This window comes from Scatophagus argus, chromosome 13 (assembly GCF_020382885.2).
Source record: "Scatophagus argus isolate fScaArg1 chromosome 13, fScaArg1.pri, whole genome shotgun sequence".
Classification (NCBI taxonomy): domain Eukaryota; kingdom Metazoa; phylum Chordata; class Actinopteri; family Scatophagidae; genus Scatophagus; species Scatophagus argus.
Window position 1 is genome coordinate 1,185,619 of NC_058505.1, and position 54,382 is coordinate 1,240,000.

The window sequence follows — 54,382 nt, forward strand, 5'->3', positions numbered from 1 at the left end:
GCATAACAAAAACACCAGGCATGACAGAAAACCACCAGGCATGACAGATTTCATTTCATTTATTTATTTATAAGCTTAAAGACCACATGATGAAAATTAGCTTAAAGCTAACTGTGAAGCAATGCATCAAAGAGTAAAATTCATTTTTAAATATGCAATTTTTAAAATGTGGCCATAATTTTACTTTGGAACGTTCAAAGAAATGAACAAACTTATTCACCAGAATGTGAAGAAACAACAGTGTTGACAATACGTCAGAGACGTCTCTGGGTCGTATAGCAGAGCTGTCTACTGCAGTTAGCATGCTAACCAGCTAGCCGCGGCCCCACCTGTCTGTAATATGACTTTGCACCACTAGAGGCCCTGTAGTTTCAGCTGGGAGATAAAATGCAAGCGGCGAGTTTGCTAAGTTTCACAAGCTGGAAACTGGAAAATACAAAAGTACACCTTCTGAAGTCAAGTTTCTGTTTTTTACGCAGCTGGACACTGAAACTGATATCCATCAGCCTCTGGGGAAGACGGTAAACAAACACATTCACCTTGTCTGAATCACACCTGCATTTCACTGTTGTGTTCCTGTGAATTCATTTCTCAGTTCATGTGAGTCAAGGCTGTCGGTGAAGCAGCTCTGCGGCTCGCTGAGCGTCATCGGCTCTGCAGCATGCAGTCAGCAGGCCTGCCAATCAAACACAGTCACCAGGGAGCTCCACCTGTGTGCTCACAGACAGGCAGGGAGCAGCATGCAGATTAAACAAACACACCCCTCCCTTCACTGCCTGCTGCACCACATGGGGATGGAGATATGAATTATTCACACACACACACACGCTCACACACACTTGACACGGACATGAACAGTGGTGGAAGCAGGATTCAGATCCTTTATTCAGTGAAAGTACTAATGTCACATTATGAAAATACTCCAGTACAAGTAAAGGTCCTGTGTACTCTGTAAGTATTGGCAGTAAAATATTCCTTGTCAGTGTTACTGCTGCATTACTAGCAGGTTTACTGCATTTTTTACTTCTGAAGGTTGAGCTCATTTTAACTACTTTAGATACTGTTGGTCAGTTTCATCTGCAGCAATGTACACAAAAAAAAAGCTTTCAAGAGCTCAAAAAGCACCCCTAAAATAATTGACTAACATGTATCATTTATCACATCACTCATTGTTGAAATTGTATTATTGTTAACGTTCTTTTAATCTGAAATCTTTGGCGGTAAAGCAACAACCGGAAGACCTTTATTCTGAAGGAACGGGAAATCTTGACGCCGCTGTTGACAGTTTAGCTAACAGTGCTAGCACCTAGTTGCGTCAGATGATTTGAGTGCTGCTAAGTCCTCAGTAATGTCTCATTTTTGAGTTCCTGGCGTGAAGACATCCTTTAGACGGATGAAAATGTTGACTTAATGATGAACGACGAGCACGAATCGAGGTTTGAAAAGTGACTTCGTTGTCAGCTAATGTTAGCTTCGTCGCTACCTGCTGGCGTTAGCTCTCGGTTGCCTGACAACAGAGAGGAGGCTAAACAAACCGTGGCTCACAGCTAACGGGGCTGGCGTGCGCTGAGAGGTGGTGTGGTGGCGCGTCGTATAAACATTTAGGTGTGTGATTTTTAGCTGGTAAACTGCAGATCATGGCGGAAGACGGCAGACGTGGGGGTGAAGAGGACCGCAGTCCCGGAGCAGCTCATCAAGTGTTTGTAGTGATGGAAAGTTTGCTGGAAAAGTTGAAGATGCTAAATTTTGAGGAGGAAGTACTGGCCAAACACAACATGAAAAATCTGTCCAGGTGAGAAATAACTTCGCACTGACAAATCACTAACTAGCTGAAGCTTTCGGCTCTCAAAGGCGTGTGATATTATTTTTACTAACGTCACTTCAAGAGTCCTCCATATGTTCCCAGCTCGAGCAGATTAATACCAATGCCTGATGAGTGAAAACTCGTACATTGCAGGGTCGAAATTATTTGTCACAATTCCCTAATTTCAGTTGTGGTTCTGTAAGTGCTGAGATTTAACATTAGTGGCCTCTCAAGTTGCTTCTTTTGTCCAACCATCAGTCCGAAAAACAAAGACTCTGCATTTACAGTCATGACACAAACAAACAGCACGTCCTGACATTTAATAAGCTGGAACCAGAAAATGCTTGACTTTTTTGCTGTTAAAATTCCTGAAATGATTCATCTACGATTTGATTAAGAGGCTCAGAATGACCATGTTGGGAGGAATGAGATTTGTCCTTCCTGTCACCTCCTGACGATCTCTTCTCTGTTTTCCCCTGTCAGACATTACTTAGTCTCCAGTCCACACCTGACGTCCAACCCGGGCGAGCAGTTCTACATGTTCACCATCATCGCAGCGTGGCTCATCAACAGGGCAGGGAGGCCGTTCACAGAGCCTCAGGAGTATGACGAGCCCAACGCCACCGTGTCCAACATCCTGGCCGAGCTCAGGGCTTTTGTGAGTGATGCTGAACCCTCAGTTCTGTCTGATGGCACTCAGGGTGTCTGTAATGATCCTGATTGTTAGCTGCTGTTAGTGAGAACTCAGAGATTTGAGAGTATGCGGGACTTATTTGATGCATTGCCATGTTGGTCAGGGTGTTAAAGTGGACTTCCCGCCCTCCAAACTGAAATCCGGTTCAGGCGAACACGTCTGCTTTGTGTTGGACCGACTGGCTGAGGAGGCTCTGAAGAGGAGGGGTTTCATCATCAGAAGGTTTGCAAACATTTCTCTTCTTCTCACCTCTCTAAGACTCATCTAACCCTTCCTGTCTTACTCTTGAGCTCTCATTTGTTTTTATTCTGTTGTGGGTTCCTTCTCAGAGGCTTTGACTATGAAGCTGGATTTGTGCTTAATGAAGTACCTATAGACTGAGGTTGGGCTGCTGTACAACCCGTTTTGAAATGAAGTCAAACAGACTGGGATATGATTTTTTTACCACGAGGTGTCAGACTTATTTCAGCAGATGCTCCCATTCAGCTCATGAATCCATCAGGACAATTACCAAAACAAATCTGGTTAATCTGGTTAGTTCGTAGGTTGGACTGGACAAACCAGAAACCTACCCGACTCCATTTCAGGCTACATTATGATAACCTTTGTCGACTTTTTGAATTGATGACTGCCTTCGTGTGACGCCTTTACAAGATTTCCTTGCTCACAAAATATTTTCAAAGTTGTGTATTAAATGTTGTGTCACATCATCCATGAGTACATGAAATAAACAGAACACAGCTGCATAACTGCTCAGGGTCTGAACCTCCACAGGGAGGCTTTAACCTACAGGGTCACATAGGGAAGGGAGCAGGGGCATGCAGAGTGTCTGCCTTTCTTTGAGGAGAAACTGATTGTGCCTTTTGACTTTCCGTCCCTTTTCCTTCTTTCCTCCAGACCAAGCTACACAACAGAAACCACAGAAGAAGAGTTTGTGACAGAGGACAACACAGAGCTCACGCTCAGCAAAGTAGAGGAGGAGATGATCGTACGTGTCCCAAACGTTTTCCCAATCACATCCAGCTGAACTACTCTGTTTTATTATGAGAAACGCTGTTTGTAACTTTTTAGAGACATTTTGTGACTCAACAGGTGACTGCTGGTTAACAGTTTCTGTAGCAGCTATCAAAACACAACCTGAAACCAGGTCAACGGGTGTCCAACGGATGCAACAGATGCAAACTCTAAAAGAAAGCAAATTAATGCGTGTGTGTTTGTGTTCTCAGGAGGAGCCTGATGATGAGGAGGAGAACGTGATGGACCTGGAGGCTCTGAAGTTACAAACCACTCGCACTGTGAGCTCACCTTGAAATGTGATGCATTTAAAGGCTCTGAGATTACCTGATGAATAAATACTTTTCTTCATGTTGCCTGCACACGTGACACACGTGACTGACGGCTTCCCTTTGAGCCAGCCTGAAACAGGATGTTGAACGCCCTCCATGTCTGGAGATTTGAATTCTTCCTCATGAAATGATGAAACTATTCGTGTTGTTGTTTTCTCTGACAGGAAGCAGAGTCATCCTCCAAACCAGAAGACATTCTGGAGTCGACGGTTGATACGGCGGAGTGGAACCTGGAGGTGGAGAGAGTCCTGCCACAACTCAAAGTCACCATCAGGACGGACAACAAGGTATTAGACATCATTTTGATGTCTCAGTGGTCCCTGAAGGCAACACTCTGACACCGTTAGTTCTGTCACAAAGCAGATTATTGTAAACTTTTACTACTTGACTACGGCAAATACTTACTACTGCAGTATAGTGATAAACATTATGGATCTGGCAGTAAGATGAAAGAACATTTGTGGACATGATGACAAGCTGTTTCCCAGCATGCTCTCTGTTGTGCAGGACTGGAGGATCCACGTGGACCAGATGCATCAACACCAAGACGGCATCAAGTCCTCACTCAAAGAGGCCAAGGTGCGTTCACTGACCTGGTTCAGTAATAACCGCAGTGATGACTCGTCAGCTGATGTGTTTGTGTGTGTGGCTCCACCTGCTGTTTGATTTTTTTAATTACAGAGAACAATCTACATTCATTATGCTCTGCACACTTTTTAACACTTAACTTTCAGTCTGTGTACCTCACTGACATGGCAAGATACTCCAAAACTGCCTCTTATGAAACTATCAGTACGCAGCAGCAAATATTATTTGACTTATTTTCACTTCACAACACTCTTGTCATTTGGGGAAATGAAAGTGACAGCAGGATTGAGTTGCTGAAACCTTTCATAATGTCCACTTCTGTGTCTTGACGCCATCTTTGTGTGCCCGTCTCTGCAGAGCTACCTGGACAGACTGCAAGAGGACATCGGTAAGACCCTTGAGAAGGTGAGCAGCAGAGAGAAATACATCAACAACCAGCTGGAGCATCTGATCCAAGAGTACCGCAGCGCTCAGGCCAAACTCAGTGAGGTAAACAAAGTCACACCTGATGCTTGCTTCAGTCAGCAACACAAAAGGACTGTCTTTCATCATGAGTACATATACCGCCATTGTACTCAGATGATTCTCATAGAAAGCATATTATCTGTACCGGATGCTCGTTTCAACCGTGTGCTCGCTCAGCCCTCGTTTGCATGAAAGCTTAAGGAAACGTTAACAGTCACATCTAACACTGCGGTGGCCAACAAAACCAGGGAGGCTTGATGGCGCCGCATTGCAAACATTTTTCTTGTCTTTATCTTGTCTTCCACACTCCTCTTTTATCTGTCACTAGATTGTGATGTCAGATAAGGTAGACACTGCACTGTAGGTAGACAGAGGAAACTCAGATATTCTCTGACATAAATATACTAGCAAAAAACTATTTAAAAAGTTTTTGCAGAGGAGTTGAGGAACAACATCGCTTCACTTTAACCTGAATAAACTGTACTTAGAAATTCTCGTGATTTAACCTGATTAATCATCATACAGTCAGAGGCATTATTGAGACATTAGATAAGAGACATTATTGTAAAGAATTAATATTGTTAAAGAATTTCCCTTCGGGGATAAATAAAGGAATTCTGTAATGTTGGGCCCGAGTAGAAGAAAACAACTGACTGATTTGGGTTTATTCTTGTAAATTTTAGATTTTAGGATCTCAGATTGTTCTGTTCTGTTACAGGTTTAGATTTCATGCTTTTGCCATCACCTCTTTCATATGTGCTTTGTAAATCTGAATCAGTTTGTTGAAGACATATGTTCTCCACCAGGCGAAGGAGTGCTACCAGCAGGCCAGTGGAGGTGTGACAGAGAGGACCAGAGTCCTGGCTGAGGTCAGTGAATGCATCTTTCAGTTGTATCACTCTGCAGTCGTGTCCACATGGAGAAAGATCTCCAAGACTTAGAAGTTCAAATTTGTTGAGAGTTTGAGTTTCTTGGGTTTTTCCACTTTTTTCATCGGTTCTCAGTTGTTGGGTAAACTTCTTAAAGTGTCTAAAAGCTTTAGGTAAAGCTTCTGTCTTTTGTTGATGATCTTTTGTTTTTAACTGAGAGATTAAACATTTTATCAGTAATTGTGAACAGGCTGAGAATCAACACGTCGCCAGAATAAACAAATGGTGACTGGCTGTGTGTGTGTTCCAGATCAGTGAGGAGCTGGAGAAGGTGAAGCAGGAGATGGAGGAGAAAGGCAGCAGTATGTCTGATGGAGGTGAGACTGATGACTGAAATGTTAGCTGTTTGGTGTGTCTGTGTTTGGTACTGACCGTCTGTGAGCGTGTTTCTCTCGCAGCTCCGGTGGTGAAGATCAAGCAGAGTTTGACCAAGCTGAAGCAGGAGATCGTTCAGATGGATGTGAGGATTGGTGTCGTCGAACACACGCTGCTGCAGGCCAAACTCAAAGAGAAGTCCAACATGACACGCGACATGCACGCCACCAACATCCCCGAGTTAAACACTTTGTCAATTTAACGCTTTATCCTAAATATCACTCATGACTCATTTTTCATTTACGGTTTAATTTATTTGTGTATATGAAGATAAAATAAATTTTGCTGATAATTTCTGTTTTTGTACGTCATGAAAGTGAAAAAAGTTATTTAACCTGACAGACCACTTGGCTGGGGGGCTGAAAAATGAAGCCAATGTGGTAGTTCTCAAAACTGCAATTCCTCAAATGGCCTCTTGAGGCTGGCTCCAAAAGTCAGTAAGCCCTCCTGTTTACAATTCACTTAGAGTGACAGGTAGCCATTAGCTGCCTGTTAGGCTTCATCTCAGCTAATTCGACTCAATGAACTTAACCTCTCAGCTGTGTTTGTGGTGTTGGTGTCCTATGGAGAAATTTTCATACAAATATCAGTTAATTAACATTTTGGTGTGCGGTTAATTGTACTAATATACCTGAGTGGAGGGAGGGACACTGGTGTTTCAGATTAACAAGTGACTCTGTTAAATGGGCGACATGGAACTGGTGAGTTCTTGTGGACAGAACCTGGAGCTTCTGGAGGTATAAACATCGGAAGTCCAGGAGAGCACAAAGTTTATTTTAAAACTAGGGCTGGGCATTGGTTGGTTGGTGCTGACAGTTGTTTTGTCGCGCATTAACGCAGTTTCTTTTATTATTATAATTATTTTTAAAGTCCATTGCTCACTAGCTAAGTAACCGTTGCTCACTTGCTCACTTGATGCACGATTGATTGTGGGCGTTCATTAATTGATGCGTTAATGCAATAATAACGCGTTAACTTTCCCAGCCCTAATAAGCTGCCGCGTTAACTTGCCCCGCCCTATTTAAAACCTTTGGGATTAAGAATGTAACTGTGATTCTCGCTTATTTGACTGATGAATGGAGGGAAATGTACTTTACTTCATGGACATAGAGAAGAGACTGGAAAAGAGAGGGGATAAAAGAAACAAAGTGTCTGGTGAGTTCTGAGTCCAGTCAGAGGCTGAACTGAACACAAACACCCACACCCTCAGTATCTGCTATTGCTCACTATCTTTCATGTAATATACAGTAAGCGAATATGGCTTTTTGGGTGAATAAACATGATCCCACGTAAAGATCGCTTTGCTTCACTTTCTGTGTGGGTTTATTTATTATGCAGTCTACAACGTGAACACTGCTAACCTGAGCCAAATCTACAGATGATGTCACGTTTGTTCCATCCACAAGTTATTATATGGATTGTGAGAAACGTGATGAAAGATGGCCTGTTTGTACAGCATATGAATGATATACTGGTTTGAAAACATGGGGTCATTTTGTCAATAACATGTTGAATATTGCTAGAAAATAGCTAGCTTTCCAGTGAGAGCAAGCACACCATGATCAGGAAGACAGAATGTTGACTGTTTCCAAGAACTTCACGGTCACACTGACGTGAAGGCTGTGTTCTTACCAAAATATTTCACCAAGGATGGATGAATGTTTTAGCCAATTTAACCCATCGTCACTTATCTTTCACAGGGTTGTGTTGGGGCTGTTGCCTGTCCCAGGTGAGAGGCCCTGTGCTGACATACAGAGAAAAACAAACAGTCACACCCACATTCACACCTACAAGCAATTTAGAGTCACCAGTTAAGCAAACCTACAAGTGTTTGGGATTGTGGGAGGAAACAGCTGTAGGGAACCCAGCACAGTTTTTTATTCACTTGATCATTACTGCAAGAAATTGTGAAAAACATGACATTAAATTATGATCTGAGTATCATATTTTGAAGTCCAACAGTTGTCACTGTTTGTTGTAAGTGACAGAACGCAAACATCTTCTCTGTGGAATGCAGTGAAACCTGAAATCATCTTTTCTTCTCTCGAACACAAGCTCCACCCTTTCAAGATATTTCCTTGCTCCTCCCCTTTACAGATCTGTAGATGTGAGGGCTGATAGACCTCATTCAGTGCAGCAAGTGAACGACAGCAGAGGGAGAATTGATTCTGTCTGTTCAGAGAAAGTGAAACTATTTGACACTGACTGAGAACTGCAATGGCGCAGCAAGAAAATCCACTGGATCAACGAAAATTCTGTTGTTCGATCTGTCTGGTTCTACTGAAGGAGCCGGTGACGATTCCCTGTGGACACAACTACTGCATGAACTGTATTAAAACCCACTGGGATGAAGAGGATGAGAGGAGAATCCACAGCTGCCCTCAGTGTTTGCAGACCTTCACACCGAGGCCTGTCCTGATGAAAAACACCATGTTAGCAGATTTAGTGGAGGAGCTGAAGAAGAAGACTGGACTTCAAGCTCATGGTTCTCAGGAGAACATGTGCTCTCGCCATAATGTGGTGATGAAGATGTTCTGCCGTACTGATCAGCAGTGTATCTGTTATCTCTGCCCTTTGGATGAACATAAAGGCCACAACACAGTGTCAGCTGCAGCAGAAAGGACTGAGAGGCAGAGAGAAGTCGAGGTGAGTCTACAAAACATCCAGCAGAGAATCCAGGACAGACAGAAAGAAAAGGTGCTTCAACAGGAGGTGGAGGCCATCAGTCGCTCTGCTGATAAAGCAGTGGAGGACAGTGAGAAGATCTTCACTCAGCTGATCCGTCTCATGGAGAAAAGAAGCTCTGATGTGAAGCAGCAGCTCAGATTCCAGCAGCAAACTGAAGTGAGTCGAGTCTTGGAGCTTCAGGAGAAGCTGGAGCAGGAGATCACTGAGCTGAAGAGGAAAGACGCTGAGCTGAAGAAGCTCTCACACACAGAGGATCACACCCAGTTTCTACACAACTACCCCTCACTGTCAGCACTCAGTGAGTCCACACACTCATCCAGCATCAACATCCGTCCTCTGAGATACTTTGAGGATGTGACGGCTGCTGTGTCAGAGCTCAGAGACAAACTACAGGACGTCCTGAGGGACACATGGACAAACGTCTCACTGGCTGAAGTGGATGTTTTACTGCCACAACCAGAGCCCAAGACCAGAGCTGACTTCTTAAAATATTCACGTGAAATCACACTGGATCCAAACACAGCACACACATGGCTGTTATTATCTGAGGGGAACAGAAAAGCAACAGTAATGAGAACGTATCAGTCTGATCACCCAGACAGATTCACTGGCTGGTATCCTCAGGTCCTGAGCAGAGAGAGTCTGACTGGACGTTGTTACTGGGAGGTGGAGTGGAGAGGGAGCGGAGTTCGTGTAGCAGTCGCATACAAGAATATCAGCAGATTGGGCGGCTGGAATGAATGTGGATTTGGACGAAATAATAAATCTTGGTCATTATATTGTGACAAAAAAAGGTATAATTTTTGGTACAACAATGTCCAAACTGCTGTCTCAGGTCCTCCGTCCTCCAGAGTAGGAGTGTACCTGGATCACAGTGCAGGTATTCTGTGCTTCTACAGCATCTCTGAAACCATGACTCTCCTCCACAGAGTCCAGACCACATTCACTCAGCCTCTCTATGCTGGACTTAGACTTTATTATCGTCAAGACACTGCTGAGTTCTGTAAACTGAAATAGACAGAAGTCATTTAATGGGCTGTGGGTTCAATTCTGTTTTAATTCTTCAACTCATTTTGTCTTCATGTTTGTTGCTGAGATTGTTGTGGCGTCTCTTCACTGCACTGAGATCAGCTGTCAGTCAAACATTGTGGGCGGAACTTTGACACCTTCTCACTTGTTCTGTAAAGGTTTGAGTTTCTGTAGCAAGGAGAAGAAATGTTCTTGCTGTCTAAATTGATGTAGAAATGAGGTACTGTGGGGTATTATAGAAGTGTAATTATCAAAATCAATAATAATTACAATCAATAAGGAGATCTCTGATTATTTTCTTTCACATAGCTGAGATTCTGCTTAAACAAACTGATTGTGTGGTTGAAATGAATCTGTACATGAAATCACTGAACGAGTCATTTAACAGCCTTCACTGTTGGGACGTGTGAACAAATCGAACATTTCTATCATGAATAAACACACATGAACAAAGTCTTTTCTTCTTGTCTTGATTCCAGGTTATCAAACTATGAAAGAAAAAGGTTATTGTTACAACAAGACTATTTTATCCCTTGTTTAAACCACTACGTTATTGCAGTAGAAGGGTTTGAGCGCCCTAAGGATCCTAGGGGCCACGTTGTCAGGGGTTGTTTGCCCCTGGTAGGGTCTGCCAAGGCAGATTCGCCCTTGGGGAAGGACCAGGCAATGTGCGGTTCACAAAGGCCTCTATGAAGAAAAACAGTGACAAATGTCCTATGCTTGTAGGGTTTTCAGTGCCCTGCCCTGGAGCCATGCTTTTATCCATCTCAAACTCCTCCCTCTGTGTGATTGTTCACATTTGGTTACAAGTATTTCTATGTTGTTTCATCAGAATTCACGAAGTCAAAGGCATTTTCACATTCACAAACACTTCTTACAGCCTGAGAACTGTGGTGAATACTGTCTGTAACGCAGAAACTCTTCTGTACCATCTTTCCCCTGTGACCTGAATGCAGCACCAGTGTTGCAGGCTGTGATGTCTATGGACAAGCTGACACAGTGTGATATTACATACATTTAAATATGTCTTTACTGATGTTGCTTGGAGTTGCCAAAGGCTTTGTGGAGTTTCCATGTCTTCCTGTAGGTGAACAACTGAAACGTGAAAACTGATTAACACCACAAGGGGGCGTCCTCGGCCTCCTAACCAGGGACGTATTGGTGCTCATTTCAGAACATGTTTACAGGCTGATAAAACCTGTATATATGGCACCTTGTGACACACCTGTGTTCAGAGTTGCTGCCTTCATTAGAGACTGTTTGGCTTATGATTCTCACTGACTGGAGGCTGGACTTTGGTTTGCCTTCCTTTTTTACAACTTCAACAACGTGAGAAGGAGATTAGACAGCGTTTTAGGTGGTCCATGACAGTGTAGACTTTTAACTTCCTGTTGTCTGTTAGCTGTCTTCTCATCAGTGAAATATGACTGAACAGCATTTGAGAAAGAGTCGGTGAATCTCCAAAGCCTCAGGAGCTGAGACGTATTTTACAGCTAAAATGTTTTCAATTGTGAAGCAGGTTTTGACTGAGGTCTTTCTAAATGAGGAGATAACGTTCAGATTCAAAGAGCTGCTTCTCTTCCTGAAATGAACCAAAGCTCAATGAACCCTCCTCCTTCTTCCTGCTCTCAAACACAGTCAGCTCCTCTCTGTCCACATGTTTCCTGTTCCCTCCCCTTCAGATCTACAGTTTGAAGATGGGTGGAACCAACATGGTGGTGAAGTGCAGGAGCTGACAGGCCTCATTCACTGCAGAGACACATGTTGTTTAGATCAGAGCTCAGACTGGTTTCACTTTTGATGAAGTGAAGGTCAGACAGTTGTTGTCACTGAGAGGTGAAATGGCGCAAAAAGGAGTTCAGCTGGACCACGAAACCTTCTGTTGCTCGATCTGTCTGGATCTACTGAAGGATCCGGTGACAATTCCCTGTGGACACAACTACTGCATGAACTGTATTAAAACCCACTGGGATGAAGAGGATAAGAGGAGAATCCACAGCTGCCCTCAGTGTAGGCAGACCTTCACACCGAGGCCTGTCCTGATGAAAAACACCATGTTAGCAGATTTAGTGGAGGAGCTGAAGAAGACTGGACTCCAAGCTGCTCCTGCTGATTCCTGCTATGCTGGACCTGAAGATGTGGCCTGTGATGTCTGCACTGGGAGAAAACTGAAAGCCCTCAAGTCCTGTCTGGTCTGTCTGGTCTCTTACTGTGAGAAACACCTCCAGCCTCACTATGATGTGGCTCAGTTTAAGAAACACAAGCTGGTGGAGCCCACTGAGAAGCTCCAGGAGAACATGTGCTCTCGTCATAATGAGGTGATGAAGATGTTCTGCCGTACTGATCAGCAGTGTATCTGTTATCTCTGCCCTGTGGATGAACATAAAGGCCACGACACAGTGTCAGCTGCAGCAGAAAGGACTGAGAGGCAGAGAGAAGTCGAGGTGAGTCTACAAAACATCCAGCAGAGAATCCAGGACAGACAGAAAGACCTGAAGGTGCTTCAACAGGAGGTGGAGGCCATCATTCACTCTGCTGATAAAGCAGTGGAGGACAGTGAGAAGATCTTCACTCAGCTGATCCGTCTCATGGAGAAAAGAAGCTCTGATGTGAAGCAGCAGGTCAGATCCCAGCAGCAAACTGAAGTGAGTCGAGTCTTGGAGCTTCAGGAGAAGCTGGAGCAGGAGATCACTGAGCTGAAGAGGAAAGACGCTGAGCTGAAGAAGCTCTCACACACAGAGGATCACACCCAGTTTCTACACAACTACCCCTCACTGTCAGCACTCAGTGAGTCCACACACTCATCCAGCATCAACATCCGTCCTCTGAGATACTTTGAGGATGTGAGGGCTGCTGTGTCAGAGCTCAGAGACAAACTACAGGACGTCCTGAGGGACACATGGACAAACATCTCAGAGGCTGAAGTGGATGTTTTACTGTCAGGACCAGAGCACAAGACCAGAGCTGACTTCTTAAAATCATGTGAAATCACACTGGATCCAAACACAGCACACACACAGCTGTTATTATCTGAGGGGAACAGAAAGGTGACAAGAATGGAGGAACATCAGTCTCATCCTGATCACCCAGACAGATTCACTTTTTGGCCTCAGGTCCTGAGCAGAGAGAGTCTGACTGGACGTTGTTACTGGGAGGTGGAGTGGAGAGGGAGAGCAGTTTGTGTAGCAGTCGCATACAAGAATATCAGCAGATCAGGGAGGGGACATGAATGTAGATTTGGGTTCAGTAACAAATCTTGGTCATTTTATTGTCACAAAAAGAGTTATAGTTTTTGGTACAACAATGTCCAAACTGCTGTCTCAGGTCCTCCGTCCTCCAGAGTAGGAGTGTACCTGGATCACAGTGCAGGTATTCTGTGCTTCTACAGCATCTCTGAAACCACGACTCTCCTCCACAGAGTCCAGACCACATTCACTCAGCCTCTCTATGCTGGACTTAGACTTTATTATTGTGGAGACACTGCTGAGTTCTGTAAACTGAAATCAATCAATCAAAATGAAGTCCTTTAATGGGCTGTGGGTTCAATTCAGATCAAAGGGGTCATAAAAGTCATCATGATGATAATCAATAAGGAGATCAGTGATTGTTTTCTTTCACGTAGCTGAGATTCTGCTTAAACAAACTGATTGTGTGGTTGAAATGAATCTGTACATGAAATCACTGAACGAGTCATTTAACAGCCTTCACTGTTGGGACGTGTGAACAAATCGAACGTTTCTATCATGATTAAACACACATGAACAAAGTCTTTTCTTCTTGTCTTCATTCCAGGTTATCAAACTATGGAAGAAAAAGGTTATTGTTGCAACAAGACTATTTTATCCCTTGTTTAAACCACTACGTTATTGCAGTAGAAGGGTTTGTGCGCCCTAAGGATCCTAGGGGCCACGTTGTCAGGGGTTGTTTGCCCCTGGTAGGGTCTGCCAAGGCAAATTCGCCCTTGGGGAAGGACCAGGCAATGTGCTCATGTGTGCACATGTGTTCATTCCAGGATATCAAACTATGGAAGCTTTTGGTTCCTAAAGAAAAGCAAACCCCACACTCAGCTTTGATACGAGCAGGCCTGTTGCACTGGTGCCGACTGTCAGGCTTTCACTTTCCTCAAAGTGAAGCCAGTCTGAGCTCTGATCTAAACAACATGTGTCTCTGCAGTGAACGAGGCCTGTCAGCTCCTGCACTTCACCACCATGATAAACTTGTCTAGAGAGTTTCAGTCATGTAAGTTTGTTTATATACTGCTTAGAAACTATAGGGGGTGTTAGCGCCCTGACACCCCAGGCCAGTGGATGGCCAGTGGTGATGCAATTGGTCGGGCCACACCAGGGACGTGCAGAGACCTCTGGTGGGGCAGGGGCTCAGTTTAGCAACCTCAGCCCTGTCAAAAGGGCACTTTGAATGTCCATCAGGAAAAGGGCAGGTGCCTGAGCCCCTGTAGCCCCCCTTATCTGCACGTGCCTGGGCCACACCCACACCGCTGGCACGTATTGTCCCACGTCTGCAGCTTTTTGGACAACTGAACATCTTGAATGGGTGTGAGGGTGTGATTTCTCATTCTTATGAGGAGTGTAGCTCAAAGTGTCACACTTCTCATAAGGACTGGAAAAGCAGAGCATTGCAGTCGTCCATCATGCAGGCAATAAAGGTGTGAAGTAGTATTTCTGTGTTGGATGGACAGAGAAACAGCCGCACTGTGGCAGTGATCTTCAGATGTTCCTAATGAGACGCCTGCTGGTTCACGTTACTTTTCTCTCTCTGAGCACCAGCAGGCCTACCAATGATTAAGACTTGAGTTTGGTCCTGATTGAGCTGCCATTCAGAACTTTGATATGGAAGATACAGTTCAAAAAGACACAGCAACATAAAGCGTTTTGTTTCACGTGAAATCTTGTTTCATTCTCTCCAGAACAATACAAATTAGAAAAATAATCAAAACAAATTATACATACGTTTTAGATACATGTAACAGAAACAGATACTGTTCTTACAGCGGTTAATTACTCAGATTGACTTTGGCGTGTGAAATCGGCGGAGCGCGCCTTTAATCTGAATGTTATTCTCCCTGTGTGTGATTCCCGGGCGTCGGGTGCAGTAAGTCGGACTCCACCGCTAGAGTTCTCCCTTTGGTTCACCAGCTCCGCACGGCCGTGTTGGCGCTGTCTGTGTTTACCTCCCAGCCCAGCGCTGCTGTACTGTGGCCAGCTGGACACAAACCACCATCCGCAGCCTCGGCTAGCCCGAAAAATACTAATGTGAGCTGTCTCACGTCCAGTCCTCCGCGGATTTCCTGCAGCGCTGTGTGTTAGCGACACTGTAGCAAAGGTGAGTTTACATTTTATGCTTTTAAAAATGGCACACGCTCGATGACAACATTGCGGCCAGCTCGCCAGCAACCAGAGGCGCTAGCACCGTTAGCCCTGGCTGCCTTTCCTATCCCGTGATGGAGGACTGTGAACATGGCGCCCTCCAAAACAAACGAGTGGGTAGCTGTTTAGTCGACAGTGTTTCGCCGTGTTTTGACGACGTGCGGGTCTTCAGGTGTGCCAGAAACACCACGAGCCAGTGGCTTCGTTTGTGAACCTTGTCTTGGTTCGCTGTCAAGTTGGCTAACTTGGGTTTATCAACCAACCGGCTGTGGTTAGCTACGTAACAGTTTACTAGCATCGCTAACAAAAATTAACACATCACGATAGCACTATTGACAACCAGCCATTGATTTTACGCGGTTGTTCTGTGTTTTATGTTATCATTCAACTCGCAAACAATTTGAGTAGGCTGCTTTGAGTTTTTAGAACACGTTAAATTGGTTCCTTTGTCTTGACAAGCGTTGGTTTGGACGTTAGCTAGCCTGCTAGTAACATTAGCAAAACCCAGCTCCTTGACTCTCAATGCCCGTGGCCTTCCGCTGCTAACTCCTTCTGATCAAATGTGCCAGTGCTGTTTCGTCCGTGTAATCACCACATTTGTGGTTGTGTTGTTAACTACAGTGTGATAGTCCAGATAACCCTTCAAAGAGCGGCTCATTTGGTCGCCTCATGTTGGTGTGAGCCTGCTTGCCGTTAGCTGGCTAACGGTGGAGGGCAGAGGCTAAAACCTTCGGACGGCACTGCATCCTTCACACCTGTGTGACTGTCAGCGCTGATTTCACTGATATCGTAATGAAACGAGATCGTTATTGACTTCAGCACATGATTGGAGGTGTTGTCGGGTTTTGCAAAGAGGAAACAGCAGCGCTGTGTAGACTCTTTGTTTACCCTGGGAGCCTTGAAATCCTCTCAGCCCGTGTTGGCTGTTTGTCTAATTGGCCTCCGGTGCCGCACACCTCGTCTGAGCAGAACCGGTCGTCCCGTCACCGTGTAGCGTGAGCTCCCCGGAGACGGAGGAGCGGGCCGGCACAGGTGTGTGTGTGTGTGTGTGTGTGTGTGTGTTGTGTACATGCCAGCACAGCAGATGCACACGGAGGAGGCTAACATGGCACAGGTGGTCCTCTTTCACACCTACTGCACTCGACACAAAAGAGGGCAGCTCGTTGTGCCGTCACCTCACTGCTCCCATCCCGTCTTTCTCCTTCGGCTTTCTTGACATGCTGTGAGGTCTGGACCTGGTTTTGATTGATAGTTTGATTGTAAGCCATGTGCTGAAAATGCGGTTCCACCTGGCCTCTCAATGCTGCACAGCAGAACATGCATCCTGATGTGAATATCAGAATATTAACACACTGTTCCTGTCAACAAAAGTAGCACCTCAGCTGTTTGAACACACTCTGCAGCTCTTTTCATTTTTACTCTTTTCAAAGTGACGTGAATGTCAAAATCCGGCTGTACCTTTTGGAGACTGAATTGTTGCTGGATTTGATTCATTTTGAGAATCCAAAATTCATGATTTCTGAAAATTATGAGAGAAATATTCTGTATTATCTGTATTTACAGTAATTACTAATATTCTGAATACTTTTCCCCTGGTTTGTGTCATTTTCCAGCACAGTTTCATCTTATAATTTGTGAAATTCTGAATCACAACAATAACAAAAAGGTGGGGAAATCTAATAGTGACGGAGGAAGTTCAGACGGTGGCAGCGATGGCTTTAGGTGGCTTGGAAACCTGGCTGGTATTTGTGTACTTGAAGCCAGGTAGAGTGACATCTGAAATGAAGCAGAAACTTATGATGCTGTGCTTAATGAGATGATCATACTGCACTCCATCGTGGCCCTGAGACATTATACTGTGTGTTTACTGTTTACTGCAGCTAACCACCTTGTTGTGTACATTTGCATTTATCTTAGTATCTTATAATTTGCAGATTTGCTTTTAACAGAAAATATCCTTTTTTTTTATTACACTTTTAGTTTCACGCTAAACCAGATTTCATACTCGTGTTAAGATGAACATCCTCTTCATTTGTCACAGCCTGCCTTACCACAAAGAGTCATGAAGCTGAGAATCTTCCTGTGGTTGGCTTTTGGCTGCGATTCAGGAAGGTGACACCTTGGGTTTCATGGATGGTTCAGTGGAGGACCGCGTAAAATTGGATTTGAATTTCTCAAGATATTCGAGGAAGGCCAAGCCTGTGCACCACATTAAAGAGGCAAACTGGTACTGTTGAGAACCTTAGAAGGTCTCTAAGATTTTTCCTTGTTAAATTCCCTCTGACATTTGTTTTGATGTCCTCATGGTGTGGAGGGAACTGGTCTGAGTTTTAAGAATATCTTCCTAATGACAACAAGGCAGGGATGGTATAAATACTTCTCCACTGTTATGTTGTCTATATGCAGAAAGTCTTCCCTTTGATTCAGATGAGCTGAAGCTGATGAGGACGATTTGTAAAGAATCTGGTTCTGGATTAGAGGCAGTGACTTACGGTTGAAAAGGATTACATTGAGGAACCATGAACCAAGGCACAGATGAAGAGAGCACCTGAAGCCTACAGCTCAGTTAGGAAATAAAAACGGGCTGAAATTTCAACATCCAATAAAGTCCAGGCATAATTTGACACGTGTTTTCATGTAAAGAGCTGCTGCAGAATGTTATACAGTAACCACATTAATGTAAGCCAGTCTTTTTATTTTTACCCAAACAAACAATGTTTTCTTTTCAAACATGATTATCTCCTCTACTTTCAGAGTTTTGATGCTGTGAGGTATTAATGTACCACAGTCACATCTTCCTTGGTCCAGTGTCACAGTTCTTGCTGTTATGATAAGTTAGTCCAACACAAAGTCCATCCATTTGATTATGTGATTGTTGCATATCACATATTTGATGTTCAAGTTTTGCAGACTGTTTTTTGCAGGAGAGCAAGATATGTGAAGTAACACGACAGCTTCTGCTGTCCCGGCTGCTGTTATATCAGCGCTGTTACCACAGATCTTAGTGACTATAAGCACAACCACTGGTACTTATTAATTGTTTCTACTGCTACTGTCGAGAATGTGGCCTCTTCTGAGGCTGTGGCATCTCAAGTATACTTGAACCTGCTTTTCACTCACAGAAAAGCAGAAAAGACATCTGCTGATTGATATTCTTCCTTCATTTCCCACAGTTGTGATGAATAAGGAAATCATGTCACGTGTGGTGAAGAAGAGGCAGGCGGACCCCAAGGTGGTCCAGTATGTGTGGGCGGCCATCGAGGTCATCCGCAACCAGAAACAAATTGCAAACATGGACAGGATCTCCAAGTAAGTTCACCACAGATGAGACAGCCGTGATGATGTGTGTCTTTATGTCTGTAAGCGTCTTCTGACTCGAGTTCACATCCTAAAAATCCTATTTTACACTCACTCAGAGGCGTCATGTGGGCCATGAGGTTTGCTCTGACTTGTCCCCTGAGTTTCATTTAACCGGACCAGCACAGATGAGGTGAAGGTGATTTTGTTTTTCACAGCACTGAAAAGGGACATTTGGAAAACTCAGCTGTCGTGTGTCCCTTTAGAAACAATGTCCAGATTCCTCTGGACAATCTGCAGATCTCACAAGAAACAGCTTTCAGAGTGTGTGCTGTGCAGCGTGAAGTGACAGGAAGTGTGGAGAAGAGTGCGAGGGGTTAACAGACTTCTGACATGTTCGAATGGTTTGACGCTGTAAGTACACAGCATGCGTCCTGGCCCACTTACCCACAAGGATGCACATGTACCAGGAAGCAGAGGTGCCTTTCTGTGGTTTGGTCTGCTTACGTGTCCCAAACAAAGGCAGTACCTAACCGCTCCGCTTTCAGAGGGTTTCAGGTGATTGAGAGCAGCGTGGAGATGACCTGAGGCGGGAAAACACGTTCACACACCGACATGTGATTACTTGAGCCTTTTGTATGCAGACATCCTGTGTTAACCTGAGTCAGTTCCCAGGGTTTTTATGCTATTTTCAGAGCCAAAAATAACTTTTCACTTTAAAAGTTAAGTAGTTAACTTTTGTTTTAAATTGTGTAGGGCTGTTACTGACTGGTTGTACTGGTCACTGACTATAAAATGTCATTAATTAAGAGTCCAAATTAAAACAGCTTGTTTTTCCCACACTTACAATACAAAACTGAAAAGATATTTAAGTTACAATATTTGAGAAGCTACAATCTAAGTCGTCTTTGCTTGATACATAATGTATAAAGATTAATCAACTATTTAAACTGTTGCCAGTTTTTTTTTTTCTTTAGACTGATTATTTGATCCAACTGTCTGTTTGTTGTGTGTGACCGGGCGGCACAGGTGAGTAATGATCACACATAATGACAGAAGCCACAGGTTTTATTCTTACTGTTCTCTTCCACTGGGCGCAGTTGGGCGTGAACATGGGTGGGAAGCTGGTGAGGGACGGTTTGTCTTTGAGGTGAATTTAGAGTGTCTGCACCCTGCAGTCACTCTGATCGATTACACTGAATATTAGATTGCTCTGGAAGTTGTGAGGAAAGAGTGGAATTCGCTGCCTCTCGCAGGCTTTTCAGGTGGCTCTTTCAGTCCAACAAACTCAACAAACAAACTAAATCCCAAAGATTTTCAGTAAAAGCTGACATTCCAGGAACTACAAAGAGGGAATGTTTGACATTGTCTGCTTGATAAATGACTCGAGCAGTTAATCGGTCACAGGACTGTTGCTGAGCGCTTTTCTGTAACCGTCTAATAGATTAATCAACAAAACGTTGGTTTGGCGCAAACTTGGATGTGTCATTGCTGCCCTCGCTGATATCTTTTCAATCGATTTAACTTTGCTGCAGACACATTTCCACGTCGGTGTGAAAATAATAAATCTGACTTTGAAAGGCGTCCTGTCACTTAACGGAAGCGAGCGGCCGTCATTAACCCGACCTGCGATGCTCCTGCTGTGACCAGTCAAAACGCCTGAGCTGACGACAGATCAGCCGCGCTCATCAGAGACTAAATGAAACACTTAGCACATCTCACGTTGGCGAGCACCTTGGAGCTGCTTGACAAATGAATGCTGGCGGCGAGTGGCTGTTGTCATGGCAACGCTAAGCAGCTGCATGCAGTGGATAACCCCAGTTCTCATGCTGTGCACCGCCGCCACACACACACACACACCCCTCCACCTCCACCTCCGTCCAGTCCAATAGAAGAGACTAAAGTCAGTGAGGCAGAGGCGAATAATTAACCGCCTTCGCTCAGAGAGCTGGGACCGTAATCTCCTCGTGGGGCGGAGCCACGGCCACAGCAGTCAGTCAATTAGTTAATCATGAACTAAGCTAATTGTTAATTTACAAAATCTGGTATGTGTTTAACCAGCTGTGAAGTTTGGGCAGGGTTTGACGTTTACTTCCACTCGTGATATTTTTCAATAAGAAATTTGTTAAGTTTAAATGATCAGATAAAAATAACACTAAATCACTTTTTTAATTTTGTGAGGAGACCGGATGGGCGTAAAGTTACTTTAAGTTTCTGTGTCACTTTGTTGCCATTGTAATCAATAGTTTTAGTGCAGCGTTTGTGGCTGTAAGTACAGACAGCTGAAACTGGCTGTCACAGGTTTGAAGATAAGCACAGTAAGAGTGAAAATCACATACATTTCATACAAAGTTCTTCCTTTGTTTGTTCTGGTCTGATCCTGGTGGAAGCTTGTCTGACTCCACAGGAGACAGACGACGGGTGTCTCCTTTGTAACTCCGAGTAAACACAGACTCTCACCTGATTCTGTTTGTTGGCTGTCTGCCACACCTGAGGACACACGACCTCGTTCTCCGGTTCACTGCCAGGCAGCGGCAGGAAGCAAGTGGGCCTTTTGAACCACGTGTGCTCCCAAACTGGAAAATGTGGGAGCGATGGAGGAGGAAAAGGGATTAGAAATACTGTCGGTGCCCTCTAATCTGTTTCTTGAGTAGTATAAATGCAGTTTATGGAGTGTTGGGGTATTGTTGGTGGAAAATTACAAATCTGAGAGGCAAGTCATTTAAAGACAGTAGGAAAAAGGAGTGATTTCCGACTGATCATGCACATTAGACACATCAGACATTAGACCTGGTCTCAAGCATGTGAAAGGTCTTGAGCCTGGCTCGACTCATAAACAACCATTTAAAGTTTCAGTTTTGTGAGAGCAGCGGTAACCCCAGCTGCAGGTCTTCACCTGCACTGAGCGGAGAGAAATGGCTCCCATCAGCACAGCAGCCGCCGCACGTTGTTCAGCCTCCTCTCCACCTCCGTCTGCAGGTACCTGAGCCGTGTGTTTGGCATGCACCCTAAGGAGACTGCCAGACAGCTGAGCTTGGCCGTGAAGGACGGCCTCGTTGTGGAGACCCTGACTGTTGGCTGCAAAGGCTCCAAGGCCGGCATCGAGCAGGAAGGATACTGGCTGCCCGGGGATGAGATGGTAAGTTTAACAGGTTCCTCACTCAGGCAGCACTGAACACTCAGTCCTTTTTCTAGTTTCTGGGTTGCTGCTCACCAAAAGCCCACAAAAGGTTGAATAGAGCAAACAAGTTAAAATAATGGATAGATTGGTCTCAAAAGCAGAGCCTGCAGTATGGCTGTGTGGTCTACAGGAATGTCAGGTTTGAATTTTATTAAAAGACTTATCTTTTCCTTGGTTTAGTTTCTTGATTTCAGATTACTGCTTCAGTTTATAACTGAGCTACATGACAAGAAATGCAGTAAATGTCCATACATGGTGATGGACACCTAGAATACATCACAATCACAGGAGCTATTTCTAATGCACAGAGCACTTAATGATTCAGTGTGTAAGCGACACAGGTAAGTTAGCACAGCAGCTCCATTTGAGACCACCGCACCGGCTGTAGGATCGGCCGTAGCCACCACCCATCTGTGAGCACAGGGTTGACGGTTACAGCGCACTGACGTCACATATTAATGTTGTGAGCTTAAGGAGGATGAAGAACTGCTGAGTCCCGAAATGAACAGGACAGGTAGAAAAGAAAAAGAGGGACAATTTGGTCAAATCAGGGACCTCAGTGATGTACAAACAACCAGGAAACACGTCAACACACACAGTTTTCAGTTTGTTTCTCAGTAGCCTTGATCACCTTGCCACTGGCTCTGGCATATTAATCTTTTCCTCTCTTTCCATTTTCTCTCATTTCCCCTGTTAGTTGGGGGTTCAGTGTAGTGCAGCACTGAGTGTGTCGTTTCACTGTGTTTCAGCTCTGCCTGGAGACAATCCTCATGCCTTTTATCATTTACTGAGCAAGTGGCACGTAATTGGTGGCTGCTTTAATCCCGGTGCTGTTTGCATCAGGGCACCAACACCTGGACAGTATCTGCTAAGCTTTGCCCAGTAAACTACAAAGCACCAGCTGGGAATATCCTGCAGCACAACCAGCAGCAGCTGATCTGATTCTTATCACGGTTATGATAATGATATGATACAACAATAGGAAAGAGCTTCTTTTCTTACTTCTGACATTAACTAGTTTGTGGTTTTGTAGATCACATATTTGCATCCAAGACTGTTTGATATGATGGCAGGCCAAACCTTGGAAAGCAGCATGACACACAGGGGCACTGAAGTGTCGCAGGCTCTGTCTGTACAAGAACATTCACACAAAGTGTTGTTAAAATGTGTTGGGCTCTCAACAAGCCGTGACCAGCGGAGCTCAGGTGTTTTTAACAGCGGCACTTTTAAACACTGCTCTCTGAATCACTTGCAATCACAGGAGCCGAAAGCCGAGGGAAGCAAGGTAAGGGCTGCATTGTTCTTCTCAAATTCAGGGTTTGTTCTTCATTCGATCACTTCATTTCCCCCTCCCTCTCAACTAACATCATTCTGTGAGAAATCGGTTCTGCCACATGCAGTGCAGTCAGGGATTTGAGTGAATCTTTTTATGCGGGTTGCAGAGAAACTGAACAGCAGACAGCAGTACGTATGTATTAAAACCAAATGCTCTCAGAGCCAGTGGAGACAAATTGGGTTTTGTTGCACTGCGTAATGCGTGTGATTGAGGACGCTCGCTGCACCTTTAAGTGAAAATATCACACAAGGTGAAGGCTGAAAACATGTTTCCATTTGAAGATGTGATGCTGGCCGGCAGTGCGGCGTTAAAGGCACGGCCAGAGGCTACCTGCTGTCGTTCAGTCGTACCGCGAAAAGCTTCACCAAAGTCCACCACAGCGCTGTGCACACGTGGCTAAATTTCTTGTGGAAGTGATCAGTGATCTCGATGAAACGTGCGCTTGTTACTTCTCTGCTGATGTGTCGTTGCTTGACGTCAGAGCACGCTCACTCACTTCGTCCAGCTCAGGGCCCGCCTGTCACGATGACCACTTCAGGGACTTATCGTCCACATGCTGATGTCGGAATAACGAGCAGAGGTGAACCTGAACGTTTCTTCAAATTGTTTCCATTGTTGTGGTCGCGTGGCTTTATTTTATGTTTTATTTATAATCGGGATTCCCTAATATGTTTTCTGCAGAGCTGATAATGATTATGAGTTACTGAAGAGACCAATAAACATTTCATACTGTTAAACAGTAAAAACAAAACAAACAATTTAGTTACATTCTGTCACTGGTTATTCTAAGCACAGTTTACCCAAGTATGCACATTACTTGTATTTTACTGAAGTATTTAAATTTTCTGCTGCTTTATGCTTTATGCTTCTACTTTGCTTCCTTTTGGAGAGGGATGCTGTGCTTTTTGACTCCATTCCACATTTCTTTTCTTACTTAGTTGGAGTCACTATGTCGATTGGGATCATTCAGTGTTGATAGGCTGTTACCTCTGAAGTGTAACCAATCAGATGGTGTTGTGGGCGGGACACTGAATGAAGCCTCTGCATCAGTGCCAGCGTAGCACACTTTTAAATACATTCATTAAAAAAAACTCTCATGATAATTGGAACAATGATGAATATATAAGAAATATATGATATTTTTATGATTGCTTTCCAATTACAATATCTGAATAATAAGAATTAAAATTGCGCTTTGAAAGGGTGTACTTGTGTTACTATGGCGTCACATTCCGACTGTATCGGTGGCATTGAGTGGTCATCGTGGCAGCGAGGCAGATATCGAGGGTAAATTACAGCCTGAACAGAAAAACTGAATTGCATTTTGCTGTGAGATGACAAGCAACGCGAGCACAGCTGCAGGTTGGTAGCCAGCATCTGTGCGTTTGTAGTATTTCTGGTCTTGGTAGTTGTAGTTCTCCTCACAGGAGGTGTGTTCTGCCGTGTTCTTAACTTCTGTCTGGCATGCTTATTTTCCTTTTTGCTTTATTTAGTAGCTGGAGCAGAGTGGAGGCGGGAGAGGGAAGGAGGGTGGTTGTGGTCTATGTGGTCGTGCTCTTTAGTTTTCTCCGTGCCTGCTGCCAGTAACACAGCCGATTCCTTCTTGGAGGTTAGCGGTCACGGAGTGGGCGGAGTCTGAGTGTGCGGGAAGCAGTTGCCAGGTGGAGGCAGTTCTCCCTCGGCAGGTGCCTGGATTCAGTCCAGCTGGCTTATGCAGTGTCCTTGTGTTAACCTCAGGAATACTTACTGCTCAAACAGATAACTGATCGTAACATTTAAAAATAGCACAAACTCTTGAACAGGTTTGAAATGCACTGCCTCAAGTCAGATTGGATTGAATCCAGGTTTGCCCAAATGATTTCCTTTAATCTGTGAATTCATATCCTGACTTTCATTAAAGACACAGCTGAATGCATTGATGAAATGTTGCCGGTTAGACTGATTGAGTGTGCACACTTGTGATGCATGATGATGAATATGATGCACTTTGACAGTACTGACCCAAAGCCTGTAAAGGAGAGCTCACAAACACGCTGTTTAAACCTACAAAGTCGAGGGTGCGTCCTCGTGCAAACGCTGTTGTCATCTTCACAGCCTCCTGAGTGATTCCACTCGGTTTGTGTAGCTTCTTTGAGCTCCCTGCGAGCTTCTGAAAGGATGACGCTCTCAGGTGATTTTGTCCAGGCGGGATGAGAAAGCCGTGTTATGGAGCACAGGGTTTTCTGCAGGGGGTCACGGTGGAGGTGGAGCTGAATCCCGGGCTCGTCTTGTGGGTGATGAGAAGGCGGGGTGCTCGGCTCTCTGGCGTGTCCCAGCTTGACACTGACAGTGCAGAGCTGTTCGGCAAAGGAGGATGGCTAAAGGCTGCCTCGGCTCCTCCTCTCCGACTATCCAACTTCCTGTCTGTGTTGGCAGCTTTTAGTTGAGGCTCATCTCTCCCTCCAAAAAGCACAGAGCTATTTCACGCTGATTCTAACCCAGAAAATGGAATTTCTGGCTCTGTTTTGAGGCTTATTTTCCTGTGTTTGAAGGATTAATTATGTTGGAACTTGATTTCGGCCCGGTTTTATCAGAATATCTTAGATTATCGACCTTCCAGATGATTAGATCTGACATTCAGCATTTTCCTCAAGTTTTTATGGTTTTCTAAACTTTAACACTAAATTTTATTTTTACTGCAAATGTTTGTGAGTTATTGACCTACTTGATCCCTAATAATCAATACGGCCCCAGAAAGACCCGTGTTGTTCGATCGCTGCCGTGTCCTTGGCGCTGAGCCTCTCGTCTTTGGTCACGCGGCCCAACAATAGTGAAGGACCTATTGACATTGGACAGAAGTGAAGGACCATTTTTACACTGTCAAGTGTTTGTGTGGGTGTGAAGTCTCGAACACTCTGAGAAGTTCAAGTCCTGCGAGGAGTCTGGACTTCAGAGTTTATTCACACCTGGACTGGCTTTGATTGTGAGCTCTGGAGAAGCTGCCCTCACTCAGTTCATTTAGGAACATGTGTTGCACTAAATGTGAGCTCTTAAGGACTGAATTTAAAGGAGTTAGAGTAGAAAGAGAATATCAGCTGCTATTTTAGCACTTTTTTTAAAGCATCATTTATTTTTATTGTCATCTGTCAGGCTTTGAACAAATAGATTCAAAGGATTTCCTGCATTAGTGGATCGCCAGACTGCTTTGAACGTTTGGAGTCCATGTGTTTGTCGTGTTTCAGGCTCATGTCATACAGAAATCATTTTTACATCAGCCTTTCTTTTTGAAAACGACCACAACGCCCAAAAAGAAGGTTTTGATCCACTGATAGCTTGATAAAATTAAGGCCACAACTAAAGATCTTTTAGGTTGTTTTGGGGTAACTCATTTAGTGTGTAAAAAAAAAAAAGCTTGTAAATTGCTTGTTTATACATTTACAATGACATAAAATACTGGAAACTGAGAGTATTTGGCCTGTTGGGATGACAGATGACCTAAAGAACAGAGCTGTCCTCACTCCTTTTGTCCCCATGACTATTTATGGTTGCATTCAGGCTTGCTTCACTTGTACACAGACTGTCTGGTCCAGCTTGGTTTAAATCTGCATGTGTGCCTTAAAGGCGGTGCTGCAGTGTGCAGATTGATCAGGGTTATTTAGGAAACTGCTCCAGCTAAGAGCCACGGATTTGACCAAACTGTGGTCAGCCAGATCTCCTCGCAGAGTTTGATACCTGATCAGCTCTGCAGTCGAGTGTGTTCCTCCCGTTCAAACCCAGTCTCCAGCACATGAACACATGGAGAAAGGATCCAGACCAGAGACTGAAGTGCTGCTGTTCTTTGTAGCTGTCAGCGAGCAGCACTCAGTCACGACTCTCCTGCTCCCCCCTGCTGACTCAGTCCAGACTGTGAGTGGGAGGATTTGGACTCCTGACAGGTTAATAAGCAGTTGAATTTTTAGCGGTTCATACTTCCCGTCTGTGTCCTTCACTTGAACCCCTTTGTGATATTTCTGTGATTAACATGACGGCCTGGGCTGGGTATCGCTTGAAGTTCTTACAGCAGTACGACCTCCAGTGCGCAGATGTAAGTGGCAGCAGATCTGGAGCTGTTCGGTCATCTGAGCTGGAATTTATCAGCACGCATTTTCTATGTGGTCCCAGGGTTTTGGAAGTGAACCGACTAAAAAGTAGTGAAATTTTTGGACCCGTTGCAGCCACGTTTACAAGATTCCAGCCATTGTTCTTTTGTATTCAGCTTTAACTGAAACAGGAACTTTCAGACTTCACTAGTCATGAATCTGTAAGTCTGAGAGCCAGTTTTCCTGCAGGCTGGACAGAGTTGTTTCCTCCCTTGCCGTAGTTGGCGGGTTGGAGGGGGGGGTCACCCAAACTTGTGCTCTGCTGTGTCTTTCCTGCAGGAGTGGGAGACAGAAAGCCACGACTGGTACTGCTTCGAATGTCACCTGCCGGGCGACGTCCTCACCTGTGACAACTGCTTCCGAGTTTATCACCTCAAGTGTCTGTCGGAGGAGTTCAAGCCCAGAGACGGGGGGTCCCACTGGCAGTGTGTCGTCTGCAGGGTAAGACGGTCAGATGTGGATGAGTGTGTGCTCTCAAATCACCTTTCTGTGTTTTTAATGATCAGTGAGCATGTTTTTGCAAAGAGAAGACCTTGTGGCTGCTCCAGTTTGAGGATTAACTGTAGTTTATATGGATGTGGTTGGATTTGGGTTTAGGTTAACATTAGGCATCTGCATGCAGCTGGTTAGTTATCGTGTTTTGAACCAGAGCTGGCATCTTAAACTGATGTTAGAAAATACCTGCACAGTCTTCTCTTAGTCAGAGTTTGGATTGAGTTATTTTGGACACAATATATGACGATCTTTCAGCCTTCACAGCGCTCATATGCAATAAACGTCCTCTAATAAGAAAGTGGACTTTCAGTGACTACAGTTTAGTCTCTCTTACCCAGTGAAGGGTTTCGTTTTGTTCACATTCAAGGCTGTCTTTGTGTTTTTCAACCTGAATTCTGTTTATCTCTGTTTTCATGTCCAAGTGACTAATGGGGACGACACTTTTTAAAAGCTGTCCAGTAATGAGTGAAGCTGGTGCTGACAGCCACCAAACGGACTGCAGTGTAACTTGTGGCTATTGAAAATCTCAAAGTGCATCTGCTTAAAGCGTTTGCACCCGGCGGGCTCAGGTTGGTTATGGAAAGGACCCCTGCAGAGGCTGAGCGGTTAAACAGGAAGATGCTTTTGTTCAAGCAGAAACAGCACGACTCTCGCCAAACCACACGGACCCCATTTGCGGGAACTGTAATCTTATCACCTAAATGTCATCCGCTGACTTCTCTGATGTCTCACTCCTCGAGGTGAATTAAGGTGATCGTTGCAGTGGTGAAAAGGCTAACCAGGATGGTTTTGATGAGTTTTATTTTGTTTTGTGTTGCGTTGCGAATGAAATGTGTGTCATGATGGTGACTATTTGGCAAGTGTCTGTTTCAGATTGAATAAAAGCGATGGTACTCTAACAGGAAGCGGGAATGTAGAAAAACACCCCGAGTCTGCCGGTTGAAGTGGACGTATGTTGCCGCTGCAGTTTCATCGCAGTGCGTTTGGTTGCTGTCGACTGCAGCGGCTTCACTCCTCACTGACCACCTTCAAAACCTTTTGTCATCGTTAGTCTCTTGGACATATAAAGATGGGAAAATGGGGTCCAGCGTGGTGCTGACAGGAAGCTAATGTGTCGTTAAAAGACGACAGCAAACCTTCCTCTGCCAGACTCTTGCCTTTGTGTTCTTTTGAGCGTATTAGAGTGTGTGGGTTGCAGGGTCGGGTAGGAAGCTGCTCTGGACTGAAACTTTCCCTCCTCCCTGCAGGGCAGTAAGAAGAAGAACCTGAACAAACAGGAGATGAGTAAATACCTGCGCTTCATCGTCCAGCGTATGAAGGAGAGGGTGAGAAAGACTCTGTTCAGTTCTACCTTTAACAAAGAGGTTCCTTCACTCACTTTTTATGTTTAAAGCCAGGACCTCATTTATCTTCAGCTTATATTTGACTGTGAAGCCACTCACAAAGTGAAGGCTGAGTTGAAGTTTGGCTTTTCACTATTGCATAAAAGCCATCAAGTCTTTAACCAGGATTTGTACAAAGTCTTGAAAGTAGGAGGAAGATGCTTCATTTTAACTGTTATGTTTTCAACATTAGTAATGTGCCTGAACTCAGACACTCTTTGAAAAACGCCCGACTTTGGACATGGTTTTTCACCTGCACAATCGCTCATGTAAACCAAAACCCTACTTGGTTTATTTGTTTGTTGCCTCCTGTGTTGTAATTAGCAAGCATTAAATAGTCAAGCTCAAAACAGAACGAAAGTTAGCTGTAGCCCTTCACACCAGCTTTCGTCTCCTCCGTCCTTCCTCCACCTCTGCTGCTCTGTGAAAGCTGTTAAATCTAATTTCTTTACCTCCGTCTCTCTGCACTCTTCCTGTCTCCCTTCATCCCACCGCTGAATGTAAAAATGCTCTCAAATCTCAGCTCATTTGCCCTCCATCTCTTTAGGCCTCCCATGTGACCCTGCTTCATTACTCCACCTAACAGCGGCCTCCTCCTCCCCGTCGAGGGTATTAAATCATTATCCTTCCTCCACTTTGCAGGCAGTGGACCTGAACAAGAAAGGCAAAGACACTAAACATCCCATGTACAAACGTCTGATCCACACACCGCTGGACGTCTCCAACATCCAGGAGGTAACCACCACGCTCAGACTCCATTCTTCTGCCTCACCGATCCATCAATTTATTCTCCTTTTCCTCTGTTGACCTGACTGAAACTCCATCTCTCCTTCTAGTTTAGTACCTTAAAACAACTGCCCTGTTCTTGTTTGTTAGTTTAGTTTTAGCCTTTATTGACATTTCAAAGTTAAAGCTTTTCTGGATTGGCTAATGGAAGCTCCTCTTTGCAACGTGTTCAGGGATGTGAAGAAAAATGTCACTGAATTACGTAAAGATCCACTCCACAAACATGAGCACATTAAAGGCCTTAAATGGCACCTGTTCCTCCATGTTTAACTGCAGGACACAGGATGTCTCCTGCGTCTCAGTGTGTCACACTCTGGTAAAGTGAATACTGGACCAGGATTGGCTGCCAAACTATTTGTGATGTCACAAATCAAGCAAAACAAAGATTCTTAGTGTTCATAAGTTTATTTTGAGATAAATCAGTTGTAATTGTAGATATTAGGTGGTCATGGAGCTGCAGCGATTGGTCAATGGAAAGAGAATTAGTCACCAACTTTTATTAATTAATCCGTTCAGTCAGTTTTCAAGCAAAATGTCAAGTTTTTTGCTGGTTCCAGCTTCTTAAATGTTACGTCTTCTTTGTCATTTATGGTAGGAAATGAAGAGGCCTGTTGGTTGGACAAAAAAGCAACTTTTTTGGGCAGTGATTAATTAGTTCCTTGTAAAAATAATCAGCCCTGTGTGTGTGGGTGTGTGTGTGTGTGTGTGTGTGTGTGTGTGTGTGTGTGTGTGTGTGTGGTGCTCTGCCCTCTCCTGGTCTTCTCTCATGTTGACCACCACACATACACAACACAAGGCCAGCATGTGAATGTGCCTCTTTGTGCTCAGCACTTTGTTCTCTTTCTTCCTGCCCAGCTTTCTCTCGGTCCATATGTTTGACTCTGTCTCTCTGTCCTCTGTGTCCTCTGTGTCTCTGCCTCAGAACCTGTCTGAAGGAAAATACAAAAGCTTCGAGGAGTTCAAAGCAGACGCTCAGCTGATTGTTCACAACACGGCCATCTTGTATGGAGGTAGGTCAGAGGTGTACACGTTTGGCCCATCGACACACTTAAAGATGGTCGACGCGCCTCCACTTCCTCCAACTGTGCAGTAGTGAGCGAGATGTACGAGAACGTTTCCTCAGTCAAAGTCCAAAGGTTGACCCATTTTAAACAAGATCAGGAAGAGTTTGGTCAGTGAAGTGAACGTGTGAGCTTTTGCTCCGCTCATTTCGGAGGTTGGGATCAGGATTTTCTTCTTGTTCTCTGGCTCTCATTATCGTTTCATGTTCTCTAACTGTTTGATGATGAATCCTGATATCCTGCAGTTCACAGCGACCAGGCGGAGATCGCACGGCTGCTCTTCAGCGACACGTGCCACGAGGTACGGACGCTCTTAGCTTTGGATGACGGCTTATTGTCTCCTTGAATCTGTTCAAAGGGTCTAACTTTTCTTTCTCTGTTTCCTCCTCCTCCAGCTGAATGAGTTGTTGTTGTGCAAGAACTGTTTCTACCTGTCCAATGCCCGACCAGACAACTGGTTCTGTTACCCCTGTGTGAGTATGAGCGAGCCGCCATGTTGTGTGTCCCAGCAGAGGCAGCTGCTGTTATTCAACATCTTAGCGTAATATTGTTTTTCAAGGGGACATAAATGAACAAAAAGAAATCAACAAATCCTGATTGAAAATGTTTGTCATTTTTGCGAGAAAGATGAGAGATGAAGTGATTGATGGATTATCAACTAAATTAGTCTTGAGCTCACACGTCAGAACGTCCTCACTCAGAAATACTCTGCTGGCTCAGATCTTTGGTCCATCGGCTTTTTGTGTGTGTGTGTTCACCTGGCAGAGCCCCAGCCATGACTTGGTGTGGGCCAAGATGAAAGGATTTGGCTACTGGCCGGCCAAAGTGCTTCAGAGGGAGGACAACCAGGTGGACGTGCGCTTCTTCGGCCACCAGCACCAGAGGTGAGCACAGCTGGCCGCCGCCGCGCGCCATCACTTTTCTCTTTGATTCGTTCTTGGCAGGATGTCGGCACCTCAGGCCGAGACTCTTTGTGTTCTTGGTACCACAAGATATGTTTAATCATTCATGAGGTGGCCTGTCACTGTTCTCACAGGTGTGCACACCTTTAGGCTGACCACTTTAAGAGTCTCTACAGCCCAGAGCTGTTCATGAAACGGCCCAGTTTGTTGAGTTTAAAACTAAGTAAACCTTAAACCAGCTCATGCAAAACTGAAAGACTATTAAAAAGCTTAAATAAATTAACTTGGTTGCCGTGCCGCTTGGTTGACTTCGAGTGCCGTTTTCCTCATCCTCCCCAGAGCGTGGATCCCCTCAGACAACATCCAGGACATCAAGGTGAGCGTCCAGCAGCTGCAGGTGAAGCGCAGCAACGGCTGGAAGAAGGCGTGCGAGGAGCTGGAGGTTTACCAGCGCTTCCTGAGGGAAGGCCGCTTCTGGAAATCAAAGATGGAGGACAGCAGCCTGCCACACCAGCATCTCCAGCAGAATCAGAGCCCACGCCAGCAGCAGCAGCAGGAGGGCAGCGGGAGGACGGACAGGCTGGAGCGGACGGACGAAGCCGAGTCCAGCATCTCCTCCACCAGCAACGAGCAGGTCCGACATGTGAGTTCACGTCCGCTTCTTCTGACGTTGTTTTGGTTTTTACCTTTTTATTTTACAGATGATGAGATACATCGTGCTGAACTTTACTGAGGCAGGGCTTTTCCAAAAATAAATGAATAAATAGAATAAAAACATGCTACAGCCCCAGGGCAAAATGCTGGACCAGACTCTGGCTGGCCGGTCAGTCGCTCGAATTTCCACCCCAGCAGGTGAGCAGAAAGCCCCCACAGCTGGAAACCAGGTGTTGTGCAGGCACAGTTTATGGACCAAGTGATGACACTCCTGCGCTTAACACCACGAGGCCTGAGCGTGTCTGAATGAGGCCTCAGACTCAAAATGTACTCACACTGCAGAGGACTGAAAGGACACAAATTAGACAGTAAAAGAGCAGCACACAACCATCAGGTCAAATTTAGTCACATTAACATGACACAAACTGAAGCACCGCAAAGATGAATAACAGCAAATGGCGCCATCTGGTGGCTGAACTGTACATTGCCGGTCCATCATGGTACAGACTGGGTTTGAGCTTGTCAGAATAACAAAGGAGAACATGCATTCTGTTGCCTTGAGTGTAAAGGTACTTTACCAGTTTACTGAACGCTGTTGAAATGTTTTGTTCTGTTTCTTCCAGCTCAAAGGCAGCCAGGAGCCCAAGGCTAAGAAAAGCCGTCGATCTCAGATGGTCGAGCCCAAAGAAGAAGCCAGCGTGAGTTAGACTGTCATCGCCCCAAAACCTACAAAAGTCACATGGTGGCCACAGAGTATTTGTTCATAGCTGCATACAGTTACTGCATGCTTGGTTAAAGCCTGAGCGATAAGAAGATGATTTGAACAGGAAGCTCGTCATCTCTCAGTGGGCTTGTGTCAACTTTAGCAGAGACTTGAATTAATTCATTATTTTTCATAAGATTCTGTGCCAGTTTGAAGTTGTGATAATTGAATTCATTAAATCATCAGGAATTATGGTAGTGATAATAAGTATTTCTCGTCCCTGCTGGTTTGACCATAAACAAACTGGTATTAAGTTGAGACAGTCATCTTAAGATGGTGAACCCAACAGGAAGTGAACACCTGAAAATGTGAAAATACCCCCCCCCCCCCCCCAGGACCCCGAGCCAGAGATGGAGGCGGTCAGCTCCAGCCAGGAGATCCCCGTGTCCTCGGCGCCCCAGCAGCCCGAGAAGCTTTCGGTGTCCACGCAGACCAAGAAGGCCAACGGCGGGTCGCCACGCACTCTGCACCGCGGCACCCAGACCAACAGCGACGGCGCCTGCCAGAACATGTGCCACGAGAAGTACACCAAGGTCTTCAACGACGTCAAGGAGATGATGAAGGCCGACAACAAGAGGGAGACGGAGAGGGTGGTCAGAGAGGCCCTGGAGAAGGTGCGTGCGATGACCGCCGAGGTCCTCGTCCCTGACTTTAACACAGCGGACTCAACGTGTGTCCTCTGTGTGTGTGTCCAATCAGCTCCGTGCAGAGATGGAGGAGGAGAAGCGTCAGGCGGTGAGCAAGGCGGTGGCCGGAGCTCAGGCGGAGATGGAGAGGAAGTGTAAGCAGGTGAAGGAGAAGTGTAAGGAGGAGCTGATGGAGGAGGTGAAGAAGCTGGTGGCCCAACACAAACAGTTCATCTCCCAGACCAAGAAGAAGCAGTGGGTGAGTTCGTGTTTGGCTTCTCGTTTGTTCCTTTAGTTGAGTCGTGCTGTTGTAGACGCTTCCTGTCTGTCCTGCTCCTTCGCTGCTGTCACTGGATGTCCTCAGTGTGGCTGTTTTCCTGTTTGCAGTGCTACAACTGTGAGGAGGAGGCCATGTACCACTGCTGCTGGAACACCTCCTACTGCTCCATCAAGTGTCAGCAGGAGCACTGGCACGCCGACCACAAACGCACCTGCCGCAGGAAGAGATGAACCAGCCCCGCCCCCTCTCACCCTACACAGCTCGCCATTGGCTCCTGCCCTGTCCTCGTCCCCCCCGTCAGTCGGTGTCCACACACACACACACACACGTCCCTCCTGCTTCTCCACTTGCCTTCCTGAAAACTTTGTGGACCTGATGTTTTCTGCGTGAAAAGAGCAGTTTGTTCCCTTTTCTTTTGTTTCTGTTATTTAATATATCCATTGTGTTGATTTTTCTTTCTGTATTTGTTTTGTCTGAATGGCGAACAGATTGCTCGAGAGCTCGACTCGGACGCAGTTACGGCGTGATTTGTTTTCTCTTTTGTTTTGTTCTTTTCTTTACTGAAGTGCTAATTTTGAGCTCATGTTGGAGAATGTGTTATTTAAGTGTTTGGTAACAGATGAGCATTAACTGAATACATTTTATTACCTGATTTTTTTAAACAGAAAAATTCGCTTTTCTTACTGTAAATGCGACAAACGCGCCGTCGATCTTGCGTTGGCGTACGCAGCGGCAGCATCCAGCCGGCTCTGCTTTCATAGAGAAAACCAGTTTAAAAACGACAAAAAAACTGCAGACGATCGTGTATAGCGGATGACATGACTCACAGATGTTAAATTTTATTTTTTTTCTCTCTCTTTTTCATGAAGCGGTTGCGGTGATGGCACCTTTTATCATTTCTACCTAAAATCTTCTTGTCCTCAGTCACTTATTGGGAACAGGGTCACGAGGTCGGCCTTTAAAGACGCCGACACAGTAAATCTTCCATGTACTTTTACTATTATACTTAACACAATTATGCACATTTTGGGGTCTTTGTTCTTGTAGTTTTTAAATGAGCGGGATGTTGACGGGCGCATCTGGCTGGCGACTCTAAATTGCCCGTAGGCGTGAATGTGAGCGACGCGTCCGGGTCGCTCCCGCCCGTCGCCCGGACGCCGACCCTGCATAGGACGGGATATGAAAGAAGTTTTGAATTTGTCCTGAATCGGGGGGGGGTGTACAGGTTTTTACTGAGCTGGATCTTAGAGTGTTTCATGATTTGACACTTTGGATATTTTTTTTTTTTTTTAATTTTGCACACTTGGTTTTGTTAACAACCCAAACGCTTGTAATGTTGCCAAAAGCAGTTTGTTGAACGTCCCTGAGAAGACGTGGTCGTCCTCCCTCCTGCTCTGAGCGTCGTCGGTGTCATTTTTATGGTGATGTACACTCGAAATTCTTTTTTATCCTGAAGTGAAGCTTTCACTGCTTATGCTGTAGTTGGTGGTCAGTGCCTGTTTCTCTTTTTCGTTTCTCATCTTCTGACACCCAGTAAGGCTTCATGCATGTTGATAGTTTCCTAGTTTGTCTTTTTTCATCATTACGGTAAAAAAAAAAAAAGAAAAAAAGAAAGCAGACCAGAAGCTCGCCGTGACGACGGATGGACCAATATAAAACATTATGCAAATGTGAACGATCAAATGAATCTTTTCTATGGTTTTCCCTGCGCTGGATGTCGAGTGTCGATGGTGTATAAATATGGTGCTTGGATGTTTTTGGTTTTTTTTTTTTTGGTCTCTTTGGCAATAAAATTGCCATTTTTTTGGTTTTCTTTGAGAAATGTGACACTTTTAAAGTTTGACTGTTTCCTCAGTTATGAAGATTGACTGAACAGAGGAAAACGCTTCACTTACTCTGTACAGACGCTTTTTAACACACAGACTGCTGTTAACGTGTGACAAATACCGTAAATTCTCACATAGCGGGCAGGACCTTTTCTTCACCTCAGGCGAAGAGACACGCAGGCTTTTATTTTGTCCCGTTGGTCCTCTTAACGTCCTGCTGCTTCTTCGTGCTCTCAGTGAAGACTCCAAGCGTCCTCCATCAGTTCGTCATGTCTGGTTCAGGCTGATTATCGCTGTGAGTTTAGTGTAGAAGAAAACAAGTTTTTACTCCATTCTGTGCTAACAGAAAGCCATGCAATACATCAAGTTTTTATGAATGAATTATACCTGCAGGAGATGATCCAATAAACTGAACTATGAGGAACACTTTGAGATGTTGGAACGTTAGTAATCATGATTAGTTAACAAATATTAGCACTATTGATTAATCTATAATCTGATAAATAATTTCATTTATGAAATGACAGAAATCAGTCAAACTGTTCCTGAATGAAAAATCCTCACATTAGAGAACTAAACATTTGATTGATCAATTATCAACATGGTCAGCAGTTCTTTTTTAGCCTGAGTTTCTCACTGCAAACTCCAAACTTTTATTTTGAAGTCTGTACAGGAAGTGTTGAGTTCCATGAACAGCAGCTAAAGCAAAGGCTGGTGTTTGTATTTTTCTTACTGTCAGCAAATCCCACAAAGGAGCAAAACTGACAATTTGTTAGTTTGCCTCCAAATACTTTCTGACTTCCTGTTTGTGGCTCTCAGCTTGAAGCTCATTGGCTCATACTGAAGATGTAAACCTTTTAAAACACCTTAAACAAAAAGTCTGACTTTTCCACTGGTTTATCATCAGACAGACTGGAGGAAGTAAGTGCATTTGTTGGGGACTATTTTCAGCAGTGGATTAATCCTTATTTGGTGCCCGGTGTGTGTGTGTGTGTGTGTGTGTGTGTGTGTGTGTGTGTTCACACAGTGTGCCTCGTTGGTGGGATTTTTACATCACTGGAGCACAGAGGAAGAAGAAACTGTTGTCTTTCAATATTTTAATGGGATTTGATGACAGTGAGAGAAATGTAGAAAATCAAAGGTTGTTAGAAAAGCGTCCACTATTAGAGGATTTACGGTACCTGCTGTTCCAGACTTTAACCTGCCCCCTCGCCGTCTCTGATTCGCCCTTCGGACTTTCAGGTGTGACACGTTCCTGTACAGTTCAGCTGCTGTTGACTTGGCGTCGGATGTGCTGCACGTCATCGTTTGCTTTTTCCAGCTCACTTTTAACGTTGAATTTCTGGAAGAAGAAAAGATGTTGGTTATGTTCTCTTGTCTTATCCCAGTTCTCATCAAGCCGTCATTTTATTCGGAAATCATCTTTGCACTACATGTAAATAAACTGTGTCAATATCTCCTCCCTCACATGTAAATGAACTTTGTTTTTCTGTATTCGCTGCGATCTCGATGACTGTTAATTCTAGTTTCGTGCAGCCGTTATCACATCAGCTTCTGAGGTTTGTGTCATTTTCACTTAAACGCTCAAAGATTTCAGTGTGTGTTGTGGCTTTTAAAGGGAAATTCTGGTACTTTTAAACCTGGTTTGACTCATTTACACACCGATGTGAACACGTGGATCAGGTTTAAAAACACCAGAATTCCCCTTTAAGTCGTGTTGAAAACCAACCAATAAACTTCTGTTCTCCCAGACTAACACACACACACGGCCTGCTTTTCTTGGACTGTTTTTATATTCGTCCATCCAGCCGTAAAGATGTCAGTGTGACATCGGGTTTGATGTCATTCCGGTTTGTACCTCTGGTTTCTCGCTGCATGAGTACACGGTGTGTGTGTCACTCTGAGTGATGCAATATGACGACGATGTTTGTTTTTATTTCCTGGAACTTCAGTCGAGCCAAATCAAAACTTCTGAAGCTGTTTGCAGCTCGGAAGAAGTGGCGTAAAAGATCAGATTGTGGCCCATCAGCGGACTTTTCACTGCTGTTATTCCAGAGTACTTTAGCTCGTACTGTGCGAGTACTAGATGAAATCCTGCTTGTACTTACGGAGTATTTCTGTACTTCTAATTGGAATAAAACCAGTGTCTCCTTTGTTCTCACCTCCTGTAGGTCATCTTCTCTTCTGTCCATATGTAAACTATTAATTGTGGCTTAACATTTTCTATGCTCCTGATATTTTTTGTTTTTGATGCTTTAGCTAGCAATATGTATATAAATATATTCTATGTGCTAACATGGAGGAAATAAATGTATCGACAAGTTCCTGGGTTTCCTTTTTGTTGTCTCTGCTGGTCTTTCTATAAACTTTAGTTTGTGGTTTGGTTTAAATGTTTGTGGGGCCCAAAGCATAGAACAAAAAAAGAAGGTGCGTTTAAGACATCCAGTCCAGTTAGTGTGGATGACGACTCAAAGGAACTACTTTCTGTGGCGGAGGCGCAGTAGTTCTGATAGAAACTGCTGACAGACCAAAACCAAAACTTTGCACGCTGAGATACGACTGCAGGTAAGACGGGACTACTTGCTCTTATGTGACGTGTCACTGGGATGAACGAGGACATCAGCGTCGACCAATGGGATTAGCTGTACTCTGGATGGGCGGGGCTTAATCTTGAAGTGGGTGTGGCTAACATTCAGTAGTTAAGGTAAACCTGAAACAGATCACAGGTTGCCGTTTTTACTATTTCTTAGAAAATTATTTAGAGAATTTAATTCGAGTACTCGCTCAGTCCTGGTGATGGAAACTACAATTCAATTCAGTTTTATTTAAAGTGCCAATTCATAACACAGTTATCTCAAGACACTTTACAGGTGTGCAAACAACACATTCAACAAAAGGAAAAAAAAAGAAGAGAATCAGACAAACGGGTCCCAAGGCAAAACCCCACACTGAGTAAGCAACTACAAAACTTTTGCTTGTGTGCCACAGCTGCAGGCTGTCAAAGCCTCAAAGCCTCATGGGAGCTGTAGTTGTTAAAACAAATTTCCTTTTTATGCCACAGAGTGAGACTCTGTCAACAGATCCCTCAGACACAAACCGCTGCTGAACCAAATGAGTATTAATCCACCACTGAAAATAGTCCCAAAAAAACAAGTGAAAAATGAGACTTGGAAAGCTTTACGTCTTCAGTAGGAACCAATGAGCTTCAAGCTGAGAGACACAAACAGGAAGTCAAAGTGTTGATCCTGCTGCACAGGAATGTTAAAGTGAGTTAATCAATTATCAGTTGTTGGAACATTTTCATTTTAATCAAATCAGCTGATGGTTTGATGGACATTAATTCTTCAGAGCAGTTTGGAGGTACTTGTACTTTATACTTCCATTCTGAGACAAACGGTGCACTTTTTACTGCTCTACATTTGTTTGATAAGTTGATAAAGTTAATTAATAAATCTGAAAGTGTCCAAACTTGGCATACAGTAAAAATATATGTAACTACTTTTGTTTTAGTATATTTAGTAGCAGATACTTTAAGAGTTTTACTGAAGTACAGTTTGTACAGGTGACTTTCACTTCATAGTTCAGCTTCACAGACTTTTACTCATGTTCACTTTTTAAAGATATTCTTCATTTTGTTGTCCAGACTCGAAATCAGCTAACAGCTTGTCGAAGTGAAACATTATTGTCTTAATTCTTTTCCACTCTGAATTTAAAAAATGTTTGTGACGCTGTTTTATTTCTTAAGCAAATGTGAACAAAGCGCATTAAAACCTACATGGAGATTTCAGTGACACACTGGCTTTCAAAGTCAGATTAACAAACATTACAAACGCATAACTCTAATAAAATAGCATAAATTCACAATTCAGTCAAAGAACTGTGGATTTATAGCGAGTCGCAGGAAGCGTGTTTACCTTAGCATCGCGGATGCTGAAGTCTCCGTCGTTCATTCAGCGTCGCATCAATCCGTGAGGTTCCAAAGGCTTTTAAAGAAATCAGACTTTGGATGTGAGCAGTCGATCGTTCATGTTTGCTGAGACTTCTTGGCAAGTTTTTCAAATCACCGAATCCAGCTTGGGTCCAGACATTGTCACACGTAGAGAACAAAAGGCAGGGAAAGCAAAAAGGCGGGTTTTTGCGGCAGAGCCACAAAGCCGATCTTTTCGGCTAATCCACCCCGTTTAAAAGACCGACTTACTGCCGTTTGTTTGAAGCAGACCTCGTCGGTCCGCCGTCGAGGTCTGCTTCAGTTTTTATTAAACCTCTAAAACCCTCCATTCAAGCTAGCGCAAAAACAGTGTGTTGGATTGTTTGGTTGTTGTTGTTTTAACTTTAGCAAGAGTAAACCGCGTATTAAACTCCCGACCTTCAGGCTCACTATCGCCCCCGTCTGTGAGGCAGAGGTACTGCCTGCCTCACGACAAGCTTTTCCTTTGTGGATTTTTGTCCGATCAATCACACACATACGTGCAATACATTACCGATCACTATGGCAACTAAGACGTATGATGAAAGTGTCGTCAAGCAGGATACTGGAAACATACATAAAAATGGAAACAAGCACGCGCCAGGTGCACGCGCTCAGTCCACGGCCCCGCGCTGCCTCACCTGTCGTCTCTCCTTTGTATTTGAAATACAGGATTTCAGCGATTTTGACTATAAAAACGATCAAAACCACACCGAAACTGCATTAAAGCACAAGCCAGTGGAAAAACATTATTGCTTATTTAATTTTATTATTTCTTTTTTGTTCTTCTCATGATGGCAGGTGATCACAGACTTTTTCTTCATCCGGAGAACATTTTTCACGTTTACCATCTGGATGTTTTATGCTTAAAATGTGCAGCGGCAGCATTTGGAAAGTGCTGACTCACACACGAGGGCAGGTAACATACTGAGCATCACCTGTCTGAATCACCTGTGTGGACGACATTTCAGCTGCTGGACGATACCGAAGTGATTTTGTGAGTGACACGTAATAATATGAACAAATCCAAAACACCTGCGTGTCCTCTCAAACAGACCGATCACAGGGACGAGGTTTGTGTCCTGGACACGTGGGACCAGTACGCGAACCCCGCGGCGTCTGCAGGACCAAGCAGATGAGGTTTCTGACGTGAGGAAGCGTTAGGGTGGAGTTCATCCATTTACGTCGGGGGGATCAGGGGTGGGGACGGTCATCTGTTCTAAGCTCGTGGGTGCTCACATCGGTGAACACCTCTGTTGGACCACTCACACCTTTCACAGGTGCCCCACAGGTGAGCATCTGACTGGTTCCGTCAGCAGGTGTCCGCGGCTCTGCTGGTTGTCACCTTCCCGCCAAACCATCGGAGATCTGGGTGTGTCTGGATACTTCTGTCTACATGGTGTTAGTTTGCAATGCTGGGGACACGTGCTGTACATTTCCGGGTTCACGTTGCTGGCAGGTAGATGATAAAAGGAGGATCGTGACACACAACAAACCTTTGACCCAACTAACAACATTAATAAATACGCCAACATCCCAGTTTTTACTGTCAAAATTATTGAAATATTTTATTTAAGTGAAAGACTTCATGTCAACTCAAATCAGACATTTTCAAAACCTTTAAAAAAACAAGATGGCCGGGACTAAACATTTCGCCGATGAGAGAAGGAGAAACGGTGAACAAAGTGCTTTTTTCCTTTTCAAAATAAAACAAACCCTCGCGTTGAGAGCAGAACTTTGTGAGCCGAGACGAGTCGACCTCGGATCGCGTTTCACAGCCTGGACGTCGCGACCTTTGACCCCTCCTCAGCTCAGTCAGGAGGGTCTCGGGTTAAAAACGCCCTCCGCTTCCTGTTTCAGTCTTTATTCCTGTAGTGACATCACTGGATGAGCCCTGATTGGTCTGTCTGTGTAAAAATATGAAGGACTTCTGACTGATATGTACAACAGCAGCGGCTGCTCGCCTGCCTGCCTCACACTCTCCCTGCCTGCCTGCCTGCCCGCCTGCCTGCCTGCCTGCCTGCCTTCCCGCCTGCCTTCCCGCCTGCCTGCCTGCCTGCCTTCCCGCCTGCCTGCCTGCCTTCCCGCCTGCCTTCCCGCCTGCCTGCCTTCCCGCCTGCCTGCCTGCCTGCCTTCCCGCCTGCCTGCCTGCCTGCCTTCCCGCCTTTACGTGGGGACGCTCGAAGGCGAACCCTCGCGGTTCACCTTTTCCCAGCCCGTGGAGCTCAGAGCAGAGGATCCAGTCCTGCGGGCTGAGCTGAGGAGTTTCAGTCCTTCCTTTGTTACGTTTTAAAGATCAGAAAACCTGCGTGTTCCCTGATGAACGTCTGACATGAAGAGTTCTGATCCAAAGTGGATCCAGTTCCAGTCACAAGGACTCCGTTGATGTAACTCCTCCTGGTCACCACCAGAGGTCAGCAAAAACCACTTAATGTCCCCTGAACGGTGAAGGACGTCGTTTTGGGTACAAAGTGTGACATTAGTGAGTTTTACTCGGGTTTTAAACTACAAACTTTCCCCTCAGAATCTGTGATTTACCTCCCATGAATTCAGTCATTCGTGCGTTTGAAATATGTGATGGACTCGTCTTTCTGGGCTTAAAACAAGTTTATTTTAAACTAAGAGACAGCAGATGGGATCAACTGTGGCTCCCACAGAATCCATCTGAGAAAATGGTTTTAAGATTTTCAGCAGGTGTGAGAATCTGGGCAGAACCACCAGGTATTTCATTCTGGACAAATCACAGTTTGTTTCTACTGGAGGAAAGAAGGTCCAAAACTTTCACAGACAAGTGGAGTCGAGGTTTATTTTACAAACTGGACGATTCGGTTCAGAACTCTTCATGTGGAATAAAACTCCTCAACGCTTCAGACCAGCATGCAGGTACAAAAAAAAGCCTTGTGTGTCAAACTGCTTCCGTATGGTGTAAATCCTTTATTTATTTTTTAATATAATCTATAATCATATATTTTTACTTTCCATAATATGCTTGGTGTGAGTGTGCTTCACTCCAGATAATACAACGCTTTTTTGTATTTTTATATTAGCAAATATTCAAGAGCAAAACATTCTTGAACGTCTCGTCATATACTTCTAAAAGAGAAAGAAAATAAATTAAATCAATTTCTTTTTGTACATACTTACACGATATGAATTTATTGTTTTGCTTCAGTTGAAGCGTGTTCGTACGGAAAAATAAACGGAGTTAAAGGCTGCAGCTGTTAGTTTATGAAAATTAGCTCACTGATTTCCCGCTGAGATGGACGGTTCAGAAAATAATGCTGAATTAAAAAAAAGTAACACTTAAAAAACAACAACAACGTGTAGTACCTCATCATAGCACTAGAGGGCAGCTCAGAGCCCACCCTCGTATTAAAACACATCTCGCTCTTTGTAATGGTTTGATATTGTAAAAACGGAAAATATCATTTTTGCCACAGTTTTGTAAATATCCTTTTCAAAAAATAGACTAAAACTTTTTCGAGGACGTGTTAAAATACAAACAAAGAAATCCCTAAAACAAGCGACTTCAGCAAATACTCAAAAGAAAAATACAAAGCAAGCCACACAGTTTAAACCTCCGAATCGCTATGCTAACGATTGTCCTCTGCCGCCGCGCCGTCGACGCTTGTCGGTGGACAGCCGGAACAAATGGGGGACCTTCTTACTCTGGATGGGGGTGGCTGCACTTCCTCTCAGGCTGAGTACAAATCACGGCCTGAACGCGCAATACAACCACCCGAATGTAGTCGGCGGCAGTACATAGCCTGGGAGCAAGCGCTGCCTGAGAGACAAAATTCAGCGACTACTTCTCCCCCTCTGCCTTGGCTCTGGGTTTTTCTTTTCAGTTTCAGAGCATCTTCCTGAAGTAATCCTTCATCTACCTCCATATTGGCCACACGGGGGCGCTACATGTTGTAGGCCACATAGATGGGGTCCAACTGGTCGGCCAGGAAGCCGTCACGTAGGTGCATGCGCTGCTTCTCGCCGCGGGAGTTGATGGGGATGACGCCGATGTCGACAACCACCACCACACCCACGATCAGGTAGTGCTCCTCCAGCACCACGTTGGTGACCAGCGGGACCAGGTCCAGGGCCTCCTGCTCCGAGCCGTCCAGCTCCACCACCACCACCAGCAAGTTGGTCCACGTGAACACCGCGCTGAAGGCACAGAAGAAGAGGAAACAACATGACGTACGTTTGGTGTTACTTGGAGCCTAAAATGAACCCTTCGTTTCTCACCACTCTGTGATGCTCTTGTGCGTCCTGATGACGGAGGTCTCGATGTCGATGGGGTGGTAACGCATCCCTCTCAGCTCCATGGCTTCCTCCAGAGCGCCAACCACGTACAGGGCGTCATGACGCTCTGAACACACACACACATCCTAATTCAGAACAATAATGTCTGACAGAAGTCTACAAGAAATTCACGTGAATAGACAATATGACTGCAGACCAGAACACTTTCCACATAGCAGTGAAATTAAAGCAGAGTGGCTGAATTGAATCTAAGACCGTCCTCAGGTTACAGAGAAAGATGGCCGACACGTCTCTACTTCCTCCAGTACAAAAGTGAAGTCAAAATATCCCTGAGTGCTGCCATCTTGTTCTGATGATGTCATTTGGAGCCAGAGTCTGTGCAGCAGCGATCAGGAGGTGGAGTCGCCGTTTCGAGGTCCCGCCCATACACTCGTCTGAGCCAATCGGGAGCGGCGCTCAGCCGTCAATCATGACACTTCAGTCTCATTTTAATAGCATCAAATAACTAATTCAAAACAAACACTTGAACAAACATCAGTGTGATAAGAACAGAAAGCATCTTTGGGAAAAATTTATTTGATGTGTACTTTGAGATTTTAGTTTGGCTCATGAGCCATCTGCTCACATGGAGGAGGAGGAGCTTATGAGCTGTACTGCAGCCAGCCACCAGGGGGCATCCAGATGTTCTGGCTTCACTTTTGTTCTCATGTTGTCCATCTTTATATACAATCAATGGTCTAAGAGCTCACTGACCTGCACCTCAAAAAGTGTTCAATATTTCACGTGGCCTCAGAAAGCTCACTCATCGTCGTGAATACTTTATTTAATATGTTTCACCTGCACAGGTTGAAGTCCTCTTCACGGTGATTTGCAGCTATTTAAATCACAACAGAACTCAAAGCACGTTGGCGGTCTCTCACCTCCGCTGGCGTCGGTCAGTTCGGTCCTGCGGAGGAAGCCCAGGTATCCGGTCCGAGCCCAGACGGTCTGCGTGTCTCCGAAGCTGAGTCTGGAGCTGAAGTGGTCCGACTGCAGCGCCTCGTCTCCGTAGACGGTGAAGTAACCGCTGGCGTTGTGGCTGCTGTGCACCCAAATCTACGGACACACGGGGAGCTGCGGCTCAGACTGCTGCTTAGTTTATCTGTTTTCAGCTGCTCATGTCCACAACATGTTCAACAAAAAGGACACAACGGAAGACAAGCAGGAGACAGCACAGTTCCTGTTTGTCGTTTATGAAGCAGGTGAAGACTTTTCTGGATGTGAGCCGATTAAACAAGTAAAATGTGAGCGTTTTGTCCGACTGCGACTTGGAAACTTTATTAAAATTTATGGTATTTTTGTGGAATACGCTCGCTGGATTGTGGCCTTAGCAAAGCATCGTTTAGTCTTTGGGTTTGGACTGTGGTTTCCACAAAGAAACTGTTTGATGTTCATCAGAGTTATTAGACATTTCTTACATTAAGTGGTAATGAAAATAATCTTTAGTTGAAGCCATCATAAAAAGTGACTTGCAGCTGGAACAAACCTCGCCCAGATGCGACTCTCCCATTGGTCCCTTGGTCTCTGGGTTGGCGATGATGATGCGGACCCCCGGCAGGATCTGCTCACAAACCGGAGACAAAACATCAACGTTTACACACACGACAGGCAGACAGACAGGCAGACTGACAGACAGGCAGACAGACAGGCAGGCAGACTGACTGACTGACAGACAGACAGACTGACTGACAGACAGGCAGACAGACTCACAGGCAGACAGACACAGGCAGACTGACAGACAGACTGACCAACAGGCAGACTGACAGACAGACAGACAGACACAGGCAGACTGACAGACAGACTGACCGACAGACTGACAGACCGACAGACTGACTGACCAACAGGCAGACAGACAGACAGACAGACAGACAGACAGACCCACAGACTGACTGACAGACAGACAGACCAACAGACACAGGCAGACAGGCAGACAGACAGGCAGACAGACTGACAGACAGACTGACCAACAGGCAGACAGACAGACTGACAGACAGACCCGACAGACAGACTGACAGACAGACAGACAGACAGACTGACAGACAGACAGACTGACAGACAGACAGACAGACAGACTGACAGACAGACAGACTGACAGACAGACCCGACAGACTGACAGACAGACCCGGCAGACAGACTGACAGACAGACCCGACAGACAGACTGACAGACAGACAGACTGACAGACAGACAGACTGACAGACAGACAGACAGACAGACAGACTGACAGACAGACAGACAGACAGACAGAACTCACCTTCCCAGACTCCATCAGTGGCAGGCTGTGTGGTGACCCCCTCTCCACCAGTCTGACTCTGTGGAGAAAAACTGAGAGCTGCAGCATGACGAGATCCAATCATCATCAGCTGACCAAACCGAACAGACTGAAGGGACTTTTACTGCACGTCTTTTATCGCACGTTAAAATAAAAATAAAATATAGTAAAATATATGTCATTTGTACAGCTGGCCAAACATTCGTTCTTTCTCATCCTTGTTTCGCTGGAGGATTTGACTTCCATATTGATCACCATGTGCTTGTTTAGGCTGTCATTAAAGTTTAGACAGAAGTGTCTGCTGGTTTACATCAACAGTGATTACATGTAATCACACATGCTGACCGGACCGAACAGCCTGCCACAGTCACCTGCTGCCTCACAGAACAGGAAACTCGAGGCTCTCTGTCGCTCTGGGACAAACCTTTGGGTTTGCAGGTGGTTTAAATTCACATTTTAAAGTTTCAACTGTGAGCTGGAGTCTCGCTGAGCTGCAGCGGTCTCAGTATTGTCGCTTTAATCCCGGCGGACCACCTTGTCAGGAGCTATTTGAATAAACTGAAGACTCCTCGTCCTGCCGGAGTTGTTGTCCATCTCTGTTGCCTGGAAACTGACAGCATTTCACCAACGTAAGACATGAAATCTGACACTAATGTTGAGCCCTCGCGGCAATTTTCAGACCTCCAGTTGGTTCGTAAACTTCTCCTCTGAGCCAAAACTCTGGCAAAACAAATTCTGGAGATTCCTGAGCTGCTATTCATGGTGTCACCCAGCATGAAGTGTGACTCAGACTGGGTTTGAGGGGCTTTAAGCGCATCTTTCTCAGGCTGGAAGTGTTTCGGAGGAAGTGAGTGTGACAGCCTGAAATCGTCACGTCGTCCTGAAGAAACTTTCAGCTTCTCATGACATTCAAACTTTTTTCAGTCAGCCGGGAGCAAATGTTCTCAGCTGTAGAACAAGTGGTGCATTAGATTCACTCCGAGTTTACTGAGCTGCTTCACGTCCACGCTGAAGCTGCCCAGCAGAGGCTGAAACAGCACAGAAATCCCACAGGACCAAATACAAAATGTTGTGCGGGAGGATGGAAAACTATGGAAGAAAACTTCGTTTGCTTGTTGGATTGTTTGTTTGTTTTTGTAACACACCTTTTGGCCACACGAGGTTGACATGCGCACTACCATGTGCTCTACACAGGACTGAACCACTGGCTCTATATAAAGATGGTGGACCTGAAAGCTCTTCAGAAGTGAAGCCAAAACATCTGGATGCCCCCTGGTGGCTGGCTGCAGTACAGCTCATAAACTCCTCCCTCTCCATGTTAGCAGATGGGACACAAGCCAAACTAACTTGCTCCTGATTGGCTCAAACAGGTGTGTGGGTGGAAACTTGATACCGTGGCTCCACCTCAGATCTCTACTGCACAGACTCTGGCTCCAGATGATGTCACCAGAACACCTATCAGGGATATTTTGGCTTCACTGTTGTACAGCAGGAGGAAGGCGCGTCGGCCATCTTTACAGATTGCATCGACAGACCAGACATCACAGGTGATGAATGATGATGAAAAGTAAAGTTTAATATTTGCAGTGAATGATGTGAGGTTATCGAGCAGCTAAGACATAATTTATGGTTGCAAAGAGACTAAGAATCAGCTAAGTTATGATTTATTTGACTATTCCATCCAGAAGCTGCAAAGAGTGCGGTTTAACTCACCTGTCATGCCGTAGTGCTCTCATATCGACATATACAGTGGTGGGGTCGGGTCCTGAGGTGCCCTGCGGAACACCAACAACAACCGTTAACACTGCAGGGTCACTCGACGTCCTGTCAAACAGCTTCTATGAGCTCCACTCCTACCGGGACGCCGTGGAAGCTGCTGCTCGTGCATCAGTGCTCACAGACACAAGCTTTCCCTTCACAGCAGAGAGAAAAGCTTTGGGCTTGGAGAGCAGAGACGGCCTCCCACAAAACCTCGACAACATTTACAAAACGGAGGGGAGAACAATGTGGGAGCGACAGTTGTGGGATGGAAAATCAGCAACACAAAGCGCAGATTAAAACAAGGACAAAGGTATTCTGAAATGCATGTACAAAGGCATTCTAGAGTCAGGTTCTACTCGATCCACATGCAAACTAAAAATCACAGCAAAACCGTCTTCTAGAGGAAAGAGCAGAGGGGAAAGGGACACCAAGCCAGGGGAAAAGAAGGATGGAAGAAAGACGTGATGATGACGCAGCTGAGGGGTTACATCCAGCCACATAAAATCTCTTCAAAGGCAAAGCGTGTAACGTATAAAACCTATGAAAACACTGACGTGTCTCTGGTCTACGTATGACGTCAGCTCATACATGAGAGTGAAACTTTTGAAGAAAAATCAAGAGAGAGAGAGAGATAAAAGACCCCCGTTCCAGCCTCTCTCTTCCTCCACCATCCCTCCATCCCCTCTTCTCTCTCACAGGTGATTCGGGATAGAAAAAATCGGCATGCTGGGAGCCAGAAGCCCACACCCTGAGCACAAAATGGCGGACAGCATCACCTCCACCAAGCAGCTACACAGACTGCTTCTCCAACTGTGAAACTCCAGCAGAAGAATTTATCGGCAAAGTGTGTGGAACGTGTGGGGGCCAAGGCGGAGAAGTGGCCTGAGAACCTTCTCTGGACTCACTGAAATATCCAACACAACACTTTCCCTTTCCTTTTCATTGTCACGTTAGCCGTACGTCGCTAAACCACGTTTCAGCTGTGGCAGGAACTCCAGGTTCAAGGGCTCCATTTCTTTACCCCATAAAAAGTCCCTGCCTGGGAGAATAAAAGTTCTCACAAGCGCAGAACCTTTGGAAACTGTTTGTCTTTTGTTCATTGTGCTTCGAAACATGGAGGCACAGACGAAGACGACAGATGGACCGACAGCGATCGCAGTAATAACGTGTAGAAACAGCCGTCGTTTCTACCGTTGTCGCAGGCGTATGACAAACAGCCGTTTGTCATACGCCTGCAGACTAATTCGCCTCATCTTCACTGGTCTCACTGAGTGTAAGAAATGTTCAGTTCCCAGAAAAGTAGTTCCTGGGATTGGGTGAAAACGCAGATTTTGTCTCTTTGTTTCCTTGAAGGTCAGCACTGTTAAAGGAGAACCAGGCACAGCACCTTTTGTTACTGCATGTGAACGTCTTCCTTATCAAAACCCCGCGCCTACATTACCCACAAGGCAACTTAAGCAGTCACAGTATGTTCTCAGACTGGAGCGTGTAATGCTAGTAGCTAACGTAGCCTGCAGCAGAGCTCTGCGGGACTCTCTAACTCTCTAACTCTGCACCCACAGGTTCTCGTCGAGTTCAAACTTGTTGTCAGACCCAAACGACACCGACTCGTGTGACATCACTCGAGGCAGTTTAGGCTTCACACTAAAGAGTGTCTTCACATGAGCAGTGGTCTGAGAAATGTAGACTCAACAGATTTCGCTGAGTCAAATCGATGGAGTTCCCCTTTAAGATGGTTTCCAAACGGTCGGCGGCGCTTTAGTTCACAGTTTTGTCATGAATGCTGATTTAAGCAAAGTGAGGACGCTTCCTGTCTGTGAAGGAACAAGCAGCAAACTTCCACCTACTGGAAACTCAAAATCTACACCTTCAGTGAAGTAATCCTTAAACACTCTGATCTAAAGCCAGCTGATGAGTGATGTGCTGACAAGCAGTGGGGTGGAGGTGGAGGTGGAGGTGGTTGATGCTGGTTCCCTACCTGGTCGGCAAGCTTTCCCAGCCTGTGAGGCTACAGCAGCAAAGAGGGGTGGAGGAGGAGGAGGAGGAGGAGAGAGGGAAGGAGGGTGGAGACAAAATCAAGTATGAGATATGTGGGCGGGGTTATGACTAAAACAAGGAGGCAGGAGGGAAGAAAGAAAAATGTCAAAATGGAAAACTCAAAGAAACAAAACGAGCAGTCGGGACTGAAAATCTTCTCCAGGCAAATGTTAGTTTAGTTGCTGAAAGCTGCTAGAAATGGTTTGGTTAGTTTCAGTTACAGAGCGGTCATTCAGTATACCGTGTTCGTGTATACTGACTCTGTTAGCTCAGCTTATGAGCCGTGCGCAGGAAAATGGCTGCTGCTGTGTCTCAAAGTTCTTTATACAAGCCTTGATTTTCATCACATCTCACCTCAAAAGCTCTAAAAAGCAAAGTTTTAATACAAACAAAACCTGGACATAACTTGAATTCAGAATTCAGAAATCACTTTAACCTTTCTGAGTTTTTCTGTGGGTTTCAGGGACAGCAAAGCGAACAACTTTTCAAACGTGTGACCTGGCGGGAATCACCTGATTTGATTCACTTAAGGTCGCAAATCACAGCTGAAATGTAAAAGCAATGATGGGTTGAAATGGAAAGATGAAGCTGAAGCTGAGAGACAAACAGAGAAGAAGCTGAGTGTCTCAAACGCTGCTTTGGATGAGAGACAGCAGAAGACGAGGACGGCTTTAAAGTGGACGCAGCCTGCCGTCCGGATACCAACAGCCTGAAGAAGTGCATCGTTTGTCCTTCACTGACATCCATCACCTCAGGTTTCAACGATCCAATACTGAACGAAAACTCATCAACAACAAAGCAACAAAAGCCAAACTGAAGTTAAATGTTTTCTCTGCTCGACAACACGCGAACCTTAGGCCGAAAGAGACGGCACAACCCTGTCACCACGGAAACAAAGCAAAAACCTGAACCTGAACTTCCACACAGCTCAGGACAGGTTTAAGTTATCTGGCTTCACTAAACCCAACGGCCCTCACAGCACACGACCAATCACAAACAGGGACAAATCACAGCAGGGCAGCACGTTTTACAAACTCAGAGCAAACTATCAGACAGTTCAGCACACGATCGAGGCTACGAGCGACGCAGCCGCCCACGCAGGAAGAACAGCACGGCGGCATGTGAGAAGAAAGTCTGCATCATCTGAGCACGAGCAGATCTGACTGTGACTGTGTTTTCCTTTAAACTAATCTTCTCAATCAGATCCTAAAGACAAAGAAGACAAGCGACAGTCAACACCAGCTGATGCTTTGTCACGAGGAGCGGCGGCGGCGGGCGGCGGACTGACTGACCTGCAGGCAGATCGCCAGGTTGACCCTGCAGCCGAAGGAGGTGCTGACGGCTCGGGGGTGGAGTCCCAGGTCCTTGAACAGTTTGGAGAAGGACTGCGTCAGGGCTGTCCTGGGACGCTCCTCCGCCACCACCACACAGGTCCTCACCCGAGACAAGTCCAACCCTCGAGACTGAAAAGAGACGTGGCTGTCTGTGTTTGGTGACACGCTTTGGTTCTTATCTTTCCCCGACACAAAGCAGTTTCTCAGCCTCATCTAAACAACATCAAAATGTCTGGTGGAGGCCGAGCGCCCCCCTTTACCTTCAGAGAGTCGGTCTGCAGGCCGAGGCCTTTGGTGCAGAGCTCCATGACGCTGTAGGAGCAGAAGGTGTCTCGCACTTTGTACTGACTGACGGCCGACAGCCAGAGAGCCGGATTCACCTCCAGCTCGGACGGGGGGATGAGGATGGACTGGTGACCTGAGTACACACTGCAGACAGGAAGCAGACGGGCTGTGAGTGTGTGCGGTCCACATGTTGTGGTGCTGATGGACGGTACAACAAAACCGTGAACGAGCAGCTGCTGCGACTTTGCTGTCTGTGGCTGTTAAGAAGTTTTAAATATAAACCATCCTGGCCATTCAAATTAATAGAGAAGCCACGAATGTCACAGGACGCATTTTCACAGGTTTTTGTTGTACATTTACCACTTTAATCTCAGAAAACATCCAATTTCTGACGTTAACTCTTTGGGCTTCCGTACTTTTGCCTGCTTTGTGTGAGTTGGTCTGACCTGCAAAGGCACCAGAGGACGAAGCCGAGGCCGCAGTACGGGTCCAGGCAGATGGCGACCTCTCTGGACGGGTAAAGTTCACACTGCAGCTTGATGGAGCGGCAGAAGGCACTGGTGGCTGTGTGAGACATCTGAACAGCACACACACACACACACACACACACACACACACGACATGGCATTAACACACACGTGACCCTGACCTCTGGGGTTACGACGGTCAACCAGCCGTTGCGACCGTCCGTGTGAAGCTGCTGATGATGATGATGATGATGATTGTGTCTTCACCCTCACACACACTGAGGAGCTAAAAGCATAACATCACCAAAGCTGAGACACGATTGGCTCGGTGTACAGCAGTGACCACATGACCACATCCTCGCTGCATTCTGGCCGGCGTTAATGACTCGTTTGCTCGTTAGGATCGCTGATTAAACACAACAGGAAGTTCAGTGTTTCTGGTGTTTCCTCCAGGCCTGCTTTTCCCTCCCGTCGACCAGCGTCTGCCGCTCAGTAACGACGCTTTGTTATGGTGATTACGACGCAAACTGACGCAGGAACAGTCGCTGCTGGTGTCAGTGTTGTCACAAGAAACATTCTGTGGCGTCAGTCGTCTCGCGGCCGTCCGATCAATGAAGATTTCTACTACTACTCAGTTTCCATCCCCGTCGGTCACATTGAAGCTCAGGATCATCAAACCACTGAGTCTGTGGTGGACTACAAAGTCTGTAATGTGGATGTTGCTGCAGAGAAGCTACAGACTGGAAAACATGGAGGCTTCACACACATGTGGAACCTGACAGCTCAGAAGATCAACACAGTGTGAGTGTGTGTGTGTGTGTGTGTGTGTGTGTGTGTGAGTGTGTGGTGAGTGTGTACCTTGACTCCAGCGAGCATGCCGGTGGTGGAGACACTGAAGTCCAGGTAGGCCAGAGTGTCGGGGTTGGACGGTTTATACAGCAGAGGAGGTTTCTTCTTTGGCAAATCGTCTAAAAAGAAAATCAGCCTGGTTCCATCAGTACACAGAGTACACAGACTACACACAGTACACAGAGTACACACAGTACACACAGTACACTGAGTACACACAGTACACACAGTACACAGACATTCACATTCATTCAGGATCTTTGTTCTATTAAACAACATGAGCTTTGTCAGTTTAACTGGAGCTTTTTGTCTCAGGTCTGCAGTGAGGATGCATGGATTTAATTTGACTATTTTAATATGTGTGTGTGTGTGTGTGTGTGTGTGTGTGTGTGTGCGTGTGTGTACCTGTGTCCAGGACAGGAGGCCATGTCCGCACGTCCACGGCGGCTGAGGCCTCCTTGGACCTCAGCAGTTTACAGATGAGCTGTGTGGTCATCACACACGCCGAGCGGCTCACCTGCCCGATGCGATAAAGACAACCAATCAAATGCATCGACAGCAACCAGTGAACTAAACACCACATTACATCATTTCCTGTGTTTACCCAACAGCGCGGAGTGTCCCTTTAAATGGCTGCTTAAAACAAAACTAATAAATCCAGCTGCTCTGTGACATTAACAGTAAAGTCACAGCAACTCCAACGTCCTTCTCCTCCTCCCCCCATCCTCGTCCTCCCCCCATCCTCCTCCTCCTCCTCTTCATCCCCCTCCTCCCCCCATCCTCCTCCTCCTCCTCTTCATCCCCCCTCCTCCTCCTCCTCCTCCTCCTCTTCATCCCCCTCCTTTTCCTTAATGTACCACCTGAGACCAGGTGCTCTTTGGACCCCTGGGACCAAAGGTTTTTACCTCCACGATCATCTTGACGGTGGGCAGCGTGGTCGCGATGTTCTGCGGGTGAGGCGGCCGCACCGTGATCGGGACGCAACCGGCGTAAAGGCAGCCGTAAAACGCCACGATGAGGTCAATACCTGCAGGACAGGAGGATGAGGAAGAAGAGGAAGAGGACAGAGAGAGGAAAGGTGTGTGTGTGTGTGTGTGTGTGGT

General features: G+C 45.5%; 5 protein-coding genes and 1 long non-coding RNA gene across 18 annotated transcripts in view; 4 read left to right on the forward strand and 2 right to left on the reverse strand.

Moving 5' to 3' along the window:
- Positions 1 to 1,239: 1,239 nt before the first annotated feature.
- Positions 1,240 to 6,507, forward strand: ift57 (intraflagellar transport 57 homolog (Chlamydomonas)). The gene is made up of 11 exons (XM_046407806.1): positions 1,240 to 1,792; positions 2,288 to 2,462; positions 2,602 to 2,720; positions 3,396 to 3,486; positions 3,725 to 3,793; positions 4,009 to 4,131; positions 4,352 to 4,423; positions 4,790 to 4,921; positions 5,704 to 5,766; positions 6,077 to 6,143; positions 6,225 to 6,507. The coding sequence occupies exons 1-11, from the start codon at positions 1,638 to 1,640 to the stop codon at positions 6,401 to 6,403; spliced, it is 1,245 nt and encodes a 414-aa protein (XP_046263762.1). The 5' UTR covers positions 1,240 to 1,637; the 3' UTR covers positions 6,404 to 6,507.
- Positions 6,508 to 8,284: 1,777 nt separating this feature from the next.
- On the forward strand, positions 8,285 to 10,372 carry LOC124069076 (E3 ubiquitin/ISG15 ligase TRIM25-like). Its single transcript, XM_046407805.1, has one exon. It carries the CDS (start codon positions 8,419 to 8,421, stop codon positions 9,904 to 9,906), a length of 1,488 nt encoding a protein of 495 aa, XP_046263761.1. The 5' UTR covers positions 8,285 to 8,418; the 3' UTR covers positions 9,907 to 10,372.
- Positions 10,373 to 11,549: 1,177 nt separating this feature from the next.
- Positions 11,550 to 13,685, forward strand: LOC124069075 (tripartite motif-containing protein 16-like). Its single transcript, XM_046407804.1, has one exon. The coding sequence runs from the start codon at positions 11,760 to 11,762 to the stop codon at positions 13,446 to 13,448; it is 1,689 nt and encodes a 562-aa protein (XP_046263760.1). The 5' UTR covers positions 11,550 to 11,759; the 3' UTR covers positions 13,449 to 13,685.
- A 1,187-nt stretch (positions 13,686 to 14,872) lies between these two features.
- Positions 14,873 to 38,332, forward strand: zmynd11 (zinc finger, MYND-type containing 11). Of its 6 annotated transcripts, none has more exons than XM_046407964.1 (16): positions 14,873 to 15,258; positions 18,476 to 18,611; positions 21,579 to 21,738; positions 23,042 to 23,065; positions 27,514 to 27,675; positions 28,977 to 29,054; positions 29,754 to 29,846; positions 30,820 to 30,907; positions 31,204 to 31,259; positions 31,354 to 31,431; positions 31,724 to 31,842; positions 32,200 to 32,494; positions 33,138 to 33,212; positions 33,613 to 33,891; positions 33,977 to 34,162; positions 34,291 to 38,332. In XM_046407964.1, exons 2-16 carry the CDS (start codon positions 18,481 to 18,483, stop codon positions 34,411 to 34,413), a joined length of 1,947 nt encoding a protein of 648 aa, XP_046263920.1. In that variant the 5' UTR covers positions 14,873 to 15,258; positions 18,476 to 18,480; the 3' UTR covers positions 34,414 to 38,332. The 6 variants fall into 6 exon arrangements, with proteins under 6 accessions (XP_046263920.1, XP_046263922.1, XP_046263921.1 ...); XM_046407960.1 differs by having other exon boundaries at positions 14,879 to 15,258; positions 32,200 to 32,503; XM_046407961.1 differs by lacking the exon at positions 14,873 to 15,258 and adding an exon at positions 15,289 to 15,415 and having other exon boundaries at positions 32,200 to 32,503.
- LOC124069167 lies at positions 34,858 to 40,781 on the reverse strand. The gene is made up of 2 exons (XR_006845025.1): positions 39,924 to 40,781; positions 34,858 to 37,351 (listed from the first exon to the last, which is right to left on the reverse strand). It is a non-coding gene; the product is annotated as an uncharacterized LOC124069167 (long non-coding RNA).
- Positions 40,782 to 42,890: 2,109 nt separating this feature from the next.
- LOC124069129 (disco-interacting protein 2 homolog C) overlaps positions 42,891 to 54,382 on the reverse strand; it is a 112,092-nt gene continuing 100,600 nt past the window's right edge. For 6 of the 8 annotated variants that reach the window (XM_046407945.1, XM_046407942.1, XM_046407938.1 and 3 more), the window contains 13 exons: positions 54,185 to 54,306; positions 53,685 to 53,796; positions 53,289 to 53,398; positions 52,410 to 52,540; positions 51,939 to 52,107; positions 51,637 to 51,807; positions 50,286 to 50,315; positions 48,260 to 48,321; positions 46,529 to 46,586; positions 45,762 to 45,836; positions 45,157 to 45,331; positions 44,219 to 44,342; positions 42,891 to 44,137 (listed from right to left, as the gene is read on the reverse strand). In XM_046407945.1, coding sequence (XP_046263901.1) covers positions 43,885 to 44,137; positions 44,219 to 44,342; positions 45,157 to 45,331; positions 45,762 to 45,836; positions 46,529 to 46,586; positions 48,260 to 48,321; positions 50,286 to 50,315; positions 51,637 to 51,807; positions 51,939 to 52,107; positions 52,410 to 52,540; positions 53,289 to 53,398; positions 53,685 to 53,796; positions 54,185 to 54,306 — 1,592 coding nt within the window. In that variant the 3' untranslated portion in view covers positions 42,891 to 43,884. The remainder of the gene's footprint in view (positions 44,138 to 44,218; positions 44,343 to 45,156; positions 45,332 to 45,761; positions 45,837 to 46,528; positions 46,587 to 48,259; positions 48,322 to 50,285; positions 50,316 to 51,636; positions 51,808 to 51,938; positions 52,108 to 52,409; positions 52,541 to 53,288; positions 53,399 to 53,684; positions 53,797 to 54,184; positions 54,307 to 54,382) is intronic. The other 2 variants (XM_046407941.1, XM_046407939.1) reach the window with 1 other exon arrangement.

Excerpts from the sequence above, each read along its gene's own strand:
- ift57 (XM_046407806.1), top strand. The coding sequence starts at position 1,638 with ATGGCGGAAGACGGCAGACGTGGGGGTGAAGAGGACCGCAGTCCCGGA. Across the intron at positions 2,463-2,601 it reads TGGCCGAGCTCAGGGCTTTT|GGTGTTAAAGTGGACTTCCC; the intron begins GTGAGTGATGCT and ends CATGTTGGTCAG. Across the intron at positions 4,132-4,351 it reads CCATCAGGACGGACAACAAG|GACTGGAGGATCCACGTGGA; the intron begins GTATTAGACATC and ends TCTGTTGTGCAG.
- LOC124069076 (XM_046407805.1), top strand. The coding sequence starts at position 8,419 with ATGGCGCAGCAAGAAAATCCACTGGATCAACGAAAATTCTGTTGTTCG.
- LOC124069075 (XM_046407804.1), top strand. The coding sequence starts at position 11,760 with ATGGCGCAAAAAGGAGTTCAGCTGGACCACGAAACCTTCTGTTGCTCG.
- zmynd11 (XM_046407960.1), top strand. The coding sequence starts at position 18,481 with ATGAATAAGGAAATCATGTCACGTGTGGTGAAGAAGAGGCAGGCGGAC. Across the intron at positions 21,739-23,041 it reads GGCTGCCCGGGGATGAGATG|GAGCCGAAAGCCGAGGGAAG; the intron begins GTAAGTTTAACA and ends TTGCAATCACAG. Across the intron at positions 29,847-30,819 it reads ACGTCTCCAACATCCAGGAG|AACCTGTCTGAAGGAAAATA; the intron begins GTAACCACCACG and ends TCTCTGCCTCAG.